This window comes from Henckelia pumila, chromosome 1 (genome assembly GCF_033568475.1).
Source record: "Henckelia pumila isolate YLH828 chromosome 1, ASM3356847v2, whole genome shotgun sequence".
Lineage (NCBI taxonomy): Eukaryota > Viridiplantae > Streptophyta > Magnoliopsida > Lamiales > Gesneriaceae > Henckelia > Henckelia pumila.
The window spans coordinates 138,695,812-138,767,900 of NC_133120.1; the positions used below are offsets into that span (position 1 = coordinate 138,695,812).

Below are 72,089 nucleotides of genomic sequence, written 5' to 3' on the forward strand. Positions count from 1 at the left end.
GTTTAGCCATCTTTGTAGGGGGAAAATACTTATTCATAAAGGTCTGAACAAGTTGGTTCCAGGTAGTGATAGAACCAGCAGGAAGATCATCTAGCCATTCAGCAGCTTCTCCTTGTATAGAGAATGGGAATAACCGCAGTCGCACTGCATTAGATGTTACCCCATTTACCTTGAACGTGTCGCAGATCGACAGAAAACGCTCCAGATGAGCGTAGGGGTCTTCCACAGATGTACTCCCAAATCTAGCTTGTAGTTGAATTAGCTGAATAGTAGAGGGTTATAGCTCAAAAGTGTTCGCCTCAACAGCGGGGCGAACTATGCTAGATCCATATCCTTCAGTTGGTGGACGGATGATATCCCAAACAGTGCGGTTGTCTGCCATCTCTACTTCAGATTTAGATTCTGACTCTAGTTCAAGATTGATAGCTTTCTTGGCTTTTCGAATTCTGCTAAGCGTGCGTTCGATCTCCAAATCAAGTGGTAATAATTTCCTAGATCGAATGCTATGCATGCACAACAGAAGGTACCTGAAAGCCACCAAGAAATTCTAGTCAGAAATTTAGAAAATAAATAAGGTCTAAAATCAAGCGAAATAAAAATTCTGATATCAAAGACAATCCCCAGCAACGGCTCCAAAAACTTGACCGGCTATTTTGGTATGAATAAATTCTACTAGCAAGCGAACCAGGTCAAATTATAATAAAGTGGAAAAAAGTCCGGATGTCGAACCCACAGGGACTGTAAAAGTATGATTACCAAAATATATTTATTTCTACTTAATCTAGACTAATTAAAAATAATGATTTCAGATTTTAGACTAAAGATTAAAATTGCAATAAAAATCAATTTAATTAAAACGCAGCTGGAAAACTTTGGATTACTTAAAATTTTGGAAAAGTTCGATCAGGGATCACATAGGTACCAGACAATTCATGCAACAAGCAGTTGATCTAAGATATCAGACTTAATCTTAATTCACGAGAATTTTCCTAATTTGTTCGAAGGACTATTTCTAGAACAATCAAACCTATTCAAATATTGATGAACTAATCTTTCGTAATTCTAATCAAATTTGAATGCATAAATCATTGTGAAAATTCAGTAAACACCTAAACCGCATATTGAAACCGAATTCTATTTCTAGTCAGTTTTACACTATGTTGAAAATCAAAGTGATCGAATTCGATACCTCCTGTGTCGACTTGGAATCAATTAACGAGCAAACAAACAACTGGCCAGGAAATTTGTAAGACAAAGATAAATTTGATAATCAATAAACTCAATCAAGTCTGAAAATCTCAAATAAACAAATCAAGTTTTTACATAAACTGTCTGGCCCAATCACGTGGCCTAGATCGAAAGAAAGAAACTACTCAACGTTCAACATAATTTAAGAACAAAAGTTTTTTACTCAAAACATCAATAATCAAATCCAAAAATAAAATAAAAGAAGAAGAAGAATCGAGTTGATGGTGATAGCCGCCTCTTGCCTTCAAATCTGATGTGAAACCTTTATTCTGCTGATAAAAATCATATTTATATGCCCAAGGGTCTTCAAAAGTTGGTATCCTTCCCGAGTAAGACTTTTCATTTTTAAAAACTCTGTGCGAGATTTTCGCTCGAGCGAGCATAGGGTCTCGCTCGAGCGAGCAGTTCTCTGTCCGGGAGATAAATTTTCCAACCTTGCTCGCTCGAGCGGGCATAGCCTCTCGCTCGAGCGAGCCTTCTTTTGTCTCGGAATCCTTTTTGCCCCGTCTAGCTCGCTCGAGAGGGCGTAGCCTCTCGCTCGAGCAAGCAACCTTCTGGAACAAACTTGCAACCTCGAGCTCGCTCGAGCAGGCATTGCCTCTCACTCGAGCGAGCAACCTTCTGTACAAAAATCGAAATAATGCCAAGTTTTCCTTCAAAATAGACCAAGAGGAGTATTATGAAAATAAAAGAATTAAAGATGCTAAAACTAACTAAAACAACCACAAAAACATATGAATGCATGCAAAACTAACAGTAAAAATATGCATATGAAACATAGCTAACAGTACTCTCGCAGTATGGACGAGCATGCTTATCATCTTTATACAGTTCTGCAGGTGTTGAGAGAATGACAGTTGTATGACAAGCTGAGTAAGTGTGAATTCTGGATTGATCGAGTTGTCTTTCTTGGTCATGTGATTTTCAGGGATGGTGTATCAGTTGATCCTAGTAAGACGGAAGCCATTTTGAATTGGTCGCGTCCGACGACAGTTTCAGAGATTCGTAGTTTTCTTGGGATGGCGGGCTACTACCGAAGATTCGTGGAGATTTTTTCTCAGATTGCTAAGCCTTTGACGCAGCTGACGAGGAAGGATGTGCCTTTTGTTTGGACGTCAAAGTGTGAGGAGAGTTTTCACAAGTTACGGCGCCGTCTGACTACAGCTCCAGTATTGGCTTTACCGTCTGGATCAGGAGGTTTTTTAGTTCACACCGATGATTCTCTCCAGGGTTTTGGATGTGTGTTATCGCAAAGAGGTCATGTGATTGCCTATGCCTCTAGGCAATTGAAGACTCACGAGGAGAACTATCCCGTACACGATCTAAAGCTTGTAGCCATTGTCTTTGCTCTTAAGATATGACGTCATTATTTGTACGGTGAGAAGTTCGAGATTTTCACTGACCATAAGAGTTTGAAATATTTGTTCACTCAGGCCGAGTTGAACATGAAGCAGCGTCGTTGGATGGATTTGTTGAAGGATTATGATTGCGAGATCAAGTACCATCCAGACACTTCTAATCCAGTTGTGGATGCTCTTAGCCGCAAGGTATATGTGAGTGTGCTTCGTACCAGCTCAGTTGCGCGAGTGGCAGAGGAGTGTTGTTCCTTGGGTTTCACTTTTTGACACAAGAAGGGAACAACAGGGAGTTCGCATTTCTTCCGTACTTGCCGAACCAGCCTTGTATACTCGTATACGTGAGTCACAGGCCGTTGATCTGAAGACACAGAAGTTAGCCCGATTGGCTCAGGATGGAAATACTTATGGTTTTCATATGCATAATAATGGTATGTTGTGTCTCTCTGGACGTGTGGTAATTCCTGATGATTCCACGCTACGAGAGGAAATTATGTCACAGGATCACCTTAGTAGATTTTCTGTGCATCCAGGCAATATGAAAATGTACAAGGATCTACGTACGAGGTTCTGGTCGAAAGGGATGAAGTGCAGTGTTTATCAGTTCGTGTCTCGATGCCTTGTGTGCCAGCAGGTCAAGGCAGAATTTCGACGACCCGGTGGATTACTCCAGAATTTAGAGATTCCTGAGTGGAAGTGGGAGCATGTGACGATGGATTTTTCACCCACTTGCCGATGTCTTATAGGAATTGTGATGCTATCTGGGTTATTGCTGATCGATTGTCGAAGTCCGTGCATTTCTTGCCTTACAATCGGGACTTTACTTTTGATAGGATGACACGTCTGTACGTGCAAGAGGTTGTTCGTTTGCACGGGATTCCATTGAGTATTGTCAGCGACAAAGATCCGAGGTTTACCTCTAGTTTTTGGGGTAGCTTCCAGCGAGCTCTTGGTACTACTCTGAGTTTGAGTACATCTTACCACCCAGAGACCGACGGGCAGAGTGAGAGGACTATTCGTAATCTCGAGGATATGCTTTGAGCGACAGTCATGGATTTTGGACCAGCGTGGCATGACCATTTGGCGTTGGTGGAGTTTTGTTTATAATTACAGTTACCATCGCAGCATTGACATGGCACCATTGGAGGCTTTATACGGACGCCGCTGTCATATGGCTTTGTTTTTGGACAAAGTGGGCGAGCGTCAAGTCAAAGGTCCACAGATGATTCCGCAGATGATCGACGCAGTGGAGATGATCCGTAAGAGGATTAAGACAGCCCAGGATCGACAGGCTAGCTACGCTAACACTCATCGCAGACGGCTACACTTTGAGGTAGGAGAGCATGTGTTCCTGCGAGTGTCACCTTTTCGGAAGGTGATGAGATTTGGACTCAAGGGCAAGTTGTCGTCGAGATTTATTAGTCTGTTTGAGATTCTTGAGAAAGTTGGAGACGTGGCTTATCGTTTAGCTTTGCCACCGTATCTTTCCAGTATCCATGATGTGTTTCACGTGTCCTTGCTGAGACAGTACGTGGCGGATGAGTCTCACATCTTGCATGTGGCTGAGGTGCAATTGGATCAGGATTTGTCTTACATGGAGAGACCTCTCAGGATTCTTGACAGTAAGGAAAAGGTTCTTCGCATTAAGATCATACCTCTAGTGATGGTGCAGTGGCAGCGTAGAGGAACTGAAGAAGCAACTTGGGAGCTGGAGAGCCGGATGCAAGCTGAGCATCCAGAGTTGTTTTGATAGTTGTATTTTTCTTTGTAAGAAAGATATGTACCTTGTAATGTTCTGTTGTAATAAAGAACATTTAGTTGAATTTCCATGTTTTTCCTCTAGACTTAAATTATGAGGAAGAAATTTCTTAAGTGGGGGAGAATGTAGTGACCCGTATCCAGAATTAACAATTAATGAGTAATTAATCGTGTGATCATGTTTAGATTTAGTAAAATGTGATTAAGGGGTTTCCAAAAGGATCTAAGGAGTCCAAAAATGGGTCCAAAACACTCGAAAATGACCGAGAAGGTTTTGAGAGTTCGGAGGGTTCAGAGGATCCGAACCAGGTTAGGAGGCTCCGAACGGGGTCGGAGGATCCGAACTCGGATCGGAGGCTCCGAAATTAATACTTCATGGGTGATGTCACTGATGGGACTTTGGAGGATCCAAAGTCAAGATCGGAGGCTCCGAACAGGATTGGAGGCTTCTAACAGAATCGAAGGCTCCGAAGTCACGAACAGAGGATCCGAACCAGTTCGGAGGATCCGAAGTCGAGTTCGGAGGATCCCAACTGTGGCTATAAATTGGGGGCCGAGATTTCACTTTCAGTCGCGCCAAATTCCTTTTCTCTCTCGATTCCTTAGCCTTCTAACTCAGATCTAGGGAGTTGTAGGCGTCCTATCGGGATTTCGGAAATGGCGTAGCGATCCAAGCGTCGTAGCGGAGCTGTGGCCTAGTTTTGAGGCAAGCGACAGCAAAGAGCTGACGAATGATGCAGGTATATCTTTGGCTTCCTAAAATTAATTAGGAGTATAAAATAGCTTAGTTAAGGCTTTGAGAGCTTATTTAGTGATGCATGGGTTATTGCATTTTAGGCTCAGTAGACAGGACTAGTAGGCTTGGAGTCTAGAACAGCGGAGCTAGGTTTTGACCAGCAGTGTTAGAGGTACGTAAGTACTGACCAAGATAGCCGTCATGATATATATGCTTATATGTTGCATGAGTATGTGCTATGTGTTTTACCATGTTTTACGGCTTTAGCAAATGCATGTTTTGACGGTAGACTGCATCTGGTATGATGTCAGTCATGACAGTTTCCATCGGTGATGTGTTACTCCTTATGGATTCGTGTCTGGTGAGACTCAGCCCCTGGTTTTGCTATCACTCGGAGCGACCACGACGGTGGAGTAGACGCTATAGTGGATAGGCGAATACACGAGTACCCCGCGGATTCGTTCTCTTAGCATGGTACTATGTGTTCATGGCGCCCTGAGTAGACTGTTTACCCAGTGTTTTAAAGTCATTTGCTTGCTGCATATTAGTTTATATATAATTGATTCTGTATTGAGCGTTGTCGCTCACGCCCCTGTGTTTGGTATTTTTTGGGTACCTTGTGGCGGGGCAGGTTTGAGGCTAGACGGTCCAGGAGGCTTGCACCAGGAGTGAGGCCGGTGCCGGAGGCAGCGAGAGTTAGTGGTAGGGTTATGACCCTAAGACTTTCGATATGGTTGTATAAGAGTATTTATACATATTTCTATCGTCGGTTGTATTCTGCTGATTGAATTTTTTGTATTTTGAATATTTTGCTTTTCACGCTTTTAATTATTATTGCATGCGCTTCATTAACTCTGATTAGGTAGTGGATCCGGGTAGGGTCGCTACAGATAGATTAAGGATTTCCGTCAAAAGCACGACTTGAGAATTGAAATTCAATCATTAGATATGAAAAGGGGTAGGTGAACCGAGATCCTAACAATTATTTATTTATTTTCTGAACTTAATTTATTGTTTTGCTTCTAATTCATCTTTTTTTAGTTTATTAATTTATTTTCTTTATCGTTTTAATTAACTAAAGAATTATATTGGAGGTGAATTTTTCAAACATCATTCTCTGTGGGACGAGACTTGTACTCATGTACACTATATTATTACATGAATCATGCACTTGCGATTTATTCGAGCTTAATTGATTGAGATATTTGAGTTGATTTTATGTGGTAGTGTTTTCTCGATCAAAAATTCTTATAGTGGAATTTTTCTGAAAACAAAATAAAGAGAGACGTTGAAGTTTAGCCCTCGAATTTTCATGAACAAATTCCTTGTGTCCTCCTTTTCTATTAAGCATTTAATTCATGTGACTAGGTCAGTTGTTGTTGAAAGTATTCCCACGTTGATTTTCAGTACTTGCATCGTGTCAAAGAAGAAAAATTATTGAGCTGGTAATTCAGTTCAATAATTTCTTAAGTGAAAAGGTTTAATATTTTTTAAAGTATTTATTCATCCCGTCTAAACACGTTGGTCTACTATATTTGGATGGATAGTTATAGGACTCGATTATTATTTTTCAGTCATAACATTCTTTTAGTTTTTATCTTTATTATTGAGTTTTTATTTTCAAAAAACAAATAGTACTATGAATTGGAAGATATTCAAAAGCCAAGTATATATATCATATGAACATACAGTCCTAAACGTACGTGGGACGATGTTAAAAGCTGAGATGCTCATATATCAAACTGAATATATTTGGTTGTTAATTAGCGACGGATCAAATTTATTTTAATCTCCTATTCATCGTTTTACGTGTTTTTTAAGTTTGTGGAATAAACATTAAATACCTATACTTCCTTTTTATTAATCTTTAATGTTTTTTTAATATATTATTATTTATTTGTAATGGACAATAATACTCATTGGGTAATCTTGTCTCTCATACTGATGATCATGTTAAAAACTTCCTTGATAAATAAACTTTGTGTTGCGTTCGAAAATGCAAGTAATCCTTATTTTTATGATGATAATATTTGTTATTGCATTTTTACATATTTGATCAAGTATGCGGTTGATAGAGTACATTTTGAAATTTTTGAAATGGTGACTCGAATTAACTTAACCTGAATTTCTAGCAGGCTGAAGTATTTTGATGATAACTCATAGCTTAGGGATCCAATAACCAGTTGCAAAAACTATTGAACAGCCAACGTAAAATGCTACAAGTTATATGTCAGATCGTGTGCAAAATTCGTATTTTAGCATGCTCAAAACATCGTCTCAAGATAGATCTGGACTAACAAGTAGCAGCAAACGAATTGACATCCTAGCTCCAATTTAATGATCATATATTTCATCTCCGTATCCAAATGGAATGATTCAGTATGTTTTTCAATGCTAAGAACAGGATCTACGAATCATGTTCACAAATAAAAGTCTGCATCGGAGGCTAAAAAGCTAATAAATCATGTGGAAGTTGCTAGTTTTGCACATGTTCTTGACAGAACTTAAGATTGTATACAATATAGTATTTTGAGCATATCTCTCAAAAAAAATTCAAAATAGAGTCATGATTCTTGATTTCATGATAATCTAAGACAAATACCTAAAAATTTCATGTTGATCACTTTGTCTTGAAATTGATGAATCAACAGATATAAGCACCAGACAAGTGAGGCTCATGCGACCATTTTGTTCTTGAATGTTTTTTAACAAGTATGATATTTCAAGCATAACTTTCTCATATTTAATCCAAATTAAGTGATTTTTATTGTGTCGTACAACCAATACAAAAGGCTACAACTTTCATGTTCATCACTTTGCCGAAAAATCAATGAATCAAGAGATATAAGTACTCGACCGATAAAGCTCTATTCGACTGGTGAAACTCTACTCGACCAGTGAAGCGATACTCGAATGGTGAAGCTCTTCTCAACTAGTTTCCTCCTCAGCTAGAGTGCCATCACAACTGGTTTTCCTTCTTAATTGGTCAGAAACTATCCAAAAGAGCAAATATGGCCATTTTGTTGACAGAAACAGTATATAATTTTTTTACAAAAATCATATTCTTGTATCTAACGTCATTATCCCTCTTGGAGGCTATTAATACAACATCTTGAAGATCAAACAAAAGATTTTTTTATTGAGATCAAAATCATGGACACATTATACATGAAAAATAATCTATAATGAGAGCAAACCCAGTAAATTGAGGTGTGAGAAAAAAAAATACAAAAATTGGGTTTTGAGAGGTAAATCATCCACACCAAAATGAGTTTGTAAAAAACTCTTTCTCGTTTAAGTATTGAATAATACATCATTGAAGATATCTCTCTCACACAAAACATAGATGTATTTCATAGAATAGTTGATTGTCAGTCTTTGCACAATATGTTAAAAACTGTGTAATCTTTGTATTTGGTTGTGAGATTTGTTGTCTCCACAATAGTTTAGAGTGGGAGTGGGCTGTTACAAAGTGTAGTCAAAGCAAATTCATCTAGTGAAGAACTTCCGACAACAAAGAAGAGGATATGTACGTAGAAAGATTTGACATTAAAATATACATAAACAAATTGTGTGTCTTTACTTTATCGTACTTACTTGTTTTTTATGTTTTTGATGGTTTGTTGAATTATGTATTCTTTAAAATACAAAATTATTGCATACAAAGTGTTTGATAAAATATTCCAACCCAAATATTTTTATTATTTCAACTTGCAATCTTTTTAAACGGTTCCCAAAATACATTAGCGATTTTTAGAGGTTTATGTTGAGTGTCTTCCATTTGGTTTTACAACCAAACTCAATATAATTTCTTGGTTCATTTTTCATTTTTAAAAATTTAGAAAACGAGCTATTGTAGTTTGAAATATTTTAAAAGTATGTCTTCACTTCTCTTATACACACACAACCGATCTCAACAAGTCGTATCAGATAGGGTAATTTCTTAAAGAACACTTGAAACTGATTTATCTTCGAATTTCAGATTTGAGATTTTTCTAACATATATATGCATAGTTGATAATTTTTGGCAACTTATAGTAATATTTTTAAAAGTGGCATAACACCTTGCTCGATGTCCAAATGACAAACCGTCTTTTTCATTTCAAACTAGACTCATAAAGGACTGTAGCGGTATAAAAATTTGCAACCTGCTCATGGACCAAGATAATCAGTTTATTGGTTAAAGTAAAACCATGTTTTCGTGGCCGAAAACATGGCATGAAGAAGATTTAGTGTTTTGTGAAAAACTCAAGGATGTCGCACCCATCAAAATAAGGGACAAAAAAAAAAATTCAAATTTGAATCACAAATTATAAAAAAAAAACTCGGAACAATTGTTCTAAAAATTTTATAATATTACGAAAGTACTTGATTTGGATGCCAATATGATACTCTATTTGTGCTAGCATTTCTTTGGTGTTAGAATGCTTAAAAATTCTCTTATGATTTTGGTTATGTTTAGTGACTAAGAAAGGGAATTTTAAATGTTTAATGAATATTTGAGTTTAAAAATATATTTTGATTTTGTGTTTCTTGGAACTTTGAGTTGATATTGTCTATTATTTGTGAAGCTTGTTTACTTAAAATATATATATATATAAAAATTTTCAGCTGCCCAACCATGTTTCCCCACTTCGTCTGCGACAACTAAAACCCGGTACCGGGTTTTAATTAGTGGTCGCGGACGAAGTGGAGAAACATAGTTGGGCAGCTGAAAATTACTCTATATATATATATATGTGTGTGCGTGTGTGTGTTTTGAACAATACCTTATATTTTGATAGAATTGATATTTATTATTATGTCCTATTTTTTGTGCATTGCATATGTTCGAAAATTTATGAATTGTTTCATACTCTATAAAATGATTTTTTATTGATTTATAAAATTCTCTTATGTTCATATTACGAAGATAAGGAGTGTAAGGATTTTTTTACTTGTAATTGTATCTCCTTTACTTGAGATTTTATAATTTCAAATGTCGAATCCAGTAATCAAAAAATGAGTTGTGTTCAAAATTTATTTTCTCTACTTGCATAAGTAACCACTTTTACGTTTGTGGAAAAAATAGTGAAGTAATATCATTCTGAGATCATCATCATTTTTTTATGTGAATACCCTCTACAAGCTTAAATCGTTTTAAAAATATTTTATGAAGGGACACATCATAAGTTTACTTTTTTTTGGATCACAATGATATTTTACAAATCCTTGATCTACATATACTTGTTGAGTACATATGGTGGCATGGTAGAGAAATATTGAAAATGATTTAGTAAAGTATTTGAAAAACAGAGGAAGTAAAATGACACCTTTACTTCACCCAATTCAAAAATTGTGAAGTCATCTATCTATTTCACTTCGATAATTTAATAATGTGTGAAGTAATATATAATCAATTAATTCGTTAATTTACGTAATATATAATCAATTAATTCGTTAATTTACAAAATTGATGGAGTAATACACGTGTTTTTACTTCGAAAGTGGTCTAATTTCCAACCAATTTGGGTTTCTGAGAAAGAATAAAGACTTTGGTAATTATCTGCCTATTATTTCGGTTCTAATATGAAGTAAAAAAGTATCATTTTACTTCAAGTGCATCTACTTCGGTAATTATCTTCTTATTACTTCAGATAGTATCTGAAGTATATTACGAAAATTCTACTAGTAAATATTTTAAAAGTGTGTATTCACCTTTCCTAAACACACACAACCGATTCTAACACTTTTGTTGTTTATCATGACATAAATCAATTTATTTACGAACTCAGGATTTAGTTGAATAGGAAAGAGAATTAATTTATTTTTACTATAAAAGTATGAATGATGAACAAAGTTTTTTCATTGTGAATTTATAAATTTGTCCTCAAATTGTATGTGGATAAAAAAACATGTATGTGCAATTATGGAAAATCTATTTCTACTATAAAAGTATGAATGATGGGCAAAGTTTTTTCATTGTGAATTTATAACTTTGTCCTTAAATTGTATGTGGATAAAAAAATATATATGTTCAATTATGGAAAAACGAGGTAAAAATACAAGGGAAAAAAAAGGATTAGAATTTTAGTCAAACTTTAAGAAGAAATTTATTGTATCATGAGTAATGGAGGTGTATTTAATTTTTTATTTATATTCATCATCTCAAAATTAATTATTGATTGACATGTATAATATATAATATAAAATTTTACAAACAATATTTGACCACAATATTTTTATATTGTCAAATATTTTACTTTTTCATATATATGTTTGACACAAATTTTTTATAAGTGTAAATATTGCTAAAAACAATAGTAGTAATTTTTATTATGATAGTGAGAAATATGGTTAATAATTTCAATAATAATAAAGAGACTATATTAAAATAGTTCACTAATTGATTGTACTTATATTATAATTGTATAGTGATTTAACTTTACAAATTCAATATGATGTTTTAAAATAAATTAAAATATTGTGTTTGATTGGTTGAACAAATAGCATAATATTTTTATTTTCTTTCTAATATAGTGTGTTTTTATTATTATATTAAATGTGAAACTTAGTCTTTATTATAATATATGTATATAATATAAAATTTCACAAAAAATATTTGGCCACAATATTTTTATATTTTCAAATATTTTAATTTTTCATATATATGTTTGACACAAATTTTTTATAAGTGTAAATATTTCTAAAAAAATATTAGTTATTTTTATTGTGATAGTGAGAAATAGGGTTAGAAATTTCAATAATAATAAAGAGACTGTATCAAAATAGTTTATTAATTGATTGCACTTATATTACAATAGTATATAAATTTAAGTTTACAAATTCAATATGATGTTTTGAAAATAAATTAAAATATTGTGTTTGATGGGTTGAAAAAATAGCAAAGTATTTTTATTTTCTTTCTAATATAGTGTGATTTTATTATTATATTAAATGTGAAACATATTATTTATTATAATATATATATATATATATATATATATATATATATATATATATATATATATAATGATATTCTCTATCCATATAGTTTATTCATTGATTACACTTATGTTGAATCCGATATTTTGGTGATAACAAACAACAACTCATTGTATAGGAATGTGCTGCCAACCATTGTATTTCAGGAACCTACTACAACTTCTACCGAAAGCTTGTCAACCGCCTTTGCTCTCGACCGGCTGAAGTCACAAGCCTATCAACTGGCTATCAAAACCAGCAGAGGATAAATCTATCTACCGGAAGCTTGTCAACCGCCTTTATCTCTCGACCGGTTGAAGTCACAAGCTTATCGACTGGTTATTCAAACCAGCAGAGGACAAATATCTCTACCGGTAGAATGCCAACTGCCTATCTAGATATCTCGAGACAAGTACCTGTGACAAGATGTTCTTTGCAGGATCTTTTATTAAAAGCAGAACCGGCGTTTCAGAAGATTTGTTGACTCCTGCAAATCAAGACAACAGGTTGTACCAAAATGGCAAAAACACAGAATGACTGCAGATAAAGCATTCGACCGTTTATTCCAGTTTTGGACCCTGGAAGTTGTCTGCAGTGTACGATCCTCATGCAGAATCATCAATGCATTTATGAGCATTAAATGTGCATTCAATGCAGCATCAGAACGTTCAAAATAAAGACGTTGATGATTGACCTATATAAAGGGAAGATTGCTCAAACAACAACAAGAAGTGATACGAGACAACGAAGAGAGACAAGCAACTCAGAAAAATTTCAATCACTTGACTAATATCAGAAGTCCTCATCTGATATACTTGAGCACACTTACAAGATCATTCATCTGCTGCTCAAATAAACCCTCGCCTACAGTTCACATATCTGATCGTCAAGGATCATCCTAGGGTTTTCAAGCCTCTCGACCGCTCTGCAGTCTGAGAAGCTCAACTCAACTATACTCAGTGTTGAAGAGACTTGAAGCTGCTCTGAAAGCTTCCACCAGTCTGATAAGAACTGAGAATCTTATCTGTGTAAATCTAGGAGTTTCGGATTAGGCATTGGATAAGTCCTAAGTCTGAAGTGGGTGTATTACAAGACGTTGTAATAACCAAAGTCTTCTAGTGAATTCCTTCCTAAGTGGAAGAAGGGGAGACGTAGAAGGATTAAGCCTTCGAACTTCCATAAAATCGTGCTTTAGCATTTACTGCCACTTATCTCACATCCTGCTCATACATTGCATTATAAACTTTGCATCACTAAAACCTCTGAACTATTTCCGCACTATTTAAGTTGTTCAAAACGTTTTAGAAGTTGAGAAAACTGATTAAGTGAACTAAACTTCACTTGATCATTTTAAAGAAGTAGAAGAAAAGTTTCAGAGTGTATTCACCCCCCCCTCTACCCTCTGAACCGATCCCAACAAGTGGTATCAAAGCGGGTTCCTTTCTCAACTGCTGATCTGAAGTTTTCAAATCATGACTTCTTTCAACAGAATTCCTATGTTTTCTAAAGAAAAGTATGATGATTGGAAAATTCGCATGCAGGCACATCTTGCAGCACAGGATGATGACATGCTATATGTCATAACAGACGGTCCTATCAAAATTATGAAGGTCAACCCAGCTCTAGCCGATGGTGCAGGACAAATGATTGAGAAACCAAGAGCTGAGTGGACCACTGAGGACAAAAAGAAGGCCAATCTTGACAATGTGGCCCGGGACATCCTATACAAAACACTGGACAAGAATATGTTCAGCAAAATCAAGTCATGTTCCACAGCAAAGGAGATTTGGGAGAAGCTCACTCAGCTGTGTGAAGGGAATGACCAGACAAAGGAAAACAAGCTCACTCTGGCCATTCAAAAATATGACAACGCCAAAATGAAGCCAGGGGAAACCATGGCTGAATTTGATGAACGGTTCAGTAGTATCATCTGTGATCTTACTGCTTTAGGTAAAACTTATACTAACCGTGAAATTGCTGTGAAGGTTATGAGAGCTCTGCCCAAAGAATGGGAGATCAAGACAGTGGCCATGAGAGAGTCAAAAGACTTGAGCAAGGTTGAACTGCATGATCTCTTTGCTGATCTCAAAGCCTACGAGTTCGAGCTCAACATGAGAACAGAAGATGAACCATCCACATCTCAACCAACCAAGGCCTTAACCTCAACCGTGATACGTCCACCGGTCGAGGAACCTCCAAAGAGATCAGCTGAGCAAATCAGCAATGAAGCCATGACACTCTTTGTCAAGAAATTTGGTAAATTTATGCGTAAAAACAATTCTAAATTTAAAAATTATCATAAATCGGACCATACAAACGATGGTCCTACTTGTTTTAACTGTGGAAAGCCAGGCCATTTCATTGCAGACTGCACCAAGCCTAAGAACAATGATCAGAAGCAATTCTCCGAAAGAAGAAGGGGTAAGGAGGATAAAAGGACGTTTAGAAAAGGAAAAGACCAAAGGGTTCTAGTAGCAGATGAAAGCAAAAGCAAGTGGGCTGAGTCTGACTCTGACAACTCCAATACCGGAAGCTCTTCAGATGACAGCGATGATGAAAAAGTGGAATGCCTTATGGCCGACATCGAAGAAGAAGCTGAGGAGGTATTTGACTTTGGCTCACCTGAATTTACTCACAGTGATTTAGTTACTGCTTTACACGAAATGGCTAATGAATACAAAGAATTATCCAAGGAGTTCGAGGAAGTAAAGGCAGGAAGAGCTAACCTAAAAGATAAGTCAAGCAAATCAAGCTGCATGCAGCAAAAAGAGCTTGATGGTCTTAAGGTCAAGCTAAGTCTGCTGGCTACTGAGAACGACACCTTGAAAAGAGTATTCCAAGCTACCTTGATTGAAAATAAAAAACTACTTGAAACCATTAAGGCTTGGAATAAATCTTCGGTAACCATTGACAAGATTCAAGAAATCCAAAGACCGGTACATGATAAAACCGGTCTAGGGTTTGGAACAAATGAACAGTCTATGGAATCCTGTATTCAGTCAAGCCTGGACAAAGGCAATCTTAACAAAATAAGATTTGTCAGGTCCAGCACGATATATGAACACGATAAGTGCAGCTTTGACAAAAATCAGAAAGTATCGAACGAACGAAGCTCTAAGCATAGAGGGCTGGGATATGTGGATCCCCAGACCTCTAATCAAAGAGGAACTTGGATCAAACCAAAACCTAATGAAAGAAGAAAGGGAAACCAATCTAATTTCAAAAGGCCATGGAATGAGTCTAACTACTCTAAGAAAATATGGTCAAAGGAGAAGCCTTACCAGTACTTTAATTGCAGGCCAGTTCAAAAGAGGTACATGCTAACTGATGAAAATAAAAAAGGCAAGCAGCACACAGCAACCTCACAAGCACACACATTTACTGCCTATCGACCGCACAGATTTCTGGACACACACACGGGCAAACCTGTAAGGGTGTTCCAGGTGTGGGTCCCGAAAGGGCTAATCCGACCTGGACCCTACTAGATATGGGTACCAAAAGTTCTTCACTCTTTGCAGGTACTAAAAGTCCAAACGGGCGAGAAAACCACTTCTATCAAGGACACTACCTGGTATTTAGATAGCGGTTGCTCACGACACATGACAGGGAATCCAGAACTTCTAACAGAAGTGGTGTTGTGCAAAGGACCAAAGATCAGCTTTGGAGACAACTCCAAAGGTAAAACCGTGGGTAAGGGTAAGATCATCCATGGTAACATCATTATTAAAGATGTGTTACTTGTTGACAAACTATGCTATAATTTGATAAGTATTAGTCAACTATGTGACAATGATCATTCGGTCGAGTTTCACAAACACACTTGCCTCATAAAAAATGACAAAGGTGAGACTCTTATGACCGGTGTACGAGACCTAAACACCTACAAGGTAAACTGGTCTTGCTCACATATTTCTTCACCCACTTGTCTTACTGCTCATCATGATAAACATTGGTTGTGGCATAAGCGGTTAAATCATCTAAATTTTAAGTCCATTTTTAACTTGAGGAAGCATGATTTGGTTTCTGGTCTGCCCGAAGGAGATTTTATAAAAGACAAAGTTTGTCCTGCTTGTCAACTAGGAAAGCAGGTGAGAGCAACTTTTAAAAATAAAGGGTGTATGTCTTCTTCCAAATGTTTAGACTTACTTCACATGGACCTATTTGGTCCTATACCAGTAAGAAGCATAGGGGGAATGAGATATGCTCTTGTTGTTATAGATGACTTTTCTCGATTTACTTGGGTCATCTTTCTCTCTTCAAAAGATCAAACTGCACCTCACCTGATTAAGCTTTTTAAACGCTTGCAAAATGAACAATCTACTGTGATAGATAGAATCAGGAGTGATAGAGGGACTGAATTTTTAAACACCACTCTTATGACTTATCTAGATGATCAGGGAATCAAGCATGAGTTGTCAGCTGCTAGATCCCCACAGCAAAATGGGGTGGCTGAAAGAAGGAACCGTACTTTAAAAGAAGCAGCCAGAACTATGATTGCTGATTCAAATGTTTCTCAAAGACTTTGGGCAGAAGCAGTTAACACAGCTTGCTATACTCAAAACAGATCTATGATTAATAAACGATTTAACAAAACTCCATATGAGATCTGGAATGGCACAAAACCTGACATTTCTTATTTCAAAATTTTTGGGTGCAAATGCTTTATCCACAACAATGGCAAAAACCATTTGACAGCCTTCGATGCCAAAGCAGACGAAGGAACTTTTATTGGTTACTCAGCCGTTAGCAGAGCTTATCGAGTGTTCAATCAAAGATCACTAACGGTCGAGGAAACCATTCATGTTGTTTTTGATGAATCTACTCTATGTACAGAACAAACTCAAGGGAGCATAAATGATCTGAGTCACAGACTGGAAAACACAAATCTACAGGAAGAGAGTGACAGTGATCTATATCCTCCAAAGAAGGATGATCCAGTTCCCTCTACCGGGTGTGATCAAACAAGGCCAGAAGTGGATCCACCGGTTGATAACAATCCTCCAGCCAATGATGATCCAGTAAATGAGGACGTTCATCAACCAATTGATGACAACCCTTTAGGGAATTATTTTAGGTGGAACAAAGATCATCCACCTGGGTTGGTCATAGGTGACCCTTCTGCTCCTCGAAAAACACGTGGTCAAATGATTAATGAATTCTTGCATGCCGCTTTCATATCTCAGGTAGAGCCCAAGAAAATAGATGAAGCTCTATCAGATGCCAGCTGGATTGAAGCTATGCAAGAAGAGTTGAATCAATTCACCCGCAACAATGTTTGGCATCTAGTTCCTCGACCGAAAAATCAAAATGTGATTGGAACTAGATGGGTGTTTCGTAACAAGCTCGATGAACATGGCACTGTTGTGCGTAACAAAGCTCGACTTGTTGCTCAAGGATTCAGACAAGAAGAAGGCATAGACTTTGAGGAATCTTTCGCGCCAGTTGCAAGACTAGAAGCAATCCGCATCTTTCTTGCTTATGCAGCCTTCAAGAATTTTAAAGTTTATCAAATGGATGTGAAGTCTGCATTCCTCAATGGTCTACTTCAAGAAGAGGTGTACGTTGAACAACCACCAGGTTTTGTCAATCCTACTCATCCTCAATATATCTATAAACTTGACAAAGCTCTCTATGGATTAAAACAAGCACCGCGTGCTTGGTATGACACTTTGCTAAAATTTTTACTGGAACATGATTTCCAAATTGGAACGGTCGATAAGACCCTGTTTAAATTTGTAAAAGGTGATCATGTGTTACTAGTACAAATTTATGTTGATGACATTATATTTGGGTCAACTAACCCCAAGTTGTGCTCAAAGTTCTCTAAACTGATGAAGGAGAAGTTTGAAATGAGCATGATGGGCGAGCTAAACTTCTTTCTTGGACTTCAAGTAAAGAAACTTGAAACTGGAATATTCATCAATCAGTCCAAGTATGCCAAGGAATTGGTAAAGAAGTTTGGAATGGAACAATGCTCAACTGTATCTACCCCCATGAGTACATCAATTAAGCTTGATAAAGATGAAGGGGGAATTCCGGTTGAGGTAACCATGTATCGAGGCCTTATTGGTTCACTGCTCTATTTGACTGCCAGTCGACCGGATATCATGTATTCAGTTTGTTTATGTGCTAGATTTCAAGCCGCACCTAAGCAATCTCATTTCATTGCTACCAAACGAATACTTAAATATATTAAAGGAACTACTAATGTGGGTCTTTGGTATCCCAAAGATTCAAATCTTAATCTTATTGGCTATTCAGATGCAGATTATGCAGGTTGTAGAATTGATCGCAAAAGTACAAGTGGCACATGTCAATTCCTTGGAGATAGACTAATTTCGTGGTCAAGTAAGAAGCAGACATCAATTGCTACCTCGACCGCCGAAGCAGAATACCTTGCTGCTGGCAGCTGTTGTGCTCAAATACTCTGGATTCAACAGCAGCTTAATGATTATGGGATTCGGTCGAGTGAAGCTCCAATCTACTGTGACAATACAAGTGCCATAGCCATCACTCACAATCCAGTGATGCACTCTCGGACAAAGCACATTGATGTCAGGCATCACTTTATCCGAGATCATGTCTTAAAGAAGGAAATTAGGCTGGAATACATCTCTACCGATCAGCAAGCAGCAGACATATTCACCAAGCCTCTACCGGACGCTAAGTTTTCATATTTTCGAAATATTCTTGGCTTAGTAGATTTAAGTTAGTATGCATGTGTTTAGGGGGAATGATTGTCAATATGACATTAATAGATTAGCTGTTACGTTGCCATTAATATTGGCATATCATCCGCCTTTAACTAGTCTCTGACAGGCTTCGTACTAGCAGCTTGGTGCTTTGAACCAAATGACATTAATTGGGCGCCGTGATTATGCTCTTCAAAACTTTTTGAATTTCAAAAATACTTTTCATGACATCACCCTATGGCCCATAGGTTCCTATATATACTTCTTTACACTCGTATATCAATCTTTCACCTTTGCTAAAAACTTTCATATTGTATTAAACGCTCCATCGAATTACTTTCAAGCTTTTGCTTACTCTTTGCTCGAGTTCTTATCTATAGATATCATGTCGATCCAGAAGACTTGCCTCGCCATCAACTTTGATTCCGTTGTTAAGGCAAACAACGCAGGAAGAACTGAGGTCTTCACCATGCTTGAAGCCTCTGGATTGAAGAAATTTCTGGAATGCAGCGCCATCTGCGATTTGCCTGTTTTGAAGGAGTTCTTCGCAACCGCTCAAATCGAGCATGGGACTATCAAATGCTTGATCAAGACAGAGGTCTACTCCTTCAATCAGAAGTTCTTCGCCAGCACATTTGATCTGCCCTCCAGGGGTTTGACAAAATGCACGGATCTTCCAGATGGTAACTGCTCTTATTGGTTGAAGGAGTTCTCAACTACTGATGCTCCGATCAAACTGCCGGCCCAGAAGACATCTCTCAAAGCTCCATTCAGGCTACTGACTAATATCGTGGCCAAGAATCTTCTGGCCAAGGCTGGATCTTACGACAAGGTGACGCTGGAGAAATTTCAATACATGGCTTGTATTGCCTCCAAGATCAACATAAACTGGTCAGACATTCTGTTCAATATTCTATGTGAAATGATCAGGGGCAAAGGGCAATCCGAGGGATTTGCTTTGCAAATCTGCCACATCTTGGGCGTCCTTGGAGTGGACTTTTCCAAGACTGAGCCTCTGCATCCCACCAAATGGCTCAACAAGTCTACGATTCTCAAATTCCTGAACAAGAAAGAGACTGCGGTCGACACCTTGCCCTCAACCGCAAAGGTTATTGCTATCCCTCAACCGCTTTCAACGGTTTCGGTCGTGGCCAAACCAGTCCATACCAAAAAGTCTGCCAAGCGTCAACTGATCATCGAATCTGACTCTGAAGATGAATCACGTGAGAATGTTCCACTGATTCAAGCTTTAAGCAGGTCATCCCCTTCGGTCTCCAAAGCAGCTGTGTCATCCACGCCTGCAGGCGAGAAGAAGAGGCAGCACAAGAAGCTAAAGTCTCTTTCTGGACTTGCTCCTACCCTGCCAACGGTCGAGACTACTACCGTTGTTGCTTCTACTGCTCCTCGTCCTACAAAAGGTGTGATAATCCGGGAAGGTGCCTCATCAGCTCCTGAGGTCACTCTAGCTGATCCCAAAGACAAAGGGAAAGGTGTGATGATCTACACACCCAAGGCTCAACCAGCAGCTACGATAGAACTCAATATGATCATCTCTCACGTACTCCGTACTGTCAAGCGTCATCTACAACGTTTTGACAGATGGCATCACTCCCGCACTCACTTGACACTCGCTCAAATATTTCCTAAATGGAAATCTCTAAACGTCATTGAGCAGAAGATGCTTCTATTTGCTGATACTGAAGACATCGTGGAGGCTCTGGGAAGAAGACATCTCATAGACTTGAAGCTTCGAGGAAGCCTGCTATCACTGCTAATTAATGAGCGTGTCAAGAATTTCAAATCCAAGAGTCCTACCGCTGCCGATGACGTTGTGATTTTGACTGGACTACAGGATAGTCTACGTCAAATCACTCAACTACTTCAGCACTTCCAAGCTCTCAACAATGTCAAAACACCAGCTTCAGCAGCCTGTTTGCAAGCTTATGTGCTGGAAGCACAAGTGATGATGAAAACCTTTCTCACTCAAGATCAGGGTGAAGAAGACGTCTATGCTCTTCCTTCTTCAGATGGGATTCTGACCGATCTCATCACTGCTGACCTCTTTCAATCATATGCTCTAAGATCGAGTGTAGCAGCATCTTCATCGGTCGACCCCTCCTCAACCGCAGTCCAAGCAGTTACTCAACCGGAAGCAGTTGTGATTGCTCGCTCCTCTCCCGTGACGACCGCTCACACTTCTCCCGGTCATTCACAAGATGTTTTAGAAGTGGTTGCACAAGAGATACCTGTCACCTCTGTGACAGAGGCTCCTTGCAGTAGTGAAGCAACAGTGCCCCCAACGGAGATATCAAGCACTATTGTATCACCTGCATCTCCAGAACAGCAAGTGACTGATGCTGATCCAGCACTTCAACCGTCTCCATCTACTGAAAAGTTTATGGAAGATCTCATTATGGATGAACCAAGTGCTGATCCTGGTACTCCACCAACCATATTGGCTGCAGTCGAAACTATTACATCTCCAACTGTACCATTATTGGAAGGTCCATCGGGTAGCTCTCCAGCAAGTTCACCCGCACCACATCATCGTGAGTCTAGCCCTGTTTCACCAAGAAATGACTCAGAAGGGCAAATGATTCAGACTGATGATTCTTTAATTGAAGCCATGGCCGCAGCTCTAGATCATACCTTGATAAATCGGCTTCATGAGCTCATGCAAACGGTTAGGTCCTTCTCTCAAGACATAACAAACTCATCCTTATCGGTCGATAATTCACGCCAGACGATGATTCGGCATTTCGAGACCGTGTCTCGAGACCTCGCTCGTCTGTCCACAGAGATCACTAATCATCATCGCACTCAAATCAACACGCTCTCTACCGTCTCCGAACAAGTTATCCGATCCGAAAATCGCCTTCATAAGCAGTTGAATGATCGGATGGACACTATGCAAGCCACTCTACTTGCTCAAATCGATGCAAAAATAGACACTATGCAAGCCTGCCTTGGCACTCAACTCACTGAGGTCATCCTTCGGCTCAACCAAGGTGATGCCAAAAAGGGGGAAGAAGAGCAACGTAGAGCAGCAGAGGCAAGAAGACGTGAAGAAGAGTCCAGAAGAAAAGAAGAAGCCGACAGAAGAAGAAGAGAAGGCGATAGGTCAGGAGGAGCCAGTTGGTTCAAAAGATGAACAACTTATCTCTTCTTTACTTATCGCAGCCGTATCTTATTTTTTTCTGTAGGTGTAATAAAAATGCTTATTGTACTTAATGAAATTCATTCTCTCAATGAAGTTCATTTTAATGCTTTCATATTGTTCTTGGAGCACTTAAGTTTTGTCATCACCAAAAAGGGGGAAATTGTTGAATCCGATATTTTGGTGATAACAAACAACAACTCATTGTATAGGAATGTGCTGCCAACCATTGTATTTCAGGAACCTACTACAACTTCTACCGAAAGCTTGTCAACCGCCTTTGCTCTCGACCGGCTGAAGTCACAAGCCTATCAACTGGCTATCAAAACCAGCAGAGGATAAATCTATCTACCGGAAGCTTGTCAACCGCCTTTATCTCTCGACCGGTTGAAGTCACAAGCTTATCGACTGGTTATTCAAACCAGCAGAGGACAAATATCTCTACCGGTAGAATGCCAACTGCCTATCTAGATATCTCGAGACAAGTACCTGTGACAAGATGTTCTTTGCAGGATCTTTTATTAAAAGCAGAACCGGCGTTTCAGAAGATTTGTTGACTCCTGCAAATCAAGACAACAGGTTGTACCAAAATGGCAAAAACACAGAATGACTGCAGATAAAGCATTCGACCGTTTATTCCAGTTTTGGACCCTGGAAGTTGTCTGCAGTGTACGATCCTCATGCAGAATCATCAATGCATTTATGAGCATTAAATGTGCATTCAATGCAGCATCAGAACGTTCAAAATAAAGACGTTGATGATTGACCTATATAAAGGGAAGATTGCTCAAACAACAACAAGAAGTGATACGAGACAACGAAGAGAGACAAGCAACTCAGAAAAATTTCAATCACTTGACTAATATCAGAAGTCCTCATCTGATATACTTGAGCACACTTACAAGATCATTCATCTGCTGCTCAAATAAACCCTCGCCTACAGTTCACATATCTGATCGTCAAGGATCATCCTAGGGTTTTCAAGCCTCTCGACCGCTCTGCAGTCTGAGAAGCTCAACTCAACTATACTCAGTGTTGAAGAGACTTGAAGCTGCTCTGAAAGCTTCCACCAGTCTGATAAGAACTGAGAATCTTATCTGTGTAAATCTAGGAGTTTCGGATTAGGCATTGGATAAGTCCTAAGTCTGAAGTGGGTGTATTACAAGACGTTGTAATAACCAAAGTCTTCTAGTGAATTCCTTCCTAAGTGGAAGAAGGGGAGACGTAGAAGGATTAAGCCTTCGAACTTCCATAAAATCGTGCTTTAGCATTTACTGCCACTTATCTCACATCCTGCTCATACATTGCATTATAAACTTTGCATCACTAAAACCTCTGAACTATTTCCGCACTATTTAAGTTGTTCAAAACGTTTTAGAAGTTGAGAAAACTGATTAAGTGAACTAAACTTCACTTGATCATTTTAAAGAAGTAGAAGAAAAGTTTCAGAGTGTATTCACCCCCCCCCCCTCTACCCTCTGAACCGATCCCAACAACTTATATTACAATAATATGGAGGGTTAACTTTACAAATTTTCTTATAAAAAAATTAAAACATTACAAATTAAATATGATATTTTGAAAACATATTAAAATATTGTGTTTGATGGGTTAAAAAAATAGCATAGTATTTTTATTTTTTTCTAATATAGATTTTTTTATTTTTATATTAAATGTGAAACGTATTCTTAATAATATTAATATAGTAAATTTAAACACAATAAAACCAAAAACAAAATCACAAGAGTTTTTGTTGCTCCATTAATACATACATCATACTAATAAAAGATCATTACTACTAATGGCACACATATTTAAAGTAAAATAAAAGAATTATGTTAATTATCATATTAATTTTTATTATATCTTTATTTTTTGGCAATTTTAGTCCTTTTTCCGATGTGGCGTTGATGTGATACCAATGCAGTACTGATGTAGAGCTGATGTGTATAGTGTCATATAAGAATTTTCGAAGAAAAAAGACTGAAATTTCCAAAAATCTGAACATGCGTGACTAAAATTGAAATATGAAAACATAGAGTACCGAAATCGCAAAATGACAAACATACATGACCAAAATTGCAATTTTTCCAAAATAATTTTCCATATATCTCCTTACCATGTTATGCATATAATTACCGAGTCAATTAATTGAAACAATTAGATATTATGATTTAAGTTGGATAAAAAATCATTTAAATGTATAAATGATTTTTCATATATGCTCACCATATTACATATAAATTGATTATTAGAAAACATTCGTCTTTTGATTTTATGATTTTTTCACTCATACGTTGTATTATATATAATAAAATCATTGACGTAGATTAAAATACTATCGAAAAGTTAATAATGTTAAATATATAAGATTACTACTTCTAAATGTTTTACTTGTTTTAATTTATTATTTAATTTTTAGTATTAATTTGTTTACAAATATACTGAAATAATTTAATTAAATTTGATTAAAAATGAGTTAATTATAAAGTATGTGTATTTGTATAAAGTTTCTCTATAATAAAATATCATTTCATCATATTATATTGCAGATAACCCAATACTAATTAATATAACTTTTTATTCATATTTGACTAAGTATAATTAAATTTAATTGAATATAAAATATGATATATAAATATTCAATTATTAATATGATATTTGATTGAATTGACTAAAAACAACCTAGTAACACATGCGTAGCACGTGGCTTTTTCCTAGTGTATTAAAATTTGTAAGAAAAATTCATATCGGTTACGACAGAAATATTGAACGAAATATAAATGTTACTATGTATTTAATAGATATTAAATTGAATTAATAAACAAATTATGTAACGCTCGAAAATTTATTTACATAAATCTGCATGCATAACTAAGGAATCAATTATTTTTAAAATATATTAATAACTTTATATATATATATATATATAGTATACTTTTATTACAAAAATTAATAACTTTTATTTTTAAATTAACCTCTTTTAAGTTGATTATTAATGGGCTAAGCCTATTAGAATTTTAATGACAACATAAGTCCAATTTTAATCCAAATAAATACATAGAATTAAGTTTTCAACTCCATCATTCTTTGTTTTCATGTTCAAAACTTGGAGAGGAATCAATAACACAGCCACCACAAATCACACACACCTTCACACGATTTTTGAACGAAAATTCAAGAGTTTAGGCTTTTTGTTCGTCCTGGGTCGTGATCTACGCTACCGTAAATGATTTTCGAGAGTTTTAAACGCAATAACATGTTTTATTCCATTCTTTCTCACCATTTAAATCCTATATACGTTATTTTGTGTTTAAATAATGTTTTGATGAATGTTATGTGGTTTAGAAAAAGAAAACATACGAGTTTCATGCATATCACTCATGTTTTCTCATGGTTGTTCAACTTTCTGCAAGTTTTCGGTCATTGGCCGATTGAGGGGGTCGCTCCAATGGCTTGAGGGCTAAATAGGGTCTCTTAGGGTCAGGATGGATGAGGGCTAGCGTGTGGTTTGGCTAGGTAAGAGGTTGCAGAAAATAGAAAAATAGCACAGCAAGGTTGAATGGGAAAGAAGGGTCACGATCAATCGAATATATGTTTATTTCGAAAATTATTACTTTTTAATAGTATATTGTCATCTTTTAAGTTGATTGTTATTGGGCTAAACCTATTAGAATCCAAATACAAGTCCATGTCCAATTTTATGCAAATAAAAACATCCAATCAAGTTTCCTCCTCAATTTTTTTTTTTTTTTTTTTTACGTTCAATACGTGGGGAGGAGGTAAGAACACAGCCGTCACATACTTTACACATACTTACACATGATTTAGAAGAAAATTTTAAAGATTTGTCGTTTCGTTCGTTCCGAGAAACGTCCTAACACCACCGTATTAGTTTTTCGAGCGTTTTAAACACAAATGCACATTTTTATCCATTATTTCTCACAATTTATTTCATATTTAAAGTGTTTTATGAACTAAAAGTGTGATGGATTTCATGGTATGTGGTTTAAACAAAATTCATGGACTCATGCATAATAATCACGTTTTTGCACATGAGGGCTCGGTTTTGTGGAGTTTCTGGTCATGTGTTGGTTCAAAACTGTTGCACCATGGTTCATGGGTCTAGAAGGGTCCCTTGAGGGTTAGATTGTCAAGGTCTTTTGGCCATGGGAGTGGCTGGAAAAAGCTAGAACTAGGTTGGTACAGGAGTTGGTCGCGAGCAGAGCGTAGGTTGGAAGATGGGTTCGGTCTGGTCAGATAGGGCTTGGTTGGGTCCAAGCCTTGGTTAATTAGGACCCTCTGGACCTTGGGAAGGTCTGGACGGCAGGGCTCCGGCTAGTAGTGGTAAGAGTAGGTCAGGAAAAGGGAAAAAGGTAAGGCTGCTCTCATAGGAATAGGGTTGTGCGCATGTTCTGGTTTCAGCTGTCATGATCGAGTCTTGTAGGGGTATGGTTCGGGTCAAGGCTGGGCTAGGTAGGATCGTCAGGACCCTAGGTTAGTCCTGCCGACGAGGCTCTAGCCAGTGGTGGCCAGAGCAAGGTGGCTGAAGGTGAAGAGTAGAGATTGTGTAGATTGGGAAGAAAAGAGGTTAGGGTTTGTTGGGCAGTTTGGTCAGGGACTCGTGTAGGGGATTCCCGAGTCGGGTTGGATGTTATTTGGATCCGGGTTAGTTTATTTTTGGGCTTGCGTAATTATTTAGAAGCCTAGGTATTTTAATTACAAGGATAATGGACTTGAGAGTTTAAGTTGAATTACTGGGCTTAAGTTAGTAATTGGAGTCAATCAATTAGTTTGTAACGAGCCTAGTGATTTATGAGAGCGATTGGGCTTAGTTATGATAGACTAATTATTAATGGGTCAGGTTATGTGTTAATGGGTCAGTCTAGGTTAATGGTCTTAAGTAATGGAGAATCTAATTGAATGAGCCATGACAAGTAAAATAGTCCGTAATACATATATGTATTATTTTTATATAAGTATGATTTTTATTGAAAATAACTAAATATATATTACGGGAAAATTTTTAAGGTCAATGAAAATATGATTTTTTTTATAAAATTCATGCATCATGCAAGTATTTTATTGTAAAGTTTAAAGGCATGTAAATAAAATAAAGTTTTTAAGGAAAATGATGTGGTTGGAGGCTGAGATACCTGGGTCCGGTGACCTTCCTGTTAATGTTATAATGAACTATGGATTTAGAGGTAAGGGCTGGTGAAGTGGCAACATAGAAGTGAAAACCCACCGCCACGAACATTGGTTTTATGATCGATCAGTCGTAACAGTTTAAGGGCACCGACATGGATACAACCTATAATGTTTAAAGATTGTATGACATGCCATATTATGTTAAATATTAAGTATAAAGTTTGTGATGATGATCTTTATGATGAGATATGTTGATGAGATGTTTAAGATGCATCATTAGATAATATTTTTTAAGATCATGCATGTACAAGTATATTCACGATATTTTATATGATGTGTGCATGCATGTTGTTTCTTGTTGATATATACTAATAGAACGTATTGAGCCTCTAGGCTCACTAGATTTACATGATTCAGGTGAGCATGAGACTGTTGTTGATGATATGGTCCCTACTGACGGTGAGTACATATGAGCATCCAGACAAGTAGTACACTCTTGACCATAGCAAGCTCATGATATATTTAATTACGGGATTTTTAACATAATGTTATTTTAGTTCTACATATGAATATTAATTATTATTGTTTTTATTGATATACATGGTTTTGAGATTTTAACGTATGCCTCCGAGATGTGTTACACGAGAGGATGACCAGAAAGTTATATTTTTTGGAAACTAAGTTTGAGAATTTATGATCTTGATGGGAGATTATGATTAGAATATATGATCTTGATGGGATACTAGAATTTAGAATGAGAAAGAACCATTTGATATTGGTATTTAGAATAAGAAAAAACTACTTAAGATTAGTATTCATATATAGTAGGCAATATAAAATTTGAGATTGATTTATTGGATTTAAGTTTGATGGATTTTGGTAGTAAGTTTTTGGTTTTAAGTTAGAATGATTTTATGTGTGAGTTATTGGTTTAAGTAAAGTTGATTTTGGGATTAGTACTTAGAGTATATTATCGATAGAATTATTTAAGTCGTGATTTTGAGATGTATAAGGAATTATTTGGGAACTATAGTTATGATTAAGGGATTAAGTTGAAATTTAAATTTGAAAATTAAGTTATGATTTTTGGAATTTAAGTTTAACATTTGGATTTGTAGATTAAGTTATGATTTTTATATTTAAGTTTGATAGGTTTTGATTTTTGGGATTTAAGTTTGAACATTATTGGAGAAATAGTTTAGCAATATGTACTTAGACAACTAAGTTAAATAAAATTTCGAGTACGAAATTCCAATTAAGGGGGAAAATTGTAACGCCGGGAAATTTTCTTACGTAAACCCGCATACATAACTAGGGAATCAATGATTTTAAAAATATATTAAAAGGGATGAAATGATATTTTATGTGAATTATGTGATATGTCTACATGCTTTAAAATTAATTATGACATTTAGCCCAATTATGTTGAGAGTTTGGGGTTTATGGAAAAGTTGAGTTAGGAGCGTGTAGACGGGACCGTGGACGGACGAGGTAAAAGTTTTTCATCAAAATTCAAGAGTAGGATTTTTAGGAGTTTTATATAATTATTTTAAGACCTATTTTAAATATGATTTATATATATATATATATATATAATAATAATAATAATAATAATAATAATAATAATAATAATAATAATAATAATAATAATAATAATTAAAAGATCATTTTCACATAATTAAGCTACTTTATGGGTTTTTTGAGTATTTTAAAAACCCAATATATCTTTATTTCAAAAATTAATACTTTTTAATAGTAAATTAACATCTTTTAAGTTGATTATTATTGGGCTAAGCCTATTAGAATCCTAATACAAGTTCAAGTCCAATTTTATGCAAATGAAAACATTGAATCAAGTTTCCACCTCCTTAAATATTTTTTTCTTCACGTTCAGAACCTGGGGAGGAAGTAATAACACAGTCGTCACACAGTTTACACACACTTACACATGATTTTGAAGAAAATTTTAGAGATTTTGTGTTCCGTTCGTTCCAGACAACGTTCTACGCAACCATATTAGTTTTTTCGAGCGTTTTAAACGCAAATGCACATTTTTATCCATTATTTCACACCATTTTAAATCATATTTACAGTGTTGTATGCATTACAAGTATGATGGTTTGCATGGTATGTGGATTTGAACAAAATTCATGGACTCATGCATCATATTCACATTTTTGCACATGAGGGCTCTGTTTTGTGGAGTTTCTGGTCATGGGCTGGTTTGAAAATTCTACACCACGGTTCATGGCCTATGAGGGTCCCTTAGGGTCAGATTGTCAAGGTGGTTTGGCCTTGGGAATGGCTGGACGAAGCTAGAACTAGGCTTGTACAGGAGCTGGTTGTGAGCAGGGTGTAGGTTGGAAGATGGGTTCGGTCTGGTCAGATAGGGCTTAGCTGGGTCCAGCGCTTGGTTATTTAGGACCCTATGGATCTTGGAAAGGTTTGGACGGTGGGGATCTGGAGAGTAGTGGCCGGAGTAGGTCAGGCAAAGGGCAAAAGAGAAGGCTGCTCACATGGGAATAGGGTTGTGCGCATGTGCTGGCTTCAGCTGTCATGATCAAGTATTGTGGGGGTCTGGTTTGAGACAGGGATGGGCTAGATAGGACCGACAGGACTTGGGGTGGTCCTGCTGGTGCGGCTCTGGCCAGTGGTGGTCGGAGAAAGGTGGCTGAAGGTGAAGAGTAGGGGTTGCGAAGATTGGGAAGAAAAGGTGTTAGGGTTTGTCTAGATTTGGGCAGTTTGATCAGGGGCTCAGGTAAAGGGTTCCCGAGTCACTTGTGATGTTATTTGGGTCAAGTCATGTTGGTTTGGGTTCGGGTTAGTTTATTTTCAGGCTCGTGTAATTTCATTAGATGCCTTAGTATTTTAATTACAAGGTTAATGAGCTTGAGTATTTAAGTTGAATTATTGGGCTTAAGTTAGTAATTTGAGTTAATCCATTAGTTTAATGGACCTAGTGATCCATGAGAGCGACCAGACTTAGTTATGATGGGATAAATATTAATGGACCGGGTTATATGTTAATGGGTGATAAGTGCACTTTGTATCATTATTTTGTTCTATGTTTAAGTTTATTTTGCATGCATTTGTTATGTGTTTTAGTTTATTTTGTGTTGTTTCATGCAGTTTGTCTACACGTTATTCACCTTGGTTTATTTACAGAAAATAAAAGGAAATTTGACATTTTACGTGAAGAGATGGTGTTCCTATGTGCATGAATGAGTGAGCAGCCGCACACCTTGAAGACTTGAAGAGATTGGAGATGTGATGCAGCGTGAAGAACTAGTGCAGTTGCGTGTCTGTTGGAAGAAGAAAGAGAGCTGAGCATTGGCACAAGGAGATAGATCAGATGCGCAGCTCCATTATCGCAGATGTGTGGCTTTCTCTCTTCATTATTCAGAGCTTGCGCAGACTTGCTCTATCTCCTTGTGCCAACGATAAGCTCTCTTTCTTCTTCCAAAATACATGCAGCTGCTCTAGTTCTTCACGGTGCATATCATCTCCAATCTCCTCAAGTCTTCAAGGTGCGCAACTACTCACTCATTCATTCACATAGGAACATCATCTCTTCACGTAAAATGTCAAGTTTTCTTCTATTTCCTGTAAATAAACCAAGGGGAATAACGTGTAGACAAACTGCACGAAACAACACAAATAAACTAAAACACATAACATTTGCATGAAAAATAAACTTAAACGCAGAATAAAATAATGCATACAAAATGTACTTATCAATGGGCCAATCTAGGTTAATGGGCTTAAGTAATGGAGCAGCCAATCGAACGAGCCATTACAAGTAAAATAGTTCGTATATATTTGGTATATAGATGTGTGTATTATTTTATATAAGTATGATTTTTATGAAGAATAATTAAATATATATTTACGGGCTAAGTTTTAAAGATAATGAAAAGATGTTTTTTAAGTTAATGCATCATGCGAGTATTTCAATGTAAAATTTAATGGCATGTAAAGAGAATAAAGTTTTTAAGGAAGTTGAAATGAAGGTGAAAAGTGATGTGGTTGGAGGTCGGAATACCTGGGCTTGTTGACCTTCATGTTAATACTATAATGAGCTTATGGATCGAGTGGTAAGGGCTGATGAAGTGGCAACATAGAGGTGGAAATCCCACCACGACGTACGTTGGTTTTATGATTGATCAATCGTTAAAGTTCAATGCCACCGACATGGATACAACCTATAATGTTTAAATAATGTAAGGCATGACATATTATGTTAAGTATTAAGTATAAAGTTTGTGATGATGATATTTATGATGAGATATGTTGATGAGATGTTTAAGATGCAACATTATATAATGTTTTTTTTAAGATCATGCATGTATAAATATATTCACGATATTTTATATGATTTGTGCATGCATGTGGATTCATGTTGATATATAAGAATAGAACGTGCTGAGCCTTTAGGCTCACTAGATTTAAATGATTCAGATGAGCATGAGACTGTTGTTGATGATATGGTCCCTACAAGTGGCGTGTACGTATGAGCATCCAAGCAGCTAGTACATCTGTGACCATAGCACGCTCATGATACAATTAATTAAGGGATTTTTAACATAATATTATTTTGGTTCGACATATGAATATTAATTATTATGTTTTTTATGGATATGCATGATTTTGAGATTTTAACGTATGCATAAGATTTATGTATGGATGGATTTTAATTATGTTTAAGTATTTAATTTAATTGTATGCAAATATATATTATATAGTATATTTTTATGAAAAACTATTTTAAATATAAAATTTTAAAGTTATTTGATATTAAATTTTATGGAAAATCATTTTAAGTATAAGTACATATATGTATGGGCATATATTTAGCATTATTATGTTAAATTATAAAGTTTGTGTGTATATATATATATATATATATATATATAATTTCAGTAGTAGTATCGGTTGTTTTAGGTTTGATCTAGGGCTAGGTTAGTATGAACCACCTAGACCTTGGGATGGTTTTGACGATGGGGCTCCGACCAAGAGTGGCCGGAGCAAGGAATCCGATCGGGAGAGGGAAAGGTGCGCAAGGGTTGGTGCGTGAGTTAGGTTAGGGAAGATTTTGGGCAGCTAGTTAGTATATTTCGAACAATTTAGCATAAAATTAAAAATAGAAAAATCATCCAATAACACATTGATTATTAACGATATTGACTTACAAGTAATCGAAGATAATAACACAAGAATGGAGATTGAAGACAATGAAATTATTTATACTCTAGCAAAGAATTATTTCAGGATGATCCAACAAAAGAATAAAAGAATAAAGATATAAAAATAAAAATAATTGATAGAAAAAACATCACAAGAATTATTATCGAAGAAGATGAAAAAATTATTTTTTTAAGAATAAATAATGGATGACAAACGAAAAAATCGTGAAAGAAGAAAAAATGTTTATGTGAAAAAAGAAAAAATTCTGTAATTTAATTTAAAATTTAGAATGCATAATCTGTATTATTATTATTATTTTCTCAAAATCAGTAGTGGTAAAATAATTTTTCAACACTATGTATTTTTTGTTATATTTTTTTCTTAAATTTTATTTATTAAATATTTCATGAAATGAAATTATATATTTTTCTCAATGTTTAATTTATAAAAAATTATAGTATTCGTTACAACCATTATTTAACAATATTTATCAATAATAAAAAGTGTTTCCACGTGCAACACGCGTGACTTTTACTAGTATATTAAAATTTATGAAAAACCATTTTAATTATAAGTATTTTAAAGTTATTATTATTATATTTTATGAAGAATTATTTTAAATATGTATACATATATGTATGAGCAAATATGTAGCAGCAATATTTTAAATTAAGGTCAAAAAACAAATTTCAAGTCGTTTCAAATTAAGGGTCAGATATATTTATAATTAAATGGATAGCATTTCATCTACCAATATTATTACCATGCGTCATAATACATAATATATATATATATATATATATAAAACGTTTTGATCATATACACCCTAATATCTAGGATTTTTGTGTGCGACTACTAAACTCCATTAAATTACATACTAGTAGAGTTAGTGGTCCCTAAAATCTTGCACATTAGATTTCGATCGTGAGAACATATCTATATATACTTATACTTAAATGTTATTCATTTGTTTTAATAAATTATATCTAGCATTTACAAGGAGTTGACACAAATAATTATGTTGTTTTCTTGGCTTCATGTAATAAATTATGTAGCGACAAGAATAAATTAATATATAATTGGCAAATATGAGAAATACCATAAATTAACGGGGTAGACTAAAAGTCATTTATGTTTTGCTGGGGTATACTTAGCTTAAAAGTCAAAGTCTTGCATTTAAAAAGCATGACTCAACCATACATCTATGAATCAATGTCTGATTAAATAAAGGTTTTGACTTTTGATTAGTTAATTTAAAATGTGAGATCTTGTCTTGCTAAAATACATATATATATATATATATATACATATAATAATTTTGATCATATACACCCTAATATACAAGATTGTTGTGTGCGAACATTAAAATCCATTAAATTACACACTAGTGGAATTAAGTGGGTCGCTCACGAAAATTCTGCCATTAAAGTTCGTGGGATCAAAACTGTATATACTTATACATATATTTTTTTCATTTGTATTTACTAGGAGTCAACACAAATAATTATGTTGTTTTCTTGACTTCATGTAATAAATTATGAGGCAACATGAATAATTTAATATATATTGGCAAATATGAGAAATGCCATAAATTAACGGGCTAGGCTAAAAGTCATTTATGTTTCGCTGGGGTATACGGTATACCTATCTTAAAAGTCAAAGTCTTGCATTTAATAAACCATGACTCAATGATACATATATAAATTAATGTCTAATTAAATAAAGGTTTTGATTGGTTAATTTAAAATGTGGAATCTCTCTTAATTGTTCTTCTTCATTAATATCCCAGACTTCCAACCTAATTTTCCATGAAAAAGATAGATTGATAAATGATAGTCAAGTCATATGTTTTCTTTTTTCTATAACATGCAAGATTTCACACTTGTTTTTTTACTTGTTACACTGAATTTTCTTTCAATTTAGTTTGTTTTCTTGGTCTATAATTACAAAAAATATCCTTGATCAATTAATATTACCTCGTGATATCTTTGGCAAGTTTCACATTCTTTTGTTTCGACTAATCATTACTCATATGAACCAGAAATGGAATCACGATTACATATTTGGTGTGACTACATTTGGTGTATTTTATTTTTCAAGAAAAGATATTTTATAATACAAATGTCGTTGATAACGACTAAACATAGGTGTAGTTTGGTCTTGATTAGGGCTGACATACCGTACCGAAATACCGGAATTTTGGCATATTGTACCGAAATTTTTTCGATATACAAATATTTTTTTGGTATACCGAATTTTTTTTCGGTGTTTATACGATATCAATTTGGATTTTTTTCGTACCAAAGTTTCGGAATTTTACTATCGATATCGTTATGAATTTTTTTCATACCAATATTTGTAGTAAGATATACCGAAAAACCACCCCTAGTCTTGATGAAAATGAGATGACACATAATTTTTTTTATTCATATCATGTCTCTCATTTTTTTTAAGTCATCTAAATTTCATCAATGAACCCCTACCCATATGATACTATCAATGAGTTTGCATTATGCATTCTTCTCTAACCAACAATATATGATAAGTATCATATGAATTAAAATTTTCAATTATACCCTTTTACAATCAGAGTTTATGTTGGATCCTAACTTTGGGTGATAACAAAATAATACTTCATTGTTATAGTTCGGTCGCCGTGTACGTGTATAACAGGTGATCAAGAGATATCTACCGACTCCAATATATCGGCTGACCAATGGAAGACATCGACTGATGTTTGAAGTATTGGTAGATCTAAGAATGTCAATTGTTATCTGTCAACCGAGCTAAGCATATGAACCGACTAATGCTCAACTGATTTGGGGTATCAAGAGAACGTATATCTACAGAGAATTCAAAATGTCTCAAATCCATAGTATCGGATAGTTGACAAGACAATTTAAATGCAAAGGACGAAGCATTTAAGAAGCCGTCTGATAAAGTGAGAAAAGTCATAAATAGCATTTAATGTGAAGACACATTGAATAGAAAATTTAAGGCACTCCGAGTACAGATTCCTCAGATGAAAAAGCCACATTTCACAAATCAAGGAATTTTGTCTGACATAAAGGACGTTTCCTATCGTTGACAAAAAGAAAAAGACGTTGGATAATCTGATATAAATATCAGAGCACATCAAGAAGAAATATATACAGCTACGTTTACGAATATTTACATACTTGAGCACTTGAAACTACTCTGAACACTTGAGTGCTCAATCAACCCTTCACTCTAAAGCATATTTGATCTACGAAGAAATCTACTCAAGGGTTACTCAAATCCAAGCTGTTGTTTGAAGAACATCCACCGATACAAGGATTTGAGATTCTAAGATTTCAAAAATCTTAGACGTTCATCATCACCAATTGAAGAAAGTTAGATAAGAACTTGAAATCTTATCAGTGTAAAATATAGGAGTTCCATCTTAGGCGATTGATAAGTCCTAACTTGGATCGGGTGTATTACAAGACGTTATAATAATCAAAGTCTTCTAGTGTATCATTCCCGTGAGAAAGAAGGGGTGACGTAGGAGATTGATCTCCGAACATCCATAAACATATTCGTGTTCATTTACGTTACTGCATTACATTATATTCCATCATTATCATCTAGCTTAGTGAGAGTTTTTTCCGCACTACTCTAGTAGCTCTTACTTATCTAGGAAGCTAAAGAAAAATTGGTTGAGTAGACTAACATTTGCTCAATCCCCGTGCATTTAAAGTAAAATTTTATAAGTGTGTATTCACCCCCCCTCTACACACATATTTGATCCCCAACAACTGGTATCAGAGAGGGTTTTTCTCTTAGCTGTTGATATTCATCATGACTTCGCTAAATAAAATCCCTATGTTTTCTAAGAAAGATTATGATGACTGGAAAATACGTATGAAGACACATCTTTCTGGTCAAGATGATGATATGTGGTACATCATCACCGATGGACCTATGAAGATTCTCAAAGTAAATACTGCTATAGCCATATCAGGAGGCGAACCATAGATGGTTGATAAACCTAGAGCGGAATGGAGCACTGAGGACAAGAAGAAAGCAAATGTTGATAACGTAGCTAAAGAAATATTGTACAAAACGCTGGACCAGAACATGTTTAGCAAGATCAAGACGTGTTCAATTGCCAAGGAAATCTGGGAAAAGCTTACTCAATTGTGCGAAGAAAATGATCAAACCAAAGAAAACAAACTCACCATAGCCATTCACAATTTTGACAATGCCAAAATGAAACCAGGAGAAACCATGGTTGAGTTTGATGAAAGATTTAGTAATATTGTTTGTGAACTTATTTCTCTCGTTAAATATACACTAATCGTGAAATTACTTTGAAGGTTATCCGATCACTGCCTAGAGAATGGGACGTCAAGACCATAGCCATGAGAGAATCAAAAGATCTAAATGAATTAGAGCTTCATGAATTATTTGCAGATCTCAAGGAGTAAGAGTTTGAACTTGGAATTAGAACAGAGGAAGAACCTTCTGTCTCAAATCCCACCAAGGCATTGACATCAACTATCTAACCTCAACCAACTGAGGAAGCATCAGCAAAGAAGACAGCTGAGCAAATGAGCAGCGAAGCAATGCCTCTCTTCATAAAAAGGTTCGGTAAATTTATGTGTAAAAAAAAACAAAATTTTAACAAATCTTATAAAAAACAAGACCATACATAGGATGGTCCTGCGTGCTTTAACTGTGGCAAGAAATGCCACTTCATTGCAGAATACACTAAACCCAAGAACGATGAGAGAAAGAAGCACTATGAGAAAAAAAAGGAAAAAAAGGAAGGAGAACATCCCGAAAGAAGAAGGAACAAAAAGTACTAGTTGCAGACGAAGGAAAAAGAAAATGGGTCGAAATGGAATCAAAATCATCTGAAACAGATAGCTCATCCAAGGAAAGTGAAAAAAGCAGGTTCAATGTCTTATGGCTGACTCTCATAATGAAGAAGACGATACTGAGGTATTTGACTTTAACTCTTCTGAATTCACACGAGAAGAACTTTTTCAAGCACTTAATGATATGGCCACTGAGTATCAGAAGCTTTCTGCATCATTTGAGGAAGTGAAAACAGAAAAGGCAAGTCTTATTGATATGTCAAGAGAATGTAGTTGTTCACATCGAAAAGAACTTGATAGTCTAAGGACTAAGCTAAACCTGTTGGCAGCTGAGAATGATGATATGAAACGAGTATTCCAAGCCACTTTGTGTGAAAATAAAAAGTTGCATAAAATAATCAACACTTGGAATAATTCTTCTACCTCGTTGGATAAGATACACGAGAACCAGAAACAAGCAAGTGACAAAACCGGTCTTGGATATGGATAAAATGAATGTATTCTTACAAAGGAAGATACTCGATCGTATTCTAGTGGGAACAATCATAATGCAATAATATTTGTTTGATATAGTACGATATATGAACATGATGAACCCAAGATCAATGATGGACAATCAAGTCGTTATGAGAGCAAAGGCAAGCATAAAGGACTTGGATATGTGGAACCGCAGAATCCAAGGAAAAGAGAGATATGGAGAAAATCTAGATTGAATGAACAAAGTAAGGGAAACCAATCTAAGTTCAGGCAGTCAAGATTTGAACCAAGTCAATCCAAGTACATGAATCATCAGGTGACACAGAACCGATATTTCAATTGCATGCCTGTTCAAAAATGGTACAGACTGGACAACAAAGATCAGAAGTTCAAACAGCACCATGTAAAATCTAGACCACACACTAGCAAATATCATGCACCTCGACCGAGTCGCTTTGTAAATGCACATACGAGTAAACCCGTTAGAGTAATTTAGCTGTGGGTTCCAAAAGGACTAATCCATTTCGGACCCAAATAGATAAGGGTACCATGGTTATATATTCTTTTTGCAGGTACTTTGAGTAAAATCAGTCGAGAAGAATAATCCAATATTAAAGACAACTCGGTAACTTGATAGTGGATGCTCCAGACACATGACTGGAAATAAAGAACTCTTATCCGAAATCATACACTACAAATGACCTAAAATAATTTTTGGTGATAACTCAAAGGGTAAGACCGTGGGTAAGGGTAAAATTACTCATGGTAACATTATTATTAATGATGTATTGCTTGTTGATAACTTATGCTATAACCTGATCAAAATCAGTCAATTATGTGATAATGGTCACACTGTTGAATTTCACAAGCACTCATGCACAATCAGATCTAGTAATGGTGAAATATTATTAACCGGACTAAGAGAACAAAACACATAAAGGATAAATTGGCAATGTGAACAACCATCAGTTCCTACTTTTTTTGTTGCTCAAAGTGATAAGCACTGGTGATGGCATAAGCGACTGAATCATTTGAATTTTAAGTCAATTAAACATCTAATCAAACATGATTTGGTTCTTGTCCTGTCCAAATGAGATTTTAAAAAGAATAGAGTTTGTTCGGCTTCTCAGCAGGGCAAACAAGTGAGAGCTACTTTTAAAACCAAAGTGTGTATATCTTCTTCTAAATTCTTAGATCTGTTGCACATGGATCTATTTGGTTCTATACCGGTCAGGAGCTTAGGGGTAATGATATATACCTTAGTCATTGTTGATGATTACTCTCGTTTCTCCTATGTAATCTTTTTACCGTCCAAAGATCAAACAACTACTCACCTGATAAAAAATTTAAAACGTTTGCAAAATGAGAAACGTATTGAGATAGATCGGATCAAGAGTGATAGAGGCACTGAATTTTTAAACAAAACCCTCAAATCCTATCTAGATGACCAGGGAATCAAGCATGAATTGTCTGCTGCTCGGACCCCACAGCAAAATGGTGTTGCTGAAAGAAGAAATTGTACCCTCAAAGGAGCAGCTAGAACTATGATTGCTGACTCTAACGTCTCTCAAAGACTTTGGCCAGAGCCAATTAATACATCATGTTATACTCAAAAAAGATCTATGATTAACAAGAAACACAACAAAACACCATATGAGATCTGGAATGGCACAAAACCCGATGTTTCATACTTTAAAGTATTTGGCTGCACATGCTTCATTCAAAATAACGGGAAATATCACTTAACTTCCTTTGATGAAAAAGCAGAAGAAGGAATATTCATTGGATATTCCTCAGTTAGTCGAGCTTACAGAGTATTTAACAAAAGGTCACTGACAGTAAAGGAAACCATTCATGTTATTTTTGACGAAGCTACTGTATGTGCAGATAAGTCTCAAACAGACATCAAAGATCTAGCAAACATGCTAGAATCAACTGTTATAAATGATGAAAGTGATAGTGATGAACCCCTTGTCAAAAAGACTGAACCAAAAGAAGTGATTATTCAAACTACTGAAGAAAAATTAGATCAAGATCATGAAGAACAGAGAATCGAGGAAGAAATCATTGAACCAGATAACACAATCAGAAATGAGGGAGACACTTCAATAAACCAAGATATGAATCCCCTTGGACCAAATATCAGGTGGAGCAAAAATCATCCACCTGAGCTGGTTATCGGTAATCATATTGCCCCTCTGCGTACCAGAAATCAAATGCTTAACGAGCTATTGCATGCAGTATTCATTTCACAGCTGGAACCCAAGCACATCGATGAAGCCTTACAAGATTCTAGCTGGATCGAAGCAATGCAAGAGGAACTAAATCAGTTCACTAGAAACAAAGTATGGAACTTAGTTCCTCAACCGGACAATCAAAACATCATAGACACCAGATGGGTGTTTCGCAATAAATTTAATGAGGACGGGATAGTGATAAGAAACAAAGCCAGATTGGTTGCTCAAGGATTTAGACTAGAGAAAGACATTGATTTTGATGAATCATTCGCTCCAGTAGCAAGAGTTGAAGCTATCAGGATATTTATTGCTTATACTGCTTACAAGAATTTCAAAGTCTATCAAATGGATGTAAAGTCAGCTTTTTTAAATGGCCTACTTCAAGAAGAAGTGTATGTTGAACAACCACCAGGTTTTATTAGCACCTCAACTCCTGATTATGTTTTTAAAATTGATAAAGTTATATATGGTCTAAATCAAGCACCAAGAGCTTGGTATGACACTCTATCACAATTTTTATTAGATCATAACTTTGTTATAGGAACAGTTGATAAAACCCTTATCAAATTCATTAAAGGAGATCATATTTTACTTTTTCAAATTTATGTGGACGATATTATATTTGGATCAACTAATCCTCGTTTATGCGAGAAATTTTCTAAGTTGATGCAGGAATAATTTGAAATGAGCATGATGGGCGAATTGAACTTCTTTCTCGGGCTACAAGTAAAACAGCTTGAGAATGATATCTTCATAAATCAGGCTAAATATACTAAGGAACTCATAAAGAAGTTTGGTATGGAAAATTTCTCTACCATATCTACTCCTATGAGTGCTTCCATAAAGCTTGATAAAGATGAAGCATGAACACCAGTAGAGGTAACGATGTATCGAGGACTTATCGGTTCATTACTTTACCTAACTTCTAGCAGACCTGATATCATGTTCGCAGTATGCCTTTATGCAAGATTTCAAGCAGCACCCAAACAGTCTAATTATATTTCTGCTAAGAGGATCCTTAAGTATCTTAAGGGTACTACAAACGTGGGTCTTTGGTACTCCAAAGACTCAGAATTTAATCTTGTTGGCTATTCAGATGCAGATTATGCAGGATGCAAGATTGATAGGAAAATCACTAGCGGATCATGTCAAAATTTGGGAGACAGACTTATTTCATGGTTTAGCAAGAAGCAAACATCAATTGCCACCTCTACAGTCGAAGCAGAATACTTGGCAGCTGGCAGTTGTTGTGCACAAATACTATGGATACAACCACAATTTTGAGACTATGGAATACAGTCAAGTGAAGCTCCCATATTCTGCGAAAATACTAGTGCAATTGAAATTACTCAGAATCCAGTGATGCATTCGAGAACAAAGCACATTGACGTACGACATCATTTCATGAGAGAACATGTGATAAAGAAAGAGATTCAGATGATATATATATCTACTGATCAGCAAGCAGCCGACATCATCACTAAACCGCTATCGGACGCTAAGTTATCTTACTTTCGTAATATACTTGGTTTGATAGACTTAAGTTAATATAAGCATGATTTCAGGGGGAATATTGCGTTTCATTGCATAAAATTCATCAAAACAAGTATACGCATTTCTCTTACATCATATTCCCTAAATCTTGTGAGACCTCGGTTCTAATCCTCTAATCTTCAGATAAAGTAAACCATCATCAATAATAATACAAAATTCAAGGCAAGACAAAGAATTTTTTTTTTAAAAGGGCTGCGCTCGATCGCATGTACTCGTGCGATCGAGAGCACCATCCATGCCTCAAGTACTGCCGAAGAAATCTCAAGTGTTGCGCTCGATCCAATGAACTCATGGGATCGAGCGCACCATTTTAGGCAATTCCACTGCCTCAACAAAATGAAGGGCCGCACTCGATCATGTGAACTTGCGCGATCGAGCGCGTCCTCTGCCCAGAAAATTCAGAAACTGAACAGGTTATTATCCAACCTTCAACAACAATTCAAATTAGAAATTACAACATGCAAACATCAATATTCGATAACCAAAGTGGATTTATTCAATACAACAAGACAACGAAGTTTGATATCTAAAGATGTTCCAACATAACTAGGTAGACATGCTGACACAACTTCTAAAATGAGTCCCACTACTAACTCTCCCTCTTGTTGCTAACCAGGTCTTCGCTGAATTGATCCTGCCCAACCTATTGCCAAGTACACAAACAAAACAAAGCAACAGTCGGATAACTCCGATGAGAAAGATATTCCCAATAAAAGCAACATAACAAGTAATACAACAACAAAAATGCTTTCAAGGCAACAATGTAATCAATATCAACGTAATGAAATGTATGTCTTTAAATCGGGATATCAATTCTGATAAACGAGGGATTGCTGCTGTGATTTTGGGATCCCGAGGATGAGATCACGTAACGACTCACCGACTCTCCCAATCGAGGTGGTGCCACGTATCCCACTCCCCTAGACTTGGGTGCGACTATAAGAAGTATGCTGACTCTAGCTGAACCTCTACACCCAGGCCACTCACAGTATAGCCCCCAAAACGTCTAAACAAAAAGGGCTGTTCTGCCCGCAGAAATCAAGTTTTGGCTCAATATGAATGCATAAGAAAACATAAAAAGCATTAATCCATATAACAAAACTCAATCAACAACAAAATACAAGTTCCACATGCTAGAACAAGTATTGATGCAAGCATGTGATTTTAAGGAAAACTCGGGAACCATTTGTCCCGAGTATTCTATCCCACTAACGATGACTGATTTTACCTTTCAGTGCAATAGCTCCAACTCTGGATAAGCTACAATAAAAAGGTTATATCAGAACTATACAAACTAACAACAACAATGTCTCAAGTAATCTCTTTACCATTCTTCGTCCAATTCTTCGACGATTCAATGCTGCTAACATAGGGCTCGACAAACTCCAAACGAATCTGTACGGAGGCAAAGAAGATAAACAATGACGATCAATGAAAGAGTGGGTGCCCGGTTAGCCAACTTGTGGCTAAGGGCTTTTGTGACTCTATGTATAAACAATCTTTGTTTAATATAATTTACATTCATTAATGGCATTATCTTTGTCTTTCTTCATATTGTTATATTGTGATATACTATTGTTGTTTTGATAAAGACCTTGAATATACTATAGTGTAAGTAAGATGAGATAGTGAATAAAGAGAGATCACTATTATGAAACACATCTTATAGTCACTGTATATTCTAAATAGTTCCTAGTCAATTGAACCGTCCGCTAATAAGGATAAGGATCGCTCGAGATTGAGACTAGCATTTGTGATGCCAAGTATCATGTTTCATTGGTAATGGACATGGAGATTTTCAAAGCATGAAAATGGATATTCATATGATGAATGATCGAACTACCATATTCGGACTTTCCAAGTGGTTATCACTTATCGAGTGGATAAAGTCCGCAGTTTTGGTTGTACACCATTAGTCCTTACTACTTGAAACATCATTGAGACTCTATATGCTAGTATTGTACTTTGACTCGGTTACCGACTCTATTGGGGTCATCAGGTGTCGGGATTGGGTACAGTTATGACACATATAGGAGTCGATGCTTTGTTGTCAAGGATTCCCCACATACTTGCGAGTGTGGATATCCTATGCGATCTGAGGAGATATTAGTGTGACGAATCTCTGGCCAGAGTACATGATGTGTTTTAGGTTACTCGGTTTTCCTAGTAACACATGCGATGTCACTATTTGATCTCCAAGATGTAATGCATAGTTATCGAATCTCGAACGACTCTCGATGCACAAATGGTTGTTGATTCGATCGGGATATATGAATGAAGGGACCGTACTGTATGCTAACCAAAATCTACTGGTTCTTGCAGGCACTATCAGTGATACCTAGGGAATCATGGGGCGATGTTGCTAGACGCTCTTACCATGATTCGTTGGGCAAGTCGAAAATTGTTGTTCCGAGTCACAAGGAGTTGTGAGCCAACGGTTAGCTGTATCCCTGAACCATTGAGGGTCACACAAGTAATGGATTACTAAACCCCGTTGAGATAGTTAAATTTAAAGAGTTAAATTTAATGAAAGAGAAGTTGGACTTCTTAACTAAAAGAGAGTGGAATTTCCTAAATGACATAGGGATGAGCATTTTTGGAAATCACTGAATTCGGATTCAGAAAAATTATCTTGACTTTAAAATGTGCAGAAATGGTTTCTGTGCACATTGGTGAAATCGGTTTATCAATCGGAGTCATGATAAATTTTATATTAATTTCTATAATAACGGGTTTGGCTTGTTGGGCTTAAGTTATGGATTATGGGCCCTAAGGAGTTAGAGTCCTAATATATTCATAACTTAATCTAGTCTAGAAATTATCTATAAATATATGAGTAGTGTTCGAAAATCATAAGTATTCCATCTTGCAATTTTCGAAAATCACTCATAATATTCAAGGGGAGTTTTCGAATTCCGCTGTCCACTTTTGAGAAAATTCGGTCACAAATACTTGCCAAATATCCAAAAATTTGTCGAAATAGTTACGTCAATGGTCTAGCACATCAAAAGACACTCGGGAAATCAGTGACAATAATCCCGCCAGACCCAAAAACTGTAGGTCTCAGCTACTGTCATTTCCCCCGTCAGATTACTTAATGCCATCCTGCTAGAGTCCAATGGAAACACTTACCCTTGTTCTAATCTTACTGTAGCTCTCAGTCCCTCAAAGAGACTGCAAGAACTTACTCTCTTCCCAGAGCAATTCATTTCTCAAATGAACTACTAATTTTCCATGGATAGTCTTAGAACGACTCAGCTCCTTCAACAGTTTATTGATCTGAATTACTGTGAAAAACAACTGATACCACTACAATCCACAGAGTCACACCCTAACAAAATGAAGCTCTAAGTATCTAATCTGATCGTACTAAAGTTCCTACGATCAAAAAAACTCTTCCTTTATCTGTGACAAGGATATTTACATTCTTCCAATTATACGAACTACTAAAACCTCTTGAGTGTAAATACTCCAACGAAATTCTTTAACGGTCCCAAGGGTAATCTTCCCTTGTCATGTCAGAAAGCACAACCGGCTCCCAGAACTCTAACCAATCATCGTCACTATATATACATTTCTCTACGATAGAACTCCAAATAATTTCAACTCAACTGTATCATCTACTGATAACAATTAACTGCGGCGCACACTTAACCTCAATACATTGGTTAAGTTACGCCAACCACTTTCGATCGCTGATTCCTTCTGGAATCTCACACTATGGATTGATATACTCTGAACTTAGAGTTTCCCTCAATCAATTCATGGAATCACAGTTCAATCAAGAATCACAAATCCCCAAAAATGTTGGAATCACATAAATCTTACACTAAGAATCACATTTCCTATTCTTGACAAAGTCAGACGATAATAAAAAGTGACCACTGACACGAATCTTTTACCAGACTGAATCTAATCGCCAGAACTATCCCAGTCCCATCTACGATAGGCACTATATTGCACTTTTTTTTTAAACTTATTCTAGTCAAATAATATCTCCTGTCTTAGAAAATCCTATCAAAAGACAAACTTATCCTGATACTTTGACCAAATCACGTAATACATACACTAAACCCCTCGGTACTAACCCATTACCAAAACTAAATCAAAATAATTCAGCTATCACTAAAATCCTCTTGATAGCCATACCCCTTGCTGCGACGTTGTAAAACATTGAGAATGAGGTAGCCTTTCCTATAAGCCCATCTGGAAAAATCCTCCCAGAAACACCGTCATAGGGTCGCGCCTCCTCACCCGTCTCAATCAAAACCAACACTATCCACAACACCTGGTACAAACCACCACCGTGCCCTTGATAAAACCCATCATCCATGGCCACAACCAATGTAGGTCTCAATTCAAATCCACTGGTCTAGGAAACTACCCAGATCAAATCATACAACAACTAGTATGAATCATGCCCCTGATGATACACATCATCCCTGACATCAACCTAAAATTCACATAATTACTCTATCATTCTAGGAAAAAGCCCAAAACAAATCACATGGCAAGTACTCACAATCGATTTACTCAAAACCTATGAGTCATAATAGTTGAACACTAATCAACTAATAACGAGTAGATCACCCAAATGATCCATCACTGATAATAAACATTAAATCATTGAACCAGGTTTAACACAATTCTTATTAAAAATCCTTAGTTACAACCACTAAGAATTTCCAAGAGTTTAGAATCAATAATACCAATGATTCAAATAATTACATCCAAAGTACTTGCTACAACAATTTGATACAAAACTTATGATATGTCTATGATACCTCATACAAATAGTTGTCGTATACACCTTGGTATTTATTGATTTGAACGTGCAGTTTCTCGTCTGCCTCTTCCAAGCATCAATACAAGCATGCTGGCAGAACTTCTTCCACACGAGCTAGCTCTTACTAATCTACGTACCTAGATCCTTTCAATATTGTTGGGTCCATTAACTGATAGATGAGACAAGATCTTTATGACAATCTCTCCAACTGCTTGTGAAAAATCTTCAGAAATGCCCTCTCAGGTCAAAGTAGAATGGACATTAGTATCCTATGCGTTCCAACCAATCTTCTGCTACTCCTGGTATCTCGAAAACGATCTTTCTCCCAGGTCCCATCCAATTGGAACCTACATAAATCTGGTCTCTGACAATCATCTTGATGACGACAACCTTGAGAAAAACTCCCAATCGTCACTCTACAAGGATAACCCAATAATTAAAGTACGACAATGGATATAGGGGTCAAAAAACCGTTGTACTTTTAGGTGTTGTCGAAAGTATAACATACGACAACGGTTTATATCCGTTGTGGATTCCAACATATGACAACAGTTTATAAATGTTGTCTTAAGTTGCCTTTTACGACAGTTATAAACCGTTGTCTATGTTGGCATACGACAACAGATTTGCAACAGTTAAAATTCGTTGTCTTTTGAGGCTTAAGACAACAGTTTTGCAATAGGTTAAATCCGTTGTAGTTTCTTAAATAAAAATAAAAAAAACTAATATAAAATTTTTCAATATTATAAATCATTCAAAATTTAAAATTTTTAAAATAAAATTTAATATACAATTTTCTAGTATTACAAAACATCATATCAAAGCAACAAACTTTACAAGGTAATCCTGAAACTTCGCAGTTCATTCTTTGCTAAACACAAGACACTTCACCTTAAAAACATCGAAAAGATTTCTTAATAATCTTCTTGCTTGCACGGTATGCATGTATTAGCCGCATTAGTTGCCTTGAATATCTCATCTTTACGTGTAGCTTCAACCATGTCTCTCTTCTCTTTTGCCTACTTGTGTATTAGTGCAACCTTGTTTTTCACACTTTCAACATAATATTCCTTCTTCTCTAGTTTTTCCTATAGATTACAAGTCTGGCTCAACAATTTATATTTCTAACTTTCAAACATTGTTCAGGATTTCATGTAAACCAAAAGTGATCATGAATAGCTTTATAGCCAAGATATTTACATTAGAACACACACGAATTTGAAGATATATGCAAACAAGCCAATCGAAGTTGAATGTTTTTTACCTCAAGTTTTTTTAATTGGGCATCAAAAGATGCCTTCTTGGTGTTCTCCCATGAAGCTATATCTGCTACCTTCTTTTGAGCTCTGTTCCATCACACTAAATCGTGATCAAAATCTCAAACAGTTCCAAGTAAATTCATACAAAAAAAATTTACATAAATCTCTCAAAGTAAAGAATTCACCCCCATCATAATCCATTCTTCCCCACATTTCATAGCTGAACCACGAGTTCTTACAATTGTTCACAATAAATTTAGAAGTGATATCCGGATAAATCAGAGCCTTACTTGTTCTCCACTTTGCCTTTTTAATTTTCCTCCCAAGCCTTGATTTACGACAACTTCTTGTCACCTTCGAATTTCGCAAGAGTAATATCTACAAAACATTTCAGACACGAGTCATTCACATTTTCATCTACAAAAATTCACTTGTTCCTTCAATAAATAAAATCATGACCATGTACACACCTCTATCAAGGGATCTTTTCTAGCTTTTCTTTGCAACAGGTTCTGGAACATCTGCACCCAAATTTACATGAAGTTTTAGCCAAACTATACAATCAATGTTCAAGAATTAAAGCTATTTATCATTGAAAACGCATGAAAATCCCGATGTAAAAGGAAAAAAAAATCAAAACTTAATTTCAGTTCATTACACCCATTAGCACTTCTAGGATCAAAAGCATAAATTCCAAATCGGGAGGACCTCAAATACAGCAGGAGAGGAAGAAACATGATGAGAAGAAAAAGGAAGTAGAAGATAAATATGGAAACAAGAAAATAAGTGCTGTAAAATTGAACAACAAGTAGCATCTTTGTTTCTTTTTTTCTCTGTGAGGATTATCAATATGCACAAACTGCAGGTATATGCATCCACTTGGTAGTTTTCAATTCCCTGTTTTGTGAAATATATATATATATATATATATATATATATATATATATATATATATATATATATATATATAATTTTGCTATCCTGCCCACTCACCGTGCCCACCTAATGTGCTCACCATGAGGTGGCACTCAACTATTGGATGTGATGAATTGTGCGTCCAATAGTTGAGTGCCACCTCATGGTGCGCACATTATGTGGGCACGGTGGGTGGGCAGGATAGCAAAACTCTATATATATATATCAAGCATCAAATCAGCTTGTGCTAAATGTGGCTTTTTGAGTTCTGTAAAATCTCCACATGTAAAGATGCAAAAAACTCACAAACAAATATATAAAAAGAAATTATATAGCCTCAAGTAACGTGAAACCAACAAATGGTGAATGAATACATTTTTCAGATGATATTGCTCGTTATATGGCATATATAAAAAACATGAAAATGGAGCTGTAATTTGTATGCAATATTCATGTCACAACTAATTCAAGACACCATCCAACGTAAATAAATATGAAGCAGTTTCCAGTTTCTCTAACAAGAAGCTAAAATTATTCAAAATTGAATCTTCACTTCAAAAAATAAAGAACAATTACTTTCATGCCATCACCAAATTCCTCATTTATGATCTCCTTAATGCTCTCCCCAAAATGCATAACAACTTCGTCTAGCCTGTAAATAGGATAGTGAGAACTTTAGAGAGAGTATAGCTTAACGGTAGGCAGCACAACTTAGAGATTAGTTGATACAAATTCAGCATTTTTTAGATGTAAAGCATCACAAAGTATGGCTGAAAAGGTCGAAGCTTTGCATTCGGATTCATATCTTGTAACGCCCGGAAATTCGTCACGTAAATCCGCATGCATAACTAGAAGATTTAATGATTTTAAAATAAAGTAAAAATGCGTTAAATTAATTTTATGTGTCATTATGTGAATTATGTGATTTAGTTGCATGTTTTAAATATTATTGCGGCATTTAAACCGCTAGGTGGTAATTTATGAATTTATTTGAGAAAGGTTATTTTATGATCGCGTAGGCGGGACCGTGGACGAACGAGATATTAGTTTTTCACCCAAAATATTTTATGAGATTTTTAGGAGCCTTAAAATATTATTTTAAGGTATTATTTCAAGAAAATTATAGTATTTATATATATATATATTATATATATATTTATGTGCCCGTTTTAACCAAAATAAGTTATTTTTATGACTTTTATTAAGCTTTAAAAATCTCATTAATTATAATTTCGGGATTAACTTAGTTTTAGCAAATTAGAATGTATTTTAAAGTTTAAAATTAGAGTATTTAATTATCCTAATTATCTATTAATTATTTAACCTAGATTATCCTAAATATTATACCCTAAATCTCTTCCAAAGCCATGCCTCACCTCTTAGCCGCCTCCATCACCCTCTTCTCCACCATTTTCACGTTCCATCAGAGTTTTTCCAGCCCCATAGCTGATCTTTGAAGGTTTTTGGATTATTTAGAAGATCCGTTCGTCCCGGCGAGCCCGATACGCGTCATTTACGTCGTTTCGTCTAAATAATTATCAAGGCACGTTCGATTCCTCTTCTTGCTCACCATTTAAATCATATTACAAAGATTTTATGCTTACAAGATCTCATATTGCATGTGTTATGATCTAGAAAAGAAAACATTAAAGTTCATGCATGTTCCTCACATTTTTGCACTTCATGGCTCGGTTTTGCACTATTTCTGGACATGGCTTGGTTCGAACTGCTAGCTGATCGTTCATGGGTCTAGGTGGGTTCATAGGAGTCGGTTTAGTCAAGGTGGTTAACGGCTGGAAGGGCTGGAACCAAGGGAAAAGGGGCTGGGACAGCAGCTAGGCGGGCAGAGGGAACTGTCTGGATTATGGGCCTTGGCCGAGCCATGCAAGGCTTGTCTCGGGCCAGGCCTGGTCCGAGGTATGCACTTGGACCCTGGGTTTGTCCAGGTTCCAGAGATCATGCCGTTGGAGGCCGGGGCTGGTCGAAACATGTAAAGGATCATGGGCTATCCAGAAAAGGGGGATGCGCAGGTTGCAAGGGGTTTAGGGGCCTTGGCCGAGCCATGCAAGGCTTGGCTCGAGCCAGGCCTAGTCCAGGGGTTGCATCTGGACCCTAGGGTTGTCCAGGTGTCAGAGCTCTAGCCATGGGTGGCCGGAGCTGGTCAAAAAGTTAAGGGGAGTAAGGGCTGTTCCATGGGAGGGGCTGCATGGGGTTTCTTGGGATTTAGGGGCTGTGGCCGAGCCAAGCATGGCTTGGCTCGAGCCAGGCCCCAGGCTGGGGTTGAACCTGGACCTTGGGGTGGTCCAGGTTCCGGATCTCCGGCCGGTGGTGGCCGGAGCAAGGTGTTTAAGGGGCTAAGGCGGCAGCTGCCGCAAGGGGGTTTGAGGATATGTTAGGGTCGGGATCTATGGTTTCAAGTGAGCCGAGCTCGGGTCTTTGGGTCCGAGTCTGGGTTGGGTCAAGTCTTGATGGGTCAAAATATTTTTAGTCCGGGTCTAGATTTTATTATTTGGGACTGGGTCTGTTATTTTAATTAATTAAGAGTTTAAGTAGTTAATTGATGGGTTGGACTTGATTAATTAATTAATTGGACTAATTTAATGGGTTTATTAATTATGGAAGTGAGCCCACTAATTTGTAATGAGTCGTGTGATCCATGAGAATTATTGGGCCAAGTTGGGCTGGATTTAGTAATTTTATCGGTCTAATTTATAAGTTGATGGTTTGTTAATAATTTTATTAATTCAGCTTTAAGTTAATAAGTTGATGAGCCTAAATTATGTTTTAAGTTAGCCCATTAGTTTTCCATGTGCCTGGGGACCCATGAAATTTAATGGGCCAAGTCAGGTTGGGCTTTTGGGTTTTTGAGTAGTCTAGAAATTTATGGGTTTAAGTTAAGTGGTCAGCAGCTCGAACAAGTCCATGAAAAATAAAAAGGGTCCGTAAATATATATTTAATTCATTCATGTATTTTATTAGTTATATAAGTATGATTTTTAAGAAAATAAATTAAATATATATTTACGGGCAAATTTTTATGAAATAAAGAAATAAATGAGAATTTTAAGTTCATGCATCATTAAGAATTTTCATGATAAGTTTAAGAGCATGTTATGAAAAATATTTTTATGGAATTTGAAGTGAAGGTGGAAAGTGATGTGGTTGAAGGCCGGGATACCTGGGCCCGGTGACCTTCCTAATGATGTATAAGCATGATGAGCTTATGGATCCAGCTGAGAGGGCTGATGAAGTGGCAGCACAGAGGTGAAAACCCAACCGCCGCGTACGTTAGTTTTTAGATTGATCAATCGCTTAGTATGAGGCCACCGACATGGATACGACCTTTTGAGAACTAAGAAAACATGATAAGTCATTTTATGAGATTCATTAAATATAATGTTTATGTTTAGCATGATGATGATGCAATATAATTATTTATTCATGTTTATATGCATATATTTTTAAGATCATGCACGTATATTTATATTCACATATTTTATATGATGTGTGCTTGTATGTGATTTCATTTTGTTATGTAAGAATAGAACGTGCTGAGCCTCTAGGCTATTTAAATGGTGCAGGTGAGCAGAATGTTAATGAGGATAATGTGCTCCCGACTGGCGGCGAGGGCATATGAGTATCCAGACGGCTAGAACCCGTGACCATCGCTCTATTATTATATTTATGTTAAGATTTAAAATACGTATTTCCGCACGCGTTTCGTTATTTTAGATTTTTGAGAGTATGCATGGATTTTAGATTTAATTAATTATTTTCTAAGTTTGCATGGATTTTTGTGTATAATTATTATTTATGAATTTTATTATGGATTTTTTTATAAATTATTATTTAGTAATTAATTTTAAGTATTTAATTGCATGCTTGTACTTTTATTGTACTTATTGTGTTTATGTATTCTAAATTAAGTAAAGTTATTTTTAAGTATGATATATATATGTATGGGCATATATATATTTATATTTATTATTTCATCGTTAGAGAGTTTTAAAAAAAAAATTCAGTAGAAGTTTTAGGACGTTTCATATCTTTTCGCATCACGTACTTGTCTGAAGCTAAAACACATATGCAGATAAATGGTATTTATACTCCTATATCCATACCCGACACACATAATCTCGATCTCCAGTAAGCAAAATATCAAGTGTTATAGAGCTACCTGACCTAAAACAGATATGGTAATATGATACCTGCTTCTGCTCTAGATCCCAGCATTTAACTAATTTGTCATCACCAGCCGAGAACATGCAAGTATGCTTGTTACTAACAGCCAGGCCTGCACAAAAAATTGGTCAATATATGTACACACTGTAATCTAATTAAAAAATAACAGTTTGACAGACCTAGAAAATAAGCTACCTCACACATGATCAATGTGACCAGTCAGCGTAAGTTTCAGTCTCCCACTAGCTAAATCCCATATCTAGATGCAACAAAAAAAGAAACTTCTGATGACACAAAAAGGATACAAAATAAATCAGAAATATTGAATGACAATGATTCTAAAGCCACCAAAACAAATTATACTTGCTTAAATTATAAAAATGCATATCCAAGGACCGATATCATATTTTTGCAAGAGATACCCAGTCTCAACATTGGAGATGTTAGTCATCATCAAGGTTCAACGAACATTTGGTTGTTCAAAATAATAGCATAATGTGGCATATAATCATGCATATTCACGCTAACATAAGATCTAAACATGAATCCTAAAATTTACAAGAGAGAATATAAAAGGAACAAAATCCTGATAATAACAACAAGAAAAAATTTGATGAACAAAACACAAAAAACAAACAACGTAGGCTCGTCGCATCATGTTCTTCGTCTAGCGGCGGGTAAAACGACTGGTGAGTTTGCATTACCGGCTCTTATCACTGATCTATGTGAAGAGGCGAGGGTGGAGTGGAGCCCGAATGAAGAACTGCAGAAGCCTATCGCTCCTATTGTGTGCCATGCACAATTTCGGATGGTGTCGACTTCTGAGCAGAGAACGCGTGCTGAAAGGAGAGAGTTTAATGAGAGAGAAGCTGCAAGACAAGGACCTGCACCCCGACCTTAGGCTCCCCCTGTCACACCTGACCGTGTTGCTTTTTTGGAGGAGGTGTTGCGACAACACCGTCACGAGTTTCGGACGTTTCAGCAGACCACTGGTGCCTTTATGGACTATATGATGGGCTTCACCGATGCTTTGAGACATCAGTTCCCACAGGCTGCGAGTTTGGCTCACCCATTCCCTCCATATCCACAGTGGCCACCCACCTTTGGCCCTTCCGATCCTGCCCACGATGATGCTGCTGGTGATGGCGATGACCACTGACGATCGTCGTTTGCGGTACATGTCCTTTATGATATCTTGTTTTATTCCTTGAGGACAATGAATGTACCAAGTTTGGGGGGATGTCATATTTGACAATTTGTTGCTGATTTGGTTTTTCTGCTTTTGTTTTGCTTTTGTTTTGTTTTTTTTCTTTTAGTTGTTTTGGTTTTTAGGAGTTGTTGAGTTGTGTTGGTGTGTGGCTGCATTTGGGAAATGTATGTGGTTGTGAGTTGGGGTGATAAGTTAATGTTTTAAGAAGTCATGAAGGAAATGGATAAATGGTCAATGACGTTAGAATTTTTGTTTTGTAACTAAAATCCATGAATATCTGCCTAGATGACAAAATTTTTGAATGAATAGAACCAAGTGAACGATTGAACTCCTATATATTCTGTGATTTTGCTTGAATCTGAATTTTGAGACAAACAAACATAGAGATGATAGAGGCATTGTTTGAAATTTTGGTCCTGATGTTTGTTGAAATTTATCCTTACGTGCCCGTTTGAGACTTCACGAGATAAATGAGTACATGAGGTACAAAAATCTGAAATTTGTTGTGGAAACCATCGTTTACTATTGATGATTGTTCTTTTCTGCACTGATTGAAATTTGTATGACTTAATTGTGGATTGAGACTTGTCGAGAACTATTTCGGACACCCCTCGAGGCGAAATACGGGCATAACTGTGATTATGAATGATTTAGGAAATTTTTCTGAATTCGTTTGAGCCTTTAAAGCTACCCATTTATGCATGTTATCCCTAGTACCTTGTTTGAGCCTTATTGAAAATCGAATGACATGCTTGTAAACGTGTGATAAACCCCCATTCGTCATCATTTCAAGGTCCTACATTTACTACCTAAGACTAAACACTCTTTCCTACCTTTAAGGGAGTAATTTGACTGTTAGAATTTTATATGCTCCTAGCTTTAATTGTGAATATGGAATTGTGCAGTGGATGAATTGAAAAGAAAAAAGTAGTTCTGAAAAAAAAAAAAGAAGTTGTGAAAAAGAAAGATGAAAAATCAATGGGGTGAAGAATAAGTGTGAAATTGTGAATGAAAAGGAGTGGAAATTACTTATTGAACATACATTACTCCCTCTTTTGAATTCATATTATTTTGTTTGTAGCCATGAGCCAGGCCTGATATTATAAACTAATTAAGTCCTACTGACCGAGTAACAGTTGCCCAATATACTAGTGGAAAGGGGTTGCGATAATTTAGCCTATGGACTGTTGATTGACATTATAATGATTATGAATTCTTGATCGAAACATGCACATACTATGTTTCTTTGAATTAACCCGATTGTGAGTGTTTTTGATTTAATTTCCTTACTTTGATCCTGTGCTACCTTAAAAAGTCCTCATGATTTGTGAATGTTTGAATTGAGTTCAGAGAAGAGTATTTTGAAACGTGAGTTGCGGAGTTTATGAGTTTATGAGGTTGAATTAATTTTCTTGCTAAATACTTTTTCAAGTGTTAGTAGGTTAGATATGATTGGATTTGAATTGTTTTGGAAATCAAAGCTGAGGCCATTGATTCATAGTAATTCTTGATGGTTCTTGTTCATTTGTTATAAGTATTGGGTTTTGTGTTAGTTTTGCTCGGGACGAACAAAGATCAAGTTTGGGGGAATTTGATAAGTTCATTTTGTGCACTTAATTTGTTATGATTTTTACTTGACTTTTGGGATTTATTGGTAGATATTGCGTGAATTGCTGTTGGTTTTGTTTTTGTAGGAAGTATTGGACTTTGATGTGTTTAAGTGGAATTAAGCCTAAAATATGGAAGTTTAAAGGAAGAATCACGAGTTGAAAAAGAGAAGAAAAAGGCTGAATTCGAGGTGCAGGAGCGCCCGCGCCGTCTGTGAAGAAATTGGTTGAAAAATGCGACCCTACAGCGCACCCGCGCCGATTTTTGGAGCTCCCACGCCGTTCGATGATTTTTGAAGAGTGAATGTGCGAAATAAAGGCTCGCCCGCGCGTGTCCTTAGCGCGCCCGCGCCATCGTGTTTTCAGAATTTAGGAGTCTGAGTTTTTATGGAAACTTTTGGATTTTTCTTGGGATTATTTTGGAAGATTTCTAGGGCATATAAAAAGAATTTTTCTGAGTCATATGGGAATCTATCAGCCGCAAATACACAATACTCTTGAGAGAAATTTCGTCAGATTTTGGATTGAGATTTGAAGATTGCTTGGAACGAAGATGAAGACTTTCGACCGGACACGGAAGAAAGACTACGGCTTTGTTATTTCATCTTTATTTATTCCTTTTGATTGTTGAATTATGTTTGAGATATTGAACATGATTTGGTTTGATATGAAATTGAGTATGAACTAATCTTTTCTAGTCTAGAGGTTGACGTAGCTTGGTTGAGACATATTCATGAATATTTGATTTTAATGAATTGAATTTCTGTAGATTAATTATGTTTCTAGAATTGAATGTCTTCTTAATTTATTGGCCATAAATTGAGTTGTTATATTTATTTGAAATCCGGCACTCGGGAGAGGGGATTTTGAATAAGATCAATAGAAACTACATTGTTAATTGTTTATATTGCTCGGGAGAGTATACAACTTTAATAAAACCTTTAAGGAACACAGTTTTACAAATATCACTGTATCTAGATTTTTAATAGGGATATTTAAATCGAACTGTAGTTGATACACTTTATTTGTTGCTCGTGATAGGGGAATAAAATAATCTAAGTGTTCTTGGTTATTAATTGAAAGATATTCATGAAATAGATTATTTAGGACTGAATATTGTCGAGACCAAGTGAAATCAAAACATCTAGACCATTTCTCTCTGATTGATAATTTCTTAAGATTTCTGTGTGCGTGAGCTTGATAATTCTTTACTATTTATTTAATTTTTCAGCAAATCTCCAAAGTTTAATTTTATAAATAAAATTAAGACTATTTTAATTACAATTATTGAATATTTTCATATTAATCCTCGTGGGATCGACACTTTACTCATTCTTTACTAAAACTTGATAACCGTGCACTTGCAAGCGTAAATTTCGCAACATTCCCCCTTTTTGGTGATGACAAAACCTAGGCCCCAAAAATCATTATGAAAAGAATTTACGAAATGAATTCATTGAAATGATGAATTGCATTGATACATATTATGTGTTACAAGCAATTATTGATAAAACGCAATAAAAACCTTATTACACCTACATTGCTGAAACAAAGTAAATATACCTCATTTCCTTTGGGGTTCGGTGTCAACTGATTTTCTAGATACTTCTCCCTTTTTGACATCACCACGGTTAAGATGAGAAATAATCTCGCCAAGTTGAGCACCGACGGTGGTTTGGAAGGAGTCAATACGGGAGTCAATGTGAGCAGTCAAATCAGCTTGAAGAACTGATATTTGAGCGAAGGTGTGCTCATTTGTGCGACGAACAGTTTGTGAAACTTTTTCGGCAATGGTATCCATAGATCAAAGATTGCGTTCTTTGTAGTTTCGTAGTTCAGTAACACATTGGCCGAGCTTAGAAGATAGACTATTTAGACGAGACATGATTGCGGATCTGGAGCTTGCAATACCAGCATCTTGTCCTTGGATGCGATTTCTAAGGCTCTGCGTTGTGGAGAGAAGTTTGTCTATGATACGTTCCAAAGCATAGGTTGTAGATTCTGGTTCAACAACTAAAGCTGGAACATGTTTGTCAATTGCATCTCATGTCACATTGAGCGTAATTGCTTGATCATCGGCAATAGTCATGACAGGGGATGAGATGAAATGCATTGTGCTTGGAGGTGTGACGGTTGCTGTGTTCAAGAATGATGATACATCGACCGTAATCTCCTGGTCAATTGGACTGACCAAACTAGTTGGCTGAGATGCTGTAACAGTCGGGTTCGGAGAGGAATCAGCCGAGTGACTCTAATGAATAGGAGATGTAGGCTGAACTTCGTCAAATATGGCTTTCATAACGTCTGAGACTGAGGTAAGTGGAATCTCAAGAAGAGAATAATCAGCAACTGATGTAATTGGTTCGATCAGTTGAGGTTCTGAAACATGTACAGTACTCGATTTTGTCTGTTCGGCAGAAGAGGAGGCAAATGAGAAGTATGTTGAAGGACATTCTTCTTGTGCCACAATGAAGTTGTAGTAGCCCGGTTCCATTTTACAAGATTAAGTGACTTTAAACATGTTAGAAAATGACATATAATTTTAAAAGTGTCAAAACATGTTTAAGGAGTCCTTATTAGGTGAAAATAAGTGGAAAATCAGATCCGGAACGTTCGAAAATGGTGGGGTAGGTCCCGGGGGTCCAAAAATGACTTCAGAAGGACCCAAACAGTTCGGAGCACACTGACCAGTTCGGGCCCTCCGAACCCGAGTTCGGATCGTCCAAACTTAGCAGAGCCAGGTGTCTTAAAGGCTCGGACAAGTGGCAGTTCGGACCGTCCGAACCCAGTTCGGATCGTCCGAACTTCGCCTATAAATAGGCCCTCCGAATTTCAGATTTTTCACACAATTTAAAGTATTCCCTCTTGGCCTTTAGTGCATTCTAGGGTTTTGGGGTGTTCCAGCCTTCCTAGACTTGGTCCGGAGGTTGGCCAGGTGCTCCGGGGTTGCGGCGGAGCGGTGCCCAAGTTCTGGGGCAGTCGTTATCAGTGGGCTGACGATGGACGCATGTATAGCTCTGGCTCCTTATAATAAATATGGAGTATACTATAGCGTAGTTAAGGCTTTTAGAATAAGATTATAATACATGAGTACTTTGCATTGTAGTGCGGATTATAGGCTTGGACATAGCGCTGGTCTAGCTTGCCTAGGTTATGAGGTACGGAAGTATTATTCGAGATATCCAGATTGAGTATGCATGTATTATGTGTTTGCATGGATTATGTGATTGCATGTTTTATATGCCTTTATATACAGCATATCATGACTGTATGATGCATACATGAGCATATTGAGTTTTTAACTTAGAGGTATCCTGTAGTAGGGCGCTCACCCTACGAGTTTGTGGATGGTTGGATACGTAAGCCTTGTGTCAGGTCACCGTGATGGTTGGACACATGTACTAGTATCGGGTCACCATTATCCACTGGGTATATGAGCCACCTCCTGTGCGACGGCGCAGCGTGCTATATACCCTGGGCCCGGTCTTTGAGCTTGTTTCTTGACCTGAGAGTCTTGGTACCCAGTTCACTTGCATACATGCACACATAACACAGTATACTCATACTCTCGTACTAAGCTTATCATGCTCATGTCCCGTACTTTGTTGTATCTGAACACCCTATTCCATGGGGCAGGTCTGCGGTTGGACGATGCGGGTGGTTCCAGGAGAGCTTAGATGATGGAGGACCAGCAGGGTTATTGTCTAGGCTTTTGTTTTCTGATATATTTGGGTCAATATACTGGTTTATTCGATATGGTTGTAAACAATATTTTATTGTTGTTTAAGTTTTCCGCTGTTTAAATTCTAATTTATTTAATTAAGTTAAATGCATGCTTAAGCTTCTGATTTGTAGGTGATCATAGTGCGGGTTACTACATTTATGGTATCAGAGCATGCATAGTAATCTTGGGATCTAGATTGTTGGAATTGGGTTTAACCTTTAATCATCGTGTAGATGGCGGGTCATGGTGATGAGAGTAGTCACGGCAGCATAGGTGGACGCTGGGGTGATCAGGATGATCGAGAGCATTGTCGAGGCCGTGATCACCATCGCCATGATGATCGCAGGCATTTCAGCATGCATAGGTTTATGCAAATGGGTCCAAACCCTTTAATTGGAGGAGAGTCACTGAAGGATGCGAGAAACTAGCTATGACGTATGGAAGTTTGTTTCCGGGAGTTCCGATGCACTGAGGAGCAACGGATGGAGACTCTTGATTTCCTGGTCGAAGGACGAGCTCGGAAGTGATGGGATTCTACTTCTGCGCCTTTTATTGCAGCCCGAGGAGTTGCTACCTGGGATGAGTTCCGCACGGCTTTTCATAAGCTATATTTTCCTCCTGCTCTCCGATAGACGAAGACAAGTGAGTTGCTGAGTTTACGGCAGGGATCGATGTCGATCGTTGAGTAATAGTTGAAGTTCTTTGAGTTATTGCCCTATTGCCCCCAGATTTCTGATAGCACGGAGGCGAAGTATAATCTGTTCCTCCAAGGTCTTAATCCAGAGATTCATGACCAAGTTGCTGTGGGAGACGACATGACTTACGAGGGATTAGTGAGCCGATGTCACCAGGCAGAGGACAACATCCGCCGTAACAGATCCTTCTACTCATCTAGACCAGCGAGTTCTTTGGGTCCCCGTGCTCAGTCGTTCAAGAAGTCTGGTTCTACTTTTTCTTCTTCAGGATCCGGAGATGTGATGCATTTTGGCAGAAAGAATCAAGGTCCTTGAAACATTGTGGTGGGAATCATCCTGCCAAAAGGTGCCGGAAGGTTTCAGGGGCGTGCTTTCGATGCGGAGAAATTGGCCACCTGAAGAAGGATTGTCCACAGGCCGGGAGAGCTGGTTCTGGCTCAGGTTCTGGTTCTTAGGCTTTAGTGCAGCAGAGGCCACTGGGACAGTCAACAGGAGGTTCTAATTTGAAACCTCGTACTTCCAGCCAAGTGTTCGCCTTGAGGCATGATCAGGCGGTGGATGAGAATGAGAAAGTTATAGCGGGTACGTTCTTGTTATTTGATATACCTATTTTTGCACTCATTGACACTGGTGTATCTCATTCTTTCATATCTGCACGTTTTGTTAAGAGATATAAGTTGCCATACATTTCACTAGACACAGTGGTTGTTGTTTATACCCCGATGGGTCAGTTTGCGTCGGCTAAGCGTCTAGTGATGGGTTGCCCTTTAGAGTTCGAAGGAAATGTCTTGATAGTGAATCTCATGATATTAGCAATGGAGGATTTTGATTGCATTTTGGGAATTGATGTGTTAACTACATACCGAGCTTCAGTGTATTGTTACCAGAGATTGGTAAAATTTCATCCAGTTGGCGATGATAGCTGGTTCTTTTATGGTGAGGTAGCGCGACCTCAGATGCCATTGGTATCAGCTTTGAAAGCTTGTCGAGCTTTGGAATCTGGCGCGGAAGGCTACCTCATCTATGCAGTTGATACATTCGCTGGAAGTGTCGGTATAGAAGCTATTCCTATTGTGAATGAATTTCCAGATGTATTTCCAGATGAGATTCCAGGATTTCCTCTAGTGCGCGAAGTTGAGTTTGGCATTGAACTGATGCCAGGGACTTCGCCTTTTTCTCGAGCACCGTATCGTCTGGCTCCGTCAGAGATGCGTGATTTGAAGCAGCAACTTCAAGATCTATTAGACAAGGGTTACATTCATCCTAGTGTTTCTCCTTGGGGAGAACCTGTTCTATTTGTGAAGAAAAAGGATGGGTCTATGCGTCTGTGCATTGACTATCGCTAGTTGAATAGAGTAACAATCAAGAATAAGTATCCTTTGCCTCGTATAGATGATCTGTTTGATCAGTTGCAGGGTACTTCGGTTTACTCAAAGATTGATTTGAGATCTGGATATCATCAGATGAGAGTTCGAGATCAGGATATAGCCAAGACAGCATTCAGGACCAGGTATGGGCATTATGAGTTTCTAGTAATGCCATTTGGGTTGACTAATGCACCGGCTGTATTCATGGATCTAATGAATCGAGTGTTTCGGGAATTTTTAGACAAGTTCATCGTTGTATTTATCGATGATATCTTGGTGTACTCACATGATGTGAATGAGCACGCATATCATTTGAGGCTTGTGTTGCAGACTTTGAGGGATAGACAATTGTACGCCAAGCTGAGTAAGTGTGAGTTCTGGCTGGATCGGGTGGTATTTCTTGGCCACATTATATCCATAGATGGAGTGAATGTTGATCCGAGCAAGATTGAGGCAGTAATGAACTGGTCGCGTCCAACGACGGTAGCTGAGATCCGTAGTTTTCTGGGTCTAGCAGGATATTATCGTCGATTTATCGCGAATTTCCCGCAGCTGGCTCGACCCCTGACAAAAATTACTCGGAAGGGCGTGAATTTTGAGTGGTCTTCAAAATGTGAGGAGAATTTCTGTGAACTTCATAGACGGTTGACTTCTGCGCCGGTGTTGGCTTTGCTGTCTGGATCTGGAGGGTATGTAGTGTACACGGATGCTTCTCTTCAGGGACTGGGATGTGTTCTGACTCAGAATGGGCATGTGATTGCATACGCCTCTAGACAGTTGAAAGTTCACGAGAATAACTACCTAGTGCATGATCTTGAGTTAGCAGCTATTGTTTTTGCGTTGAAGATTTGGCGTCATTATCTCTATGGAGAGAGATTTGAGATCTTCACAGACCATAAGAGTCTCAAATATTTGTTCACTCAAGCAGAGTTGAACATGAGACAGAGACGTTGGATGGATTTGCTTAAGGATTATGACTGTGAAATTAAGTACCATCAAGGAGCTGCTAATCTCACTGCTGATGCTTTAAGTCGCAAGGTGCGAGTGTCTGCACTTCAGACTTGTTCTGTGGCAAGTGCAGTTGAAGATTGTTGTTCTTCAGGTTATACCTTCAAGCATAAGAAAGGTATGCAGAGTATCCAAATGTTTGCGATCTTATCTGAGCCAGCGTTGTATTCTCGGATTCGAGATGCTCAGATGGCTGATCCGAAGACCCAGCGTTTGGCTCGTTTAGCCAGGGATGATAGTTCTTCTGGATTCCACTATCAGTCAGATGGTTTTCTTTGTTTATCTAGCCATATTGTTGTTCCGGAGGATGATACTCTGAGGGATGAAATTTTATCCCAGGCTCATCGTTCTAAGTTGAGTATTCATCCGGGGAGCAAAAAGATGTACAAGGATTTGCGTATTAGGTTCTAGTGGAAAGGAATGAAAAGGAGTGTGTATCAATATTTTTCTAGATGTTTGTTGTGTCAGCAGGTCAAGGTAGAGCATCGACGACCTGGAGGGTTGCTTCACAGTTAACCTATTCCTGAGTGGAAATGGGAGTTGATCACGATGGACTTCGTGACCCATTTACCGGTGAGCTTGAGGAATTGTGATGCTTTCTGGGTTGTGGTGGACGGACTCACCAAGTCAGCACATTTCATTCCTTATAATCGGGACTACAGTTTTAATAGGATAGCACGGTGGTACATCCAGGAAATTGTTCTATTGCACGGAGTGTCTGTGAGCATAGTCAGCGATCGAGATCCAAGGTTTACTTCCAGGTTTTGGGGGAGTCTTCAGTGAGCTATGAGTACTACTCTTAGCTTGAGTACATCATATCACCCAGATACTGACGGGCAATCAGAGCGCACGATCCGTACTCTTGAAGACATGTTACGAGCATGTTCTATGGATTTTGGTCCAGCATGGCAAGATCAGTTGCCATTGATTGAGTTCGCGTACAACAACAGTTACCATCGCAGTATTGGGATGGCTCCTTTTGAGGCGTTGTACCGGCGACGATGTCGTACTCCACTATTCTGGGAAGAAGTGGGGGAGCGACAGGTTGAGGGACCAGAGTTAGTCCAACAGGCTATTGATATTGTTGGACAGATCAAAAAGAGAATTAAGGTTGCGCAGGATCGACAGGCTAGATATGCAAATGTTAAGCGCAGACCTTTGCAGTTTGAGGTAGGTGAGAAAGTATTCTTAATAGTCTCGCTATTTCGAAGGATTTTGAGATTCGGTTTCAAGGGTAAGCTATCTCCATTGGTCCATTCGAGATTATGGAAATTGTTGGAGATCTGGCTTACAGGTTGGCGTTACCACCGTATTTGTCAAAAATCCACGACGTGTTCCATGTTTCACTGTTGCGACGGTATGTGGCAGATATGTCTCATATCTTACAACCGTCTGAAGTACAGTTGTACTTAGATTTGACCTACGTGGAGAGACCTTTGCGTATCATAGGTCATAAGGATAAAGTGTTACGCAAAAAAACCATTCCTCTTGTTCTAGTTCAGTGGCAGTGCCGAGGCACTGAGGAGGCCACTTGGGAACTTGAGAGTCGTTTGCGTACAGATTATCCAGAGCTATTTTAAATTGTGGTATTTTCAGATTGTAACTTGTAAAATGAATCAGTTTGAATAAAAGATGTTTATTCAGTGTTCTACTGCATTCAGTACTAAAGATTTGTTCGAGGACGAAATATCTTAAGTAGGGGGAGAATGTAGTAGCCCGGTTCCATTTTACAAGATTAAGTGAATTTAAAAATGTTAGAAAATGACATATAATTTTAAAAGTGTCAAAACATGTTTAAGGACTCCTTATTTGGTGAAAATAAGTGAAAAATCAGATCCGGAACGTCCGAAAATGGTGGGGTAGGTCCCAGGGTCCAAAAATGACTTCAGAAGGACCCAAACAGTTCGAAGCACACGGACCAGTTCGGGCCCTCCAAACCCGAGTTCGGATTGTCCAAACTTTGCAGAGCCAGGTGTCTTAAAGGCTCGGATAGGTGGCAGTTCGGACCGTCCGAACCCAGTTCGGACGGTCCGAACTTCGCCTATAAATAGGCCCTCCGAATTTCAGATTTTTCACACAATTTCTAGTATTCTCTCTTGTCCTTGTAAGAGTGGGTGCCCAGTGAGCCAACTGTGTGGCTATGGGCTTTGTTGACTCTTTGTATAAACAATCTTTTGTTTAATATTATTTACACTTTTATGGCAATGACTTTATATTACTTCATATTGTTATATTGTGATATACTATTGTTGTTTTGATAAAGACCTTGAATATACTATAGTGTATGTAAGATGTGGTAGAACATGGAGATGTCTATCATGAAATACATCTTATAGTCACTGTATATTCTAAAACCGTTCCTAGTCGATTGAGCCGTCCGATAATAAGGATAAGGATCGCTCGAGTTTGAGACTAGCATTTGCGATGCGGAGTACCACGTTTCATTGGTAGGGAACATGGAGATGTTCGAAGCATGCAAATGGATATTCATAGGATGAATAATCGAACTACCCTATCCGGACTTTCCAAGTGGTTATCACTTATCGAGTGGATAAAGTCCGCGGTTTTTGGTTGTACACCATTAGTCCTTACGACTTGAAACATCATGGAGACTCTATATGCTAGTACTGTGCTTTGACTCGTTTACCGACTCTGAGGGGGTCATCAGGTGTCGAGATTGGGTACAGTTACGACACATATAGGAGTCAATGCATTGTTGTCAAGGATTCACCACATACTTGCGAGTGTGGATATCCTATGCGATCTGAGGAGATATTAGTGTGACAAATCTCTGGCCAGAGTACTTGATGTGATTTAAGAAATGGTTTCTTAGTAGCACATGCGATGTCACTAATTTGATCTTCAAGATGTATTGCATAGTTATCGAATCTTGAGCGACTCTCGATATACCAATGGTTGTTGATTCGATCGGGATATATGGATGAAGGGACCGTACTGTACGTTAACCAAAATCTACTGGTTCTTGTAGGCACTATCAGTGATACCTAGGGAATCATGGGGCGATGTTGCTAGGCGCTTTACCATGATTCGTTGGGCAAGTCGGAAAGTGTTGTTCCGAGTCACAAGGAGTTGTGAGCCCACGGCTAGCTGTATCCCTGAACCATTGAGGGTCACACAGTGTAATGGAGTTTTAATCCCCGTTGAGATAGTTAAATTTAAAGAGTTAAATTTAATGAACTAAGGAGTTGGACTTCTTAAATAAGAGTAAGGGAGTAGGATTTCCTAAAATGACATAGGGATGGACATTTTTGGAAACCACTGAATTCGGATTCAGGAAAATTTATTTTGACTTTAAAACGTGCAGAAATGGTTTCTGTGCACATTGGTGAAATCGTTTCATCAATCGGAGTCACGATGAATTTTATATTAATTTCTGAACGAGCGGGCTTTGCTTGTCGGGCCCCAGCTTATGACTAATGGGCCCTAAGGTGTTAGTGGCCTGCATTATAAATAAGTTATTTCAGTACAGAAATTACACACAACAGGTCATTATTTTGAGAGCAATTTTCGAAAACCCTACCCTCTCTCTCAAACATATTTCGGCCGCCCCCCTTCACTCTGCCCGAGAAATTCCGGTCTGTGATTTTGAATTGCAGTCAGGAATAACGAATCAAATTCGTGTATTCTCTTCGCAGAAAACTTCTGATAGATTTTCTAGTGCAATCTATCAGAGGGATTAAACCTCTGTTCGTGGACCTGATTGAAGGCGTTCATCGGTTCCAGGGAGAGACAACAAGAGCAGAATTGTTCTGTTGGTGTCCATTAATCTCGTTGCGAGATTTGAGGTAAAATTTATTTAATTGTTATTTGAATTTTACACACACGTAATTCAATCGATGAACGGTTGATACCCATACCATGGAAACGTTCCATGAAAAATTTTTAAACTTCCGCTGCACCGGGTATCAATCGTAATTGGTCTGGGAACTCGCCAGTTTTCCAACAGTGGTATCAGAGCCAGGTTGCTCAGATCAATCGATTGAATTAATCAATTGTACAAAATTTTTGAGTCTCGGTTTATGAAACAAAATAAATATTTTTAATAAAAAAAAATTTTTTCGGGGCAAAACCCGGGCAGCGATTGGATCGCTGCCCGGTGGGGCAGCAATTGTTGCTGCCCCGGGCGGCGCACGGCGCCGCCCAAAGGGGGCGCACGGCGCCGCCCAAGGCGGCGACCGTCGCCGCCCAGGGCGGCGCACGGCGCCGCCCAGGGCAGCGCTGTGCGCTGCCCAGCGCAGCGCTGGGCGCTGCGCAGGGCAGCGCTGGGCGCTGCGCAGGGCAGCGCTCGGCGCTGCCCAGGGGCGGCGCTCGGCGCCGCCCAGGGCAGCGCACGGCGCCGCCCAGGGGCGGCGCCAGGCGCTGCCCTAAGGGGGCAGCCGGGCTGCCCCCGGCCCGCGCCCCGGGTGCGGGCCGGCCCGGGAGTGTCCCGGGCGGCCCGCGGGAAAAATTATATTTTAATTTTAATATTTAAAATTTTATTTTTGGTCCGGTCAAAAATTGTTTTTGATTGGTTCACGAGATTACGGATCGAATTGTTCGAGTCCGTAAATTTTAAAATTGATTTTGGATAAATTTGAATTTTTGGAAAATTTTAATATTTTATCCGTAAATTGAATTTTGAAATCAATTATTTTGGTACAATTGATGATAAGATATGATCTTATGATATATTAGATAAAATATGATTTTATTTGTAAAATTGGATTTTATAAGATAAAATATGATTTTATTTGATATGGAGATAAAATATGATTTTATATGTGAAATGTGATTTTATATATAAAATATGATTTTATCTTGTTTAAATTTGAATTGCCACAGCATGTTATCCAATAAATTAATTTTGAATTAAATGTTATTGGATAAGGATGATCGATTGCCATGACCAATTTTGTAGGTATATGTTAGGAATTTACATTTTGTCTTTATTGTTGTTGGTTTTATTAATGGGCCTGGTTTATGGCCCGATATGAATGTCATATGTAATAAAAGTGGGCTTGGTTTATAGCCCGTTCCCACCCCCTAAAAAATGTATCCCCTACTTGTCATTGTTATTTAATTGTAAATACATTAGATTTAGTGGGAGATCAAGATTTGAAGATGGTGGGCCCAGCAGACAATGAAGACTGAAGAAATGTAAATTGGAAGCATATGTAATAGGATTGCATTTGCATACTGCATATTACCTAGGATTGGACTAAGACCCGTGATTGGCAACCACGGGTCAATTAGAAATGGAATTGATCATCCTATATAATATGTGATATTATGATTGTATGCATGTTTAGACATAAATTGCGTGAATCCGGCAATGCATGCAATAAATTAAATATGATGAGACAAATATTTTTATAAATAAAATCCCTCATTTTAAATATAATTTAAAATTTATATCAAGATAAATAAAGGAAATTTAAATATTGTTTAAATGTTCCTACCTTCCATCAACGGTCAATGTATGTGATGCTACCCGCGGATACGGTCCGGCTCATATTATTGGGGGGGCCCGTCCGTCGGAAAGCTGTACATTGGATCGACAAATGTTGTAAGTTGGGTGGAACTCCCATGGGATCGGCTCATATTATTGGGGGATCCACATGGCGACCGTCCATCACAACTTAATATTGATGGGTCATCTTGACATGTCACTTTAAACGGCGTCATATTATTGGGCCCTTATTGGACATGAGGTAAATACATGGGGGTTGCTTTGGAAGCAATTGGGCTCTACCTTTTGAGAATTATGGTTGGCTGATATTATTCGGGACCATAAGTTTGTCAATTGGACTCCATGTTCTCACTAAGGAAAAAGTTTCCCGTTTTCACTAGAGGGTGGTGAAATCGTTAAAATAGTGGGAGTGAGATTCATAAAATAAAATTCGCCAATTTTATGTCTTAGTAAATTATTTAAACAATCATCGATAATTGTCTGTTTTATCTCAGTAATCCACATGTTTCTGTTCTCCAACAAAACAAACTTATTGACGCAAACAATACAGAATGATTCCATAAGTTAAGATTGTCCTAAGTTCGGAAAAAGATTTTCTAAGTGTTAGAAAAGGCTTCTCCGAAAACAGCCCCGGCTGATGTAACTAGAGAAATGGTTGGACCATGATCTCAAGGCAAAATGTTACATACAAAATTGGACAAGTCTAAACAAGTTTGCCATCACTGCAAGAAACCCGGTTATTGGAAACGTAACTGCAAGGAATACCTCGAGCAGTTGCGAACTGCAAAGGGTATGTTATACATTGAAATAAATATTTTTAATACTACTTCTTGGGTATTGGATACCAGATGTAGATCTCATATTTGCAATGAGTTGCAAATGATGATAAGAAGTAATAGGATAAGGATGGGTGAGACCCAGTCAAGGCTCGGGAATGGTTCCAGAGTTAAATCCATAGCTATGGGAAATATTTATTTTTGCAGAACGGTTTTAAGTTACTTTTGATAGATGTTTTATTTGTTCCAGATTTAATTAAAACATTATTTCTGTTTCTATGCTAGATAGAGATGGTTATTCTTGCAATTTTGTGAATGAGATTTGCAATATTTACAAGAATGAATGTTTAATTGGAAATGGACAACTTGAAAACGATCTATACAATTTAAAACTAAAAGACGTTCCAGTGAATTGTATTGACAAACCGGCAACAACAAACAAAAGGAAAATCGATAGTCAAAACCCGGCAAACCTTTGGCACGCTAGACTAGGTCATATTTCCTCAAGGAGGATGAACAAGCTAGTGGGAGAGGGCATGTTTGATATGTCTGATATTAACTCTCTACCTACTTGTGAATCCTGCCTAAAAGGGAAAATGACTAAATCTCCTTTTAAGGGGAAGCCTGAACGTAGTCAAAATCTGTTGGATTTGATCCATACAGATGTTTGTGGTCCATTTAGAGTAGGGACTCAACATGGCCACACCTACTTCATTACCTTTACTGATGATTATTCTAGGTATGGGTATTTATATTTAATGAAATATAAGTCTGAAGCATTTGAAAAGTTCAAAGAATTCAAGGCTGAAGTAGAAAACAAGCTAGGTAAAAGTATTAAAGCACTTCGATCGGATCGAGGTGGAGAATACTTGAGTACCGAGTTTTTGGACTATCTAATAGAGAATGGGATTCTCTCTCAGTGGACTCCTCCTATGACACCACAGCTTAATGGTGTATCGGAGCGTCGTAATCGAACTTTGTTGGACATGGTTCGATCCATGATGAGCTTCACTGAGCTTCCACCTTCGTTTTGGGGCTATGCGCTTGAAACGGCGGTATTGTTGTTGAATAACGTCCACACTAAAGCAGTGGACAAAACACCATACGAGTTATGGAATGGCAAAGCTCCTAAGTATTCGTACTTGAGGATTTGGGGATGTCCTGCTTACGTGAAGCGGACAGTGGGAGATAAGTTGGATAGTCGATCCAGCTTGTGTTATTTTGTGGGGTATCCGAAGAATTCAATCGGATATTATTTCTATTATCCTGCTGAAACAAAGGTGTTTGTTTCTAGGAATGCCACCTTCTTGGAGAAGGAATTCTTATTGGATAAGAAAGGCGAGATGATGGAACTCGAAGAAGTTCGAGAAGAACCCGAAATACAAAATAACGATCCCACACCTCAGGAACCATTGCTGGACACGCCTGCACCTAGAAGATCCGAGAGGACTTCTAGACCTCCAGTTCGATATGGTCTTCTTCTTGAAGAGGGTCAAGATGAACCCGACATTGGATGTGATCCAAGAAGCTTCAAGGAAGCAATTTCTGATGCGGATTCGAATTTATGGCTTGAAGCTATGCAGTCAGAATTGGATTCGATGCATACTAACCAAGTCTGGACTTTAGTGGATCCTCCCGATGGAATTGTTCCAATAGGGTGTAAATGGATCTACAAAAGAAAGCTTGGGCCTGATGGTAAGGTATTGACCTACAAGGCGCGATTGGTGGCTAAAGGTTATACTCAAAGGCAAGGAGTTGACTATGACGAAACCTTTTCACCAGTTGCAATGTTCAAGTCCATAAGAATCCTTATTGCCATAGCTGCATGGTATGACTATGAGATATGGCAAATGGATGTGAAGACTGCTTTTCTTAATGGAGACATTAAGGAAGAAATCTATATGAAGCAGCCTGAGGGGTACACATCCATGGGAAGCGAGCATAAGGTATGCAAGCTTCAGAGATCAATTTATGGTCTAAAACAAGCATCAAGAAGTTGGAACCAGAAATTTGATGAAACAATTAAAGACTTTGGTTTCATCAAGAACCCGGAGGAACCTTGCGTGTACAAGAAAGTAGTTAAGGATGCGGTGACATTCTTAGTACTTTATGTTGATGACATCCTACTCATTGGGAATGATGTAGGGATGTTGCAGTCAACAAAGATATGGTTATCAGGTAGATTTTCGATGAAGGATTTGGGTGAGGCATCCTACATTCTTGGGATACAGATCTATAGGGATAGATCTAAGAGAATGATAGGACTCACTCAATCAACCTACATCGATACCATATTGAAACGGTTTTCAATGGATGGGTCCAAGAGAGGACATCTACCCATGTGTCATGGAGTTTCTCTATCCAAGTCTATGTGTCCCAAGACTGATGCAGAGATAGAGAATATGACACATGTACCATATGCGTCAGCTATAGGTAGTATCATGTATGGGATGATATCTACCAGACCGGATGTAGCATTTGCTCTGAGTGTCACGAGCAGATATCAGTCTAATCCTGGTCAGATGCATTGGAAAGCCGTGAAGGACATTCTTAAGTACTTGCGAAGGACTAAGAATATGTTCATGGTTTATGGAGGACGAGAACTCAAACTGGAAGGCTATACCGACTCTAGCTTCCAAAGTGATGTGGATGACTCGAAGTCAACCTCTGGATTTGTGTTCATGCTCAATGGCGGTGCTGTCTCTTGGAAGAGTTCCAAGCAGGACACCACAGCGGATTCCACCACTGAGGCTGAATACATTGCAGCATCAGCTGCTGCTAAAGAGGCCGTTTGGATGAGGAATTTCGTCCAAGAGTTGGGCGTCATTCCTGAATTTGTTGGTCCAGTCCCGGTGTACTGCGACAACACGGGTGCCGTTGCTCAAGCAAAGGAACCAAGGTCTCATCAAAGATCCAAACACGTACTGAGGAAATACCACATAATCCGGGAGATTGTGGAAAGAGGAGACATCAGTGTCGAACGAGTGGCCTCTGCAGACAATATCGCTGATCCACTTACTAAGCCTTTGCCAGGACCATTGTTTGACAAACATCGCGAAGCAATGGGTCTACGTAGTATGACTAGTTGGCTATAGGGCAAGTGGGAGATTGTAAGAGTGGGTGCCCAGTGAGCCAACTGTGTGGCTATGGGCTTTGTTGACTCTTTGTATAAACAATCTTTTGTTTAATATTATTTACACTTTTATGGCAATGACTTTATATTACTTCATATTGTTATATTGTGATATACTATTGTTGTTTTGATAAAGACCTTGAATATACTATAGTGTATGTAAGATGTGGTAGAACATGGAGATGTCTATCATGAAATACATCTTATAGTCACTGTATATTCTAAAACCGTTCCTAGTCGATTGAGCCGTCCGATAATAAGGATAAGGATCGCTCGAGTTTGAGACTAGCATTTGCGATGCGGAGTACCACGTTTCATTGGTAGGGAACATGGAGATGTTCGAAGCATGCAAATGGATATTCATAGGATGAATAATCGAACTACCCTATCCGGACTTTCCAAGTGGTTATCACTTATCGAGTGGATAAAGTCCGCGGTTTTGGTTGTACACCATTAGTCCTTACGACTTGAAACATCATGGAGACTCTATATGCTAGTACTGTGCTTTGACTCGTTTACCGACTCTGAGGGGGTCATCAGGTGTCGAGATTGGGTACAGTTACGACACATATAGGAGTCAATGCATTGTTGTCAAGGATTC

General features: G+C 37.4%; 2 protein-coding genes and 1 long non-coding RNA gene across 4 annotated transcripts; 2 read left to right on the forward strand and 1 right to left on the reverse strand.

Moving 5' to 3' along the window:
- Positions 1 to 2,267: 2,267 nt before the first annotated feature.
- LOC140874078 (uncharacterized) lies at positions 2,268 to 37,076 on the forward strand. The gene is made up of 5 exons (XM_073277352.1): positions 2,268 to 2,487; positions 2,822 to 3,170; positions 3,350 to 3,514; positions 3,717 to 3,862; positions 36,973 to 37,076. The coding sequence occupies exons 1-5, from the start codon at positions 2,268 to 2,270 to the stop codon at positions 37,074 to 37,076; spliced, it is 984 nt and encodes a 327-aa protein (XP_073133453.1).
- A 100-nt stretch (positions 37,077 to 37,176) lies between these two features.
- LOC140874079 (uncharacterized) lies at positions 37,177 to 40,480 on the forward strand. Its single transcript, XM_073277353.1, has 2 exons — positions 37,177 to 37,549; positions 39,333 to 40,480. The coding sequence occupies exons 1-2, from the start codon at positions 37,177 to 37,179 to the stop codon at positions 40,478 to 40,480; spliced, it is 1,521 nt and encodes a 506-aa protein (XP_073133454.1).
- Positions 40,481 to 47,007: 6,527 nt separating this feature from the next.
- LOC140876311 (uncharacterized) lies at positions 47,008 to 47,929 on the reverse strand. 2 transcript variants are annotated; one of them, XR_012148741.1, is made up of 4 exons: positions 47,872 to 47,929; positions 47,692 to 47,779; positions 47,407 to 47,501; positions 47,008 to 47,230 (listed from the first exon to the last, which is right to left on the reverse strand). It is a non-coding gene; the product is annotated as an uncharacterized lncRNA (long non-coding RNA). The 2 variants fall into 2 exon arrangements; XR_012148740.1 differs by having other exon boundaries at positions 47,407 to 47,779.
- Positions 47,930 to 72,089: the final 24,160 nt, after the last annotated feature.

Excerpts from the sequence above, each read along its gene's own strand:
- LOC140874078 (XM_073277352.1), top strand. The coding sequence starts at position 2,268 with ATGGCGGGCTACTACCGAAGATTCGTGGAGATTTTTTCTCAGATTGCT. Across the intron at positions 2,488-2,821 it reads TTCTCTCCAGGGTTTTGGAT|CTCAGTTGCGCGAGTGGCAG; the intron begins GTGTGTTATCGC and ends GCTTCGTACCAG. Across the intron at positions 3,863-36,972 it reads CGACGCAGTGGAGATGATCC|AATACACTAAACCCAAGAAC; the intron begins GTAAGAGGATTA and ends ACTTCATTGCAG.
- LOC140874079 (XM_073277353.1), top strand. The coding sequence starts at position 37,177 with ATGGCTGACTCTCATAATGAAGAAGACGATACTGAGGTATTTGACTTT. Across the intron at positions 37,550-39,332 it reads CGAGAACCAGAAACAAGCAA|AAGAAGGAATATTCATTGGA; the intron begins GTGACAAAACCG and ends ATGAAAAAGCAG.